Here is a 72089-nt window from a genome sequence, read left to right on the forward strand (position 1 = left end):
ACTGCTTGTGGGTTGGGACTCAACCCAATCCATTTCATTCTGTATCCTTGAAGACTTCGGTCTACCTTGTGCACGAACCAAAGATGCATTTGGGATTAAAGTTGGACCATCTATTTCTGGGATCAACAACTCATTACCCATTGGAAACCAATGTGCAGCATAGACCTTCTCAATTTGTGTAATTGAGAACACAAGATCGACATAGTGTGACGTAGCAATCAAGAGGGTACCTTTGTATTTCCCGTACAGGTGCGTGCCATCAATTTGGATTATGGGTTTACAATATTTGAAAGCCTCAATGCACTGGTGAAAAGTCCAAAATACCCTGCGAAAGATAGCCTTATCGGTGTAGACACGTCGTTCGTCACAACACTGATCCGTATCAATCTTGAACACAGAACCAGGATTTATCTGTGTCATGTAGGTCAGCCAACCAGGTAAGATGGCATATGATTTTTCACAGTCCCCAAACAACTTCACAATTGCCTTCATTTTGGCCTTCCAAGCCTTCCTATAAGATATGTTGTATCCATACAAACTTTGTACCCTCTCCTGAATAAGAACTGGTTTCGTGGATGGATCTTCTTTTAACATACCTATACAAAATTCGAAGTCAACACAATCAATAAATATACCGAAAAAATAAAACATAAACAAAAATTCTGTAATACATATAATGGCTGCACAGATTACATCAGAATCCAGCTGTTTATGGTCCCGAGTAAGGCCTTGGTTTAGGCAAGTGTGTTTTTTACCCCACTTACTAACAACCCAACTATTTCCATTCTTGGGCAACATAGCCCGCACGTACCAGGGACAACCATCATTATGGTGTCGACACTTCATCACTAATCTATGGTCATCACTTTTTGCCACCACAGCAGTACGATGAGACTTCATACAATATAATTTGACTGCATGTTGCATTTCAGATTTAGTTCGAAACTCCTGGTACAAATATAATGGATCCCCTAAATGCCAGCCACCGTGGATGTCATCGTCGCCATACAGTATCTCCGTCTCATCATTAGGGTGAGCCCAATTAATGAATGAATAGTGTGGGCTGTCGTTCCAAAATGGCTCAATCTCAGAACCTACGTCCAAATTTAAACTTATCCGTCAGTACGAAAGAAAACACAAATATATATATATGCAAAATTAAAACTTTAATTTACAATCTTACCACTGCTAACAGGGTCAACACGGAGCGGTGGCATAACCTGGGAACTCAAGTTTCTTGAACTAGTATCAGCGTCAAAATTCCCCTCTACGTCCGTATCTGAGGTGTCACCCAGCGGAATAACACTCTCGGGTTCACCATCGTCTTCACTGTCCATATCCTCGTCATGCTCATCCTCATCCTCGTCTATTTCCCTCAGTGGTATCTGACTTAAGACAGGTGCAGGTGCAGATAAACCGACCACTCTGTCTTCTTGACTTTGACTTCTTCCATGCACAGGTGCAGATGAAGATTGACCACAGTCTATTTCAACATATATCTCAATAAAGTTTTGAAATTTTCGGTCCACAATTGCATCTATGACACAGTCCACATCTTCATCGTCACATATATCATTACCAATTGCCGTGTAGCCCCAATTTTTGGTGAATCTTCCCCTTCAGCTCATTGTACGTAGTGCCCCGTTTGATTTTCAACATTTTCGTTTTTCCTTCAAATTGAACACCGTTGGGGCCTTCATAATGCTTTCCATCATAGTAAATCATGGTAACATACATGTTTGGACTTGAGCTCATCTTTCACACGAATTTTGGGGGTAGGAATCGGATTTTAGGGTTTTGGGTTCGGATTTGGGGGAAAAAATTGAGAAATAAAGGAAAATGACAATGATTTCACAATTACTATGCCTTAGAGCTGGTGTGATGAAATGGAAGGGTGATTGGAAGGTTCACAGCTGACAAACAAGAGAAAGAGACCAATGGAGGAGTTTTACATTCGAATATAATGAAAATGAGACCAAGAGAGGTCTGGATATAGGGTTTTCCGCTATCTTTAATCGACTAAATAATGTGCTTAGTCGACTAAAAGTGCAAACAATGTAGTCGATTAAGGTGAGTTTTTAGTCGACTAAAATTCGCGTTTCATGATTTCTGAGTTTAGCCCATTTAGTCGATTAAAAGTGCAACTTAATCGACTAAATGAGGGCAGGATGGTGGATAGTTCTGGGGGAGGGGCAAATTGGTTATTAATTATTTAATTAGGGGCAAAAGGGTCAAAAAGCCTAAAATACTAAGCTTAGCTATTAGAGCTAATACTGTATGTTTATGACTTAAACCTCTATAAATATGCATTTTTGGCCCAAAATCTAAGGCCATACACTTAGAATACGTGACTTGGAGGCTGATTAGCTCCCTCCTACTGTTCCATTGTCTTCCTCTTCACCTTGAGAGCCAAGAAGTCATCTTTCTTCTTGGTTTCTTCATCAAATCTCATAGTCTGAGTGTGCATTAGACTTGTGAGGTTGAGAGGCACCATTTTTCTGAGTTGTGAGGGTTGTGGTGAGTGAGAAAGTTTCTAACTTGGTGGTTGGAGTTGAGAAAGCCTTTGAGGTAGCATTTTGAGCTTCAAGGTGTGATCTTTCAGGAGAAAGGACCTTGCTTGAGTGCCATTTTCATGCACCTTTGAAGTCAGCATCTTGGAATTGACTTGAGAGCTCCAAGAGCATCAATCCTTGCTGTCTTAAGCTTTGGGTAAGTTGTTGAACCTTTGATCATGAGTTTTAATGAGTAAAAGTGGAGTCTTGGCATGTTTAATGAGTTAAACAAGTAACCAACCAGTATATGAACCTAAAAAAGTGTAAAGATGCATGCTTTTAACGTTTAGAAGTGTTAAAAATGGAACATTGGAAGTGATATCTTGCGAAATGCAGAAACTGCATTCTGCCGCAAAATATCGGGATATTGATATCCGGATATGGGCTTTGTGATATCCGGATATGGATATCCGGATATGCCCCCGACATATATCCGGATATTATGGGGTTTCGAAGAACAGTAGCTGTACTGTTCATATAGAAGGTTGTTATGGGTTTGTGGACCCTAGATTGATGAAGTGAGACTTCTGTAATAATTAAACTAAGTCAGAATCAAGTGATTAAGGGCTTGTGGCTTTGTGAGAAGCCTCAAGACATGAAACGTAAAAGAGAGGCATTGTCTTTATGTATATGCTTATGAGCTATGGTTGTTGATATGATTGCTGGTCCGAAACAGATTGTGATTCTGTTGTGTTTAGGCTTTGAGCTTGTGTGGACTCTTGGCTTGGATAGCTAGCTTGCAAGGTAAGCTTTTGTGTCCTCGATTTAGCCATTGTGTGGTTCCACCATACCCCATGAGGGAATGATTTATATGCATGATGTGTTTACATGCTTTAATAAATGAAAATACTGTTGAGCTTTATGTGCAATTGCTTATAATATGTATGTGTTGTTCCACTTAGACGATAAGCCTGAGTATGTGGTGTCATACAAGACGGTGACACGGTGGGTGGGTGCAAGTGGCGTCTTGCACTAGTGTGGGTAATAGACGTATTCCTGCATTTCTCTGGCCAGTAGATTAGATATGACACACATGACATGATTATCTGCTGCATTGCACTATTTTGGAACTTATATTGTTAAATTGTTTTTGAACTTATATTGCACATGTAAGTGAGCTTGGGGTGGAAGATCCTTGAGGATCCCTTGCCTTACTGAGATTTCTGTTTAGAGATCTCACCCCACGTTTGGGGCACTTATTTCAGGTTCAGGTAACCCAGGGGCTGAGACCTCTAGCGGCAGGAGGCCAGAGCTTAGCTGATATTGCTGTTTATATGATGATATGTCTGAATGCTGGATTATGCCTGCTGCTTTATGTTATTAGCTTGTTATGATTATTGTTGCTACTGTTGAGACTATGTTGGGCTTTGTTACCTTATTTGGTGAGCATGAGGATTGTCCATGCCACATTGTTTGACTTTGTCTTAGTTGATTCGAGTTGTATAATTGTATCAGAATTATGTCTGGACTACGTGTTGTAGATCTGTGACTTAGATACTCACTTATTTATGTATGAGGTATTTCAGTTAGCTATCTTTTGCAATTTACATACAGGCGATGTTTTTATGAAAATGATTAAGTAATCAACTTGGCTAAGTATAATGACATCATAATTGAAAAGAAAAGATATTCTGCATTTTTAATTAAGTGTGGCTTAATACGATGACATGTTAACAGACCGGGTATACACGGGGTGTTACAACTCCCAAGGGTTTTTCCTTGTGTTTCAGATTTGACTATGCTCAAGGTGGTCTTTGGTCTGGTCATGGTGAAAGAGTTGGTTTGGAAATTTGGAAATGTGAGATAAAGAAGAAAGACGAAAGATGTGGTTGCTTGAGTATTTTAGGAAGAATAGGGGAAATGATTTCAAAAATGGTCATAATAATGGTGCTCAAGGGGTGGGATTGATGAGGTGTTATGGATGCCGTTTGAGAAATTTATGGTGTGTCAGAAAAAGAGAGAGTGTGCTGCCCCTATCCTATCCCTGCTGCAATTACTTTTGGAAATTCGAACTGAAGAAGTTACTATTTTGGGTAACTTTTCTCTGAGCATGTATGAGTGGGCAACAAGGTGGTAACAATTTCTGCGACTGTTCTTCTGAAAAAAAAAATTTCAAATCAAGAAATAAATTCAAAATTTAAATTAAACCCAGTTTGTTCAGCCCAATTGAAACACTTGGGTCCTGAAAACCTTTTCAGCTCAAATTGTTCATTGTATTGCTTTGAATCCATCACTTAAAAGTAATTTTAAGTGTGAATTTACTCCCAAGGATGTATTTGGATGCCAATTGCTCAAGAGCAACCCCAAAACCAGCCTTCTACAGCATCCTATAGCCAAAAACAATTTATTAGAGCTTGAAATTGAAAAAGGAAAATTGAAATTAAAAGAAGGGAATAAAAAATCTGTGTTGTCTCCTAGTAGCGCTTTGTTTGTAGTCTTAACTCGACTTTTGTTCCTGGATCAGATGCTGGTAGGGTCTTCAAGAGGGAGCAACAACTCCTCTTGTTTTGAGATTCCTCTTCTGTATTTCTTTAGACGATGTCTATTCACCCTAAAAGTATTCCCAGTTTTCTCATTTGGGCTGACAAATTCTACATGTGGTAGCTCCTTGGTTATACGATAAGGTCTATCCCATCTCGACTTCAACTTTCCAAAAAACAACTTCAATCTTAATCTGTAAAGCAATACTCTTTCTCTTACACTTAGCTCCTTGTTTATCAAGTTCTTGTCTTGCCATTTTTTCATTTGTTTCTTTATGACATGCATTCTCATAAGCATCGTTCCTGAATTCTTCTAATTCATTGAGCTAGAGCAGTCTTTTCTCACCAGCAAGATCAACATCCAAGTTCAAAAATGTGATTTCCCAAAATGCTTTATGTTGTAATTCTATGGGCAAATGACAAGATTTCCCAATTACCAGCTTGTAAGGAGAGTAACCTATGAGAGAACGATATGCAGTCCCATAGGCCCATAAAGAATCATCCAGCTTGCTTGCCCAGTTCCTTCAAGTTAAGCTCACAACTTTTTCCAGGAATCTTTTAATCTCTCTGTTTGACACCTCTACTTGCCTACTAGTTTATAGATGGTAAGGGGTGGCAATTTTGTGCTGCACACCATATTTCTTCAGGAGCAATTCGAACTGTTTATTCACAAAGTGTTTGCCTCCATCACTAATTATTGCTCTTGAGGTTTTGGGTTGAGGCATGGTGTCGAATTCACTTGCTAGCGTTAGACTAGCCATAGCCTATTGGTGGTAACCCGAGTACAACTCGACTCTGATTCACTGTCAGGCTGTCCCAGGGGGAGCCCATAGCTGGGGACTACCACTAATGGGCTAAGACTAGTCCAATGCTACCAAGTGAATTCGACATCATATCTCAATCCAAAACCTTAAGGTATTGGGTTCATCTTAAATGCGAAACCCACCATTGGTATGCTCCCCCTCAACCGAGTACCGAGGTCCAAAGTACTCAAGTGTTATAAATATTCAAGTGTGACGAGTCTCATATTAGTTGGTAATGGACTAAGTAAAGTGTATACAAGTGGATGGACTCATGAATCTAATGTTTTAAGGTTTTCGGTTGTGATATGGTGTCACATGCCATGGGCTCCCCTTAGACCCGCTCTACAGTGGTGTATCAGAGTTGGGCTGGGTTAAGCTAGCCTGGTGATTGGTTAGAGACATATAGAGTACTTTGGGCCTGGGTACTCAGTTGAGGGGAAGCATACCAATATTGGATTTCACACTTGAGGAGGAGATTGTTGGGTTATTCAAGTGTGATGAGTTATAAATTGGTTAGTAATGGGCTAAGTGAAGTCCATATAAGTGGAAGGACCCATGAACTCAATGCCTTAAGGTTTTGGGTAGTGACATGTTGTTAGATCCACTTTATATGATGGGCTAACTTAGCCCATTGGAGGTAATTCCCTTGCCACAGTCTCCCCCGGACCCGCTTGATAGTTGTATCAAAGCCTGGTTGGGCTCGAACTAGTTAGGTGTTTGCTAGGAGGTGGGTTGAGTACTTTGGACCTAAGTACTCGGAGATAGGAGGAGCATATCAATGTTGGGTTTCACACTTGAGGGGGAGATTGTTGGTATATTCAAGTGTGATGAGTCCCACATTAGTTGGTAATGGGCTAAATGAAGTGGATATAAATGGATGGACTCATGAACCCAATACCTTAAGGTTTTAGACTGTGATATGGTGTCAAACTCACTTGATATGGTTGATGTAGCTTTAGCCCATTCATGGTGGTCCCATGCCACAGGCTCCTTCTAGACCCGCCTGACAAGTAGGAAAGAAACCCATACAACTGTAACGCCTAGCAACTTGCAAGGATCAATGATTGTCCCCACACACTAACACGAGACTTTTCAGCGTGTTTTGTCCTCACTCGCACACTTCTCGGGAAAACTTTATAGGAGGTCACCTATCCCAGAATTGCTCCAAGTCAAGCATGCTTAACTATTGAGTTCTTCTGTTTCGGGCTACCGAAAAGTAGATGCATCTTGTTAGTATAGGTAGTACCAATTAATTCTTATAAGCTATCCCAAACTGTGCGGTCTCATACTTGCACAGTCTTTGGAATCCCTCTTTTTCGGATGTCGATTCGATTCCTTCGTTCATGTAACCCCCCGCTGGAAGCCTGTCAGGAGCCGCTCCTTGTCCGTGCCTCTTTGCACCGGCGATCACGCCCCGCCTTCGACAGTGCTCAGGATGTTACAACAACCATTAGCATCAAAATCCTTTTCCGCTTAAGGTTGAAGCAAAAAAATTGCTAAAGGGTTTAAGAAACAAACAAATAAAAAACTTAGTTTTCCATAAAAAAAGAAATTGCTCCATATCATCAACTCAAAGATATGCCATTCTCTTTTCTGCATTATACATCTTCATGACATTATTGTCGATATTTACTCTTAAGTTCTATAAATCTATTAGTCATATTTCAATTGCAAAGTAATTGAGGCCTGCAAAATTCAAATAATGTCTAGGAAGCAAGATAGCAAGTGCCATCAATGCATCAGTATAATAAAGATACCAAGTGAATGGTCCAGCCATCACAGTGAAGTTTCAATTTGAATATTTACAGAAGATAGAGGTTCTTATCCTTAAAATGATTGTTTACTAAGGCCAGCATGAACTTAGATGAAAACACAGTTTCTCAACTGGGATATCAAATAGCTGTCAAATACAACTATAGTCATTATAATCAAGTATGCAAGTAGCACCACCAAGGCCCCAAGTTGGAAGTGACTGAATACCTCAGAGCCATTTGATTGAAAGGAAACTTTACAGATTGTTTGAACAACAAGGTTCTTTATTATTTTTCCCTAGAAGATACTTAGACATAGGGGTCATTATAGATATTCAAATTCTTCATACAAAGGACAAGCCAAAGGGCCAATGCACATATGTCATTAACTATTCTAAATAAGAGAGCTCAATCTTCTTCTGTCTTTTTGGAAACTCCATTTTCCTCTGCCTTCTTTCTTGCTTTCTCCTCTGCTTTCTTTGTAACTTCCTTGGACGTCTCAAGAGCTTGAATCAAGTTCTGCAAACAAGTGTCCACTTCTTCATTCAGTGACTTTGGCATCAGGTTCTCAGCAACAGCAGCAGGGGTCATCTTTGTCTCTTCCAACAAGTTCTTAATTCTAGGAAACAAATGGTGGGACTCAATATCCAAGTAATTCTTTGCAAGCACCTTAAATGCTTCATAGCAACAATAGGTCAATTCTATGTGCATATCCATCCTTCCTCTCCTAATCAAAGCAGGGTCAAGTTTTTTCACAAAATTAGTTGTGAAAACCATGATCCTCTCTCCCCCACATGCTGACCAAATCCCATCTATAACATTCAATAACCCAGAAAGAGTTACTTTGCTCCCTTTATCATCACAATCTTCTTTACCTTCCAATCTTTCTTTTTTCTTCTTCCTTTGGCCAGTAAGATCAAGTGAGCAATCAATGTCTTCAATAACTATAATTGACTTACCCGGCGTGTTGATCAGTAGTTGTCTCAGATCAGAGTTGTCCTTCACCGCAGTCAATTCAAGATCATACACATCATAGTTCATGAAATTAGCCATGGCAGCTATCATGGTAGATTTCCCAGTACCTGGAGGACCATATAATAAATACCCTCTCTTCCAAGCCTTCCCAATCTTAGCATAGTAAGTTTTTCCCAGTTTGAACTTAACAAGGTCATTGATAATATCCTCCTTCTTCTTTGGGTTGAGTGCTAGTGTTTCAAATGTAGCAGGATGCTCAAAAATCACATGACTCCACTTTGTCTTATTGTTTGTGTACATTTTCAGCTGCCTGTTCTTCATCTCAATAACCCTGGCTTCTTCCAAGACATGTTTGAGGTAACACTCAGTGATTAATTCTCTATAACGCTTGTGAAAGGTGAGCTTGTAGTACTTTTTCTCATCTGAAGCAGGGTAAATAGAGAATTTTGGTGTTTTGGGGGTGGACTTGTGTGAAGCCCACCAAAGTTTAACACCTTGAAACTCTTGTATGATCTCTTCATTATCATCCATGCTAAGAACCAATGGGGTGTTGCTGTCTTTGACAACTTCAGCTTTGAGTCTTGAGGCTCCTTGGGAAGAGTGTTCACTAAGGTAGGTTTGGATGGCAGTGTAAGCTTCACTTCTCATGAGTTGTTCACCTGTGAATTCATGGACTGTGATTATGATATAAGGATACACGAATCTGGTGAATTTGTGAATGTACTTTCGAACATGAGCACGAACAGGAGGGGGAAATAACCGCATAAATATGGTATACAAGAACATGCAGGTGGCCATGAATGAACCTAACTGTGTCCACATCTGCTTCATATTACTTGCTCTCACTTTAGATTAGATTCAGTTAGTGCTATTGTTAAGCGTTTCTGCTGTTTTGAGTTTTTTTTTAGCTACGTAGTGTGCATTTTCTTGATATCTATACTGAATATGGAGGAGTAATTGGAAGGAGCAATAGGGACCTTTTTTTAATTATTTTGGGGCACTGGTGGGACTGTTTTAAGTTCCTGCTCTTTCCTGTAAGCTTCCTAAAATATAAAATATAATGATAAAGTATAATGTTGCCATGTGATAACATACAATGATGTCATTTTTATTTTTTTTTATTTTTTTGGTATCCTCAATGATGTCATTTAATTTAGGTAGTGGTTTCCATTTTAAAGAGAAAGATGTTTGGTGTTGTTTCCATTGTCTTCAGGTTGAATTCTACTATGGGCTCTGTTATAAATCAAATAGATTCCAAAATCTATGGGTCAGCAGTAGATGTCATTTTAAAGTGCATCCTTTTAATAGCTTTACATTATGTTTTACCGCAAGACATAGTTATAATATGAATTTCTTTTTTTTACTTTTCACGTTAGTTGATCTGACTGAGGAGAAAAAAAAAAATTTGTATTATAACTATGTCTTATTAGTAAGATGTAGTGTAAACCTATTAAAAAGACACAAGTTATATCATTTAAAAGTATACATTTTTTCCCAAAATTAAAACTAATTTGATATTAAGTTATTAGTATGTTTTTTTTTACTTTTCTTTGTTTTCATGTTCTTTAATACTCGTTGTGAGGCCTCATAGCTCCGAAAAAAGTTTCTAATTTAGTTTTTTATAATAGATTGTTATTCCCTACTTATTGTGATATTTTCAAGAGTAAACACCCATTTTAGTCCCTGACAATATCTACGAAGTCCTTTTCAGTCCCTGTCAATAAAAAAGGACCAAATTAGTCCCTGAAAGTACAAGAAAAGGGCCACTCTACATATTTGAGAGTTGACATAAGGACTAACATGGCCCTTTTTTAGTACTTTCAGGGACCAATTTGGTCCTTTTTTATTGTCAGGGACTAAAAAGGACTTCGTAGATTTTGACAGGGACTAAAAATGATGTTTACTCTATTTTCAAAGTTGTTTATTGATCATCTTCCAACTCGGGGAAGAAGTAAATTACGTACTATAGATAATTCAACAAAGTGTGTTGAGATATATAGTATCACATTGGTTATATGAGCAACTAAATGTGGAGTTTATAAGGCCTTGGGCACTCCCACCTTTGAGCTAGCTTTTGGAGTGGTGTATCCTAAGGTTCTTTACATGGTATCAGAGCTTGAGTGACTATAAGGTCACAAGTTCAATCCTCACCGTCCCCCACTTTAAAGTGGAACACCAAAAATTGGGCCTGTGCAATATCCACGCTTCTAGCCCAATGAGCTCTCGTGTGAGGGGGCGTGTTGAGATATATAGTCCCACATTGGTTGTATGTGTAACTAATGTGGAGTTTATAAGGCCTTGGACACTCTCATCCTTTGAGCTAGCTTTTGAGGTGGTGTATCCCAAGATTTTTTACAAAGTGTGGCTCTGTATTGTGTATCCTATATATTGTACTCTAAGTTTTTGTGCATTCTATATGCTTTTAAATTGCATTATGCATTGTATCTGTTATAAAAGATCCAACAATATATCGGTTCAAATGTTTTAAATTTGATCTTTAAGTTGGATATATCTTTCTCAATTTCTTCCTTCTACATTTTCTTTTATTTTTTACTTTTTCCACGACAGAGTGACATACTTCTTCAATGTCCTTCCAACAAAACAACTCTACAGCAATCTTGGCAAAATGGTGCTAAGAATTCAAGTGTGAATAATAAAATTTCACATTAGTTAAAAATTGACTAAATAAAGAATAAGTAGATGGACGGATAAACCTAATATCTTAAGGCTTTTTTTTGTAACAATGGACTTGAAGTATGGATATTGTACAAGTTTTTTTTTTCCTACTTTGTGTTGATGACTTAATTCTACTAGAAAGTGGTGGGGTGATGGGGATCGAATTCGTGATCTCGTAATCACGGAAGCTCTGATACCATGTAAACAATCATTCCACCTAAAAAGCTCAAGTTTGTAAGTGATGAGCTTTTAAAAGTTATATATTATATCTCTTTAACACACTATCTTTTGGTTCTATCTTGTGCTAACTTAATTTCAGTAGAAAATTGGATTTGATACCATGAATACCTTGGCTTTGATACCATGTAAAATAATCATTCAACCTAACAGCTCAAGGATAAGTGAAGGTTCATCAATGATTTTTATATGATATGTCTCTAATGTATCCCCTCACGCAAGTGTCATTTGGTTTTGAAATTTAAATATTGAACTAACGGTGAGGATTTAACTTGTAATCGCGTGGTCACATATACTCTAATACCATGTAAACAATCATTCCACCTAATAGCTCAAGCTTGCAAGTGATGTATATTTAATTTTTATATTATCTCTCTAAAAAGGGGACGAACTAGAGCAGTGGTAAAACTGTTCTTTCATGACTGAAATGTCATGAGTTCGAATCCAAGAAACAGTAATGCCAATAGGAGGAAAATAGTAAAAAGCAAAAATGTTAAGGATACAAGCTATTTCACTTTATTAAAGTTCATGAGCATGTCAAGTGATATACAATTTGTTATTTAATTTAAAACGCCTTATTTATACTATAGCTATTGATTCCTTATAAACTAACAGATTTTAAGAGGGGTGTATTGGATTAGGATTTTAAAAGACTATTTTGAGATAAAAAAAATCTTATAAATTTTAAAAGACTATCTAGAATTATAATGACTTACTTTTTTTTACAATCAAGATTTTATAAGATTGGATTTTAAATAATTTTAATAGAATTTATAAGATTTGAAAGGATAATATTGATTTATGAAATTTTAAAAAATCATATGAATTTTTAACAAATATTCAAATTTATAAGAGTCAATAAAAAAATAACAAATAATTGAATGATATTAATATACAAGTAAAACCTAATATAATTTTCTTAATCAGTAATTTAATGTAACTTGATGCCCTTCTAAGCAGCAGCTCTCCACATATCTAAAGTTATACTAGCTCTCCACGCATTAGTATCGTCTCGTTCCTAGTTCTTGTTTATTCAAGGATAAGGTAAGTTTAAGGAACCATGAGCTATTTGGTGTTTTGACCATTAGGTCAATATGTGAATGATGCCAAGTATTTATGTTTCCAATTTCCTCTGTGAAATAGGTTATTTTTGGAGCACAAGTCAAGTAAGAAGAGGTATGGATAACTTTCTTAGCCTTCAAGCAAGTGTTGACTTGGGAGCATCAAGAGGTAAGCTCTTGGTTTAGGAGTCTTTTCCTACTTTGTTATTCCACCACATGTCTATTGAGACTATGGTTTCATGTTTGTATGATTGATGAATGTTAGGTACCTAGAATAACTACATTCATGTAGGACATGTACAAGTTATGATGTGATGTATGGAACTGTGGTTCATGGCCAATGAATGCATACATGTGTGTACATTCCAACGAGATATAGCTCTTGGAATTATATGATCCATAGGGACACAACCTATGGACTATCATGTATGACTTCATGAGGACTCAAGTTCTCGGAAGTATTTGTTTGGGCTCTCTTTGCAGGATACAACCCCTAGAAGTCTTTTGTATATTTTTCGTAAGGACTCAGGTTCTCGGAAGTATTTGCTTGGACTTTCCTTAAGGATTCGAGTTCTATAAGTCTTCTATATATTGTGGAATATATGATGTGATCTATACTCTATATCTGACCTTTCATGCAGGAAGTGAACTAATGGGCATAAAATCACTCTATAAGCCCTGGATTTATTGAGATTTTATATCTCACCCCGTTTGGGGACATGTTTCAGGTACTCCAGTAGTAGCAGGGGGCCCTCCCGAGGCAAGAGGCCTATACAGGGTGGTTAGAAGACTCCATTGGAGCAACTACTTAGTGTAGTATTTTTGGGATGACTGTATTTATGTTTTGTAGCATGAGATATATATGATCATGCATATCTATAGTTCATATCAATTTGTGAGGCATGTGTAGCCTTGATACATTTATGTGTTGATAACACGAGTATCTATATGCATATATGTCTATCAAATTAGACTATATCAGTAATAGCATGGAGCCACATTTTGAATATTTATATCTAGATTGGACTTTTCTATTTTTATGTGTTATCAGGATAAATGTGGGATTTCATCATTGGATTAGTCCAATTTACAGTTGTTATGTTGTCTATTTGCCTCTGTTAGAAATGGTACATGTTATCATATTCAGATAGTCATTTACCAGTGAATATGGTCACAAGAGTTCAAGTAAGGATTCTGTGCAGGTACGAGATTGTACAGTTCATAGAAATAAGACAAATATTGCATGCATGACAATACACAAGGATAAATAAAAAGAAAAAAGTTATCTTACGAAATTACATCGTGTAATAGTGAGACTTTCATTAAGTCTTCCGCTATCTTTATTCAAGTAAGATGCACTTTATGTACCATTTGCATGATTAACAAACCATGATTAAGGCGGGGCGTTACATTATGGTATCCGAGCAAAGTCTAGGGAATTCCTTTAAGTATTGCCATAAGCAAGATGCTTGATGAGTGGTTTATGATGTTTATTATGATGTTTCATATGTGAACACTTAGTGTGAGTTTAATCAACTCATTTCTCTTTGTAACATTTACAATATCATAATGAACACTAAGGATCCTCGGAGGGCAGGGGATGATCAGTCAGATCCCATAGCAGTAGCATTAACTGGCATACGACAAGAGATAACTGCAAATAAGAAGACTAATCAGGAAATGTGGAATGCTATTATGCAAGAATTAAGGTTAATGAGGCAGAGTAATCAGCAACTTCCTCCAACTCGACATACTCTCAATGTAGATGGTACGAGTGGAGAAGTCAGGCATTATGATGTGAGGCTAGTTGTCGTGTTAGTGCACTATAACCATATTCAGAGTCAATAGCAGAGACAGAGGCAAGAGAAAAGAAACTGAGCACTTTCAGGGAGCACCAATCTTTTTCATTTGATATGATGTATGATCATATTATAGCAGTCGCATGGTTACAATCTTTAGATGTGGTATTTAAAGTAATGCAGTGCTCAGAATAGTAGAAACTTCTTTATTCTGTATACACGTTATAGGAGGATGCCCATGACTGGTGAGTTAATACCTCCCAACTGCTTAGAGCCCTTAACCAGGTTATGACTTGGAAAATCTTTAAAGGGCTATTTCGTGAAAAATATTTTCCTTGGGATATTAGGGAAAGGAAGGAAAAAGAATTTGATAAGCTTGTCCAGGATGATATGGCAAAACAAGTAGGATGTTCTTTATATACCATTTTGCATTATTAACAAGCCATGATTAAGGCGAGGCGTTAAATCTTGGTTGATAATTTGTATGAATGATGCAAGCATTTCTTCAGAGAAATAAATCTTGTATCCTTCAAAGGTGTTTTTTCTTTAAGAATTGTGCATAACTTACGGAACACATCTGAATACATTCTATATAATTGTCGAAAGATAGCAATATCCTCATTCAATGCCTGATGTACATAGTCATATCTTATACTAGTAATTCATCGTTAAGTCAATAGACGTTCAATATGTTCACCATACATCATAATCAAAAATTGATTTAACACATATTAATGCATAGATTGCCATCATCAATTTGTACATGGCTTCATAAAATTCTTCATTTATTTCTTTGTCGACTCTTTTTTCTTCCTCTAAGTCATTAGTTTCATACATGCTCGATTGTGACATTATATGTTTATAAAAAATATACGAGACTGCAAACAATTAAAAATAAAATAAAATAAAATTTGTAAGAAAACTATAAAGTGTCCATGTTTACTTTAATATGTCATTCTTTTTATGTATATAAAACTAATTATAATATATATATATGTATATAATAAAATAAAATGGTGTTCATATAAGAAATTAAAATCAATATGAAAGGATAAAAATTGAACAAGAAAATTCCATATGTATAACTCAAATAATCAATAAAAATACAAACAATAAATTGTTCAACCAAATTATAACCAAAATATTTCAACCAAATTACGATTAAAAATAGCATAAAAAAATGTAGTTCCTGAAAGGACAATATGATCAAAATATTAATCATCATATCTTGAAATTTATCCAAGAAAAGCGTTATTTTAATGACATGCTCAAGAACAAATCCTTCTTTGCTTTTGTATTAAACAAATCAATTGCCAAGAACTGAGTCTTATCATCGAAATTTGAAATCTCTTTTATAGCATCCCAAATATTACTTTCTCTTTTTCTATCTCTCTCTTTTTTCTCCATTAGGTTAGATATTTTTCAAAATTGCTAGCAATAGTCTCAATTCTAATTGCAAGATTTTCTAGAACTTTAGCTTGATTGTTGGTCCCAACTGTGGTAGAATTTCCTTCATATTTGGATCTTCTTCGCTTATTGCGACTTGGTTTTTTAGTGCGAACCTTCGAATGTAAAAGGGAATGAGATGGTGGACTACATTAGTGGGGTGATGAATGATGGTCGAGTGTTTTATAGTGATTTGGAGCTATAAAGGCATCATTGTTAGGATCATACACAAAGATTCCATCATGAAATCTCTATTTTCTTCTCCAAAAGTTATAGCATCAACATCAATAGTGCCTAATGCAATGGAACCATTATCAGTACCAGTTGCACCTGCAAAAATAAAATGGAATACATAATTAAAGATAACAAGCACAACCATAAATTATCAATTAATCATGAAGAACAATAGCATAAGGAGGAATGTCAAATCAGAGAAAATACATGAGAGTAAAAAAAAGAACATACCCTCATTGAGAAATGACTAGGTAGATTATGAGACACTGCACTAGAGAAATCTCAGGGATTAGAGTGAGATTATGATAGAGGTATGCTATTTATACTTTTCACCAAAAAGTCTCATAAAATCTACACTAATAGAAAATCCATTAAAATTGTCACAATTTTAATGCCACAAGATTATTTTTTCTTTATTTAAAATTCTGATTGAATACCACTAGATTTGAACGGACTCTAAAATAATCTTTTAAAATCTTAATTGAATGCCACATTACTTTTTTATAATTATTTAAAAATCTAATTGAATGTCAATGGATTTTATTGTTCAAAAATAATCCTTTAAAATTCTTTAAAATCTCAATCCAATATATCACTTTAAATCAAAAATGTCGGATAATTAATAAATCAGTAAATATATTTTAAAAAAAATATTTGTATACTTCCAAAATATTCGGGGGATATCGGATGTCATATCATCAAATCTAAGGGGTACCTGAAATTTTGATCCTCCCCTTAAAAATGGCTTTATAGTTTACACTTGATTTTGTATATTTTTCTTTTACATCCTCTAACTTTTTATAGAAAAGAATTCCCACCACAAAAGAAAAGTCTAATAGAATGGTATAAAAGCTAAGTAAAGGAATAAAATAATGTTTTGTATACATTAACATCAAGTAAATCATCTTATTTTTGTATAGAATGACAAAATTGAAGCATACATATAAAAAAATAACTAAAATCAGTTAATAAAAATGATATGGTAGCTATAATTATATAAAGGGGTGTTCGTGTGAACATCAGAAGAAGTAATGTTTTTTGGTTTATCTTTTGGTTAAAGCATGCCATTTCTGACAATGCATAGCTATCAAAGCGTCCATCAAACTTAAAAGTATTCACTGTCAGTTTACCAATGGTTGACCATTTGCAAAGACGTAAAACATTTTTCCTCTTCGAGGTTTATTCAATACTTTTTTAAAGGGGGTAGGGTATGGCGGTTATATAATACTTTTACGGGTTATATTTATCTTAGTAAACATAAGATAAATTAAATTTCTACACAAATAATAAATATGGATTTCATTTTTATTTTTTTTCTTCAATTATTTATGAATCTTTTTTGTAATTTAATTTCACTAACATATAAATATCTATCTCCAATAATATAAGAAAAATATTTCTCTACTTTTAAATCTATATAAGTCTTAAAAAATTGAAAACATATTTAAGTTTTCTTAAATTAATAATACTCCTATAATCATTTTTTTATTTGCAAGTTAAATAAATAATTATATATAATAGGAAAAAAAAACTGCCGATAATAAATTCTATTATTGTTAATATGTTGTTAGTATATCAAGTTTCAAAATGATTATTAAAGCAATTACCTTAAAAATATATATCTTTACGGTATAATTAATAAAATAATATTTATATCATTGTCTTTATGAAAGAAATAAGATTTTTTTGTTGATTTGTTTTCATCGTCAAGTGGCAGACTGGCAGGTATATTAGATTATATATGTTCCCTGTATACATCATCTGCATTATTGGCTTATTCTCATTTGGCGTTTTGCTCGCATGTGTATGGCCTGAATCAGCGCTCAAGATCCAGCCAAGTTAAAAATATTACTTTATATTGCTATATATTTCTATTCTTCTTGGAATTATTTGGAACGCATGAAAAATAAGGTCTAATAATATAAGATATCATGATATAAGTTCTTATTTAAATTTTATATTATGCGGTATATTCTGCAAGATCATACTATTATTATATATTTGGCAATTTATGGACAGGATGAAAATTGACACTTATTTTACAAAAAAAAACATTGTTTACTTAAAAATATATTATATTCATCTAATTTTATTTTATTTTATGCTGATTTAAAAAAAAATAAAAGTCCCAAAAGATTTAAAAAAAATCTCAAAACTACTGCGTGCATTCAATTCAAAATAATAGTAATAATAATTTGCACACAAAAATTAACAAAATTCTATTAAGAATCTAAATCTAACAGCTAATTAATGAGAAGTTTTATACAATTCTTGTTTGATAAAATAAATATATATGTATTCCTCTGAACGTCTCTCAATTGGATTTTAACAAAAAGCATAAGAATAATATTACCAAAAAAAAAAAAAAACATAACTGATCGAGTACATCAAACTGTATACGTACGTATATCATTTTATAATTATAAATTTTTTCATGTGATTACTGTTAAGTCCCAATAAAACTTTTTTTATATCTTTACCCTAATTATATCTCCTTGTGAGACGATTTTGTGCAGCAAAAATGAGCAAGAAACAATATTCATATAGCATAATGTTTGAACTTCACGTAAGAGATGTTCTATTGAAACTCAAATATCAAAAGAAAAATGAAAAATAAAGTTTAATATCTCTTATGTTGTAAGAAATAATTTTATATCTTACACACACATAAAAAGACATGAAACCCATATTTTTTTTTATTTCTTTTCTTTTTATATGGCCTCACATGGGTCTCACACACTTTTATATATATATATGTAGAAAATAATTTTATTTCCAAACATAAAAAAAAAAAAAATAATAAAAAAGGATTTGTTTTACCTCTCATAGTTAATGAAAGGTAAACATGAGCTTTGAATTGTGAATTCAATTTATTACTTTGATAACAATACAACATTACAGCAGCATAATTCAACTATGATATTACAAAAGAGATGTAAAGCATGCATATAATCGTTGAAATTAAATATTCCTAATTAAAATTATTGGATGGTACCATTCTCTTTCACTTCTTCCTTAGATTTTCCATTCTCTTTCACCTCTTCCTTAGATTTTCCATTAGCTTTCACCTCTTCCTCTTCACCCATCTGTTCTTTTTCTTTCTCAGCCTTCAACTGTGCTTCTTCATCCTCAGCCTTTTTCTTTGCTTCCTCTTTGGCCTTTTCAAGAGAATCAATCAGATTCTTCAAGCAAATCTCTGAATCTTCAATAATTGACTTAGGCATCAGATTCTCAGCAACATCAGCAGGTGTCATGTTGGTCTCACCCAACAACTTCTCAATAGTTGGAAACAAACTGTGTGATTCAACATCCAAGTAGTTATTGGCTAGCACCTTGAAAGCTTCATAGCAACAATAGGACAATTCAATGTGCTTGTCCATCCTTCCTCTCCTAATGAGAGCAGGATCAAGTTTCTCCACAAAGTTGGTTGTGAAAATTATGATCCTTTCTCCTCCACAAGCTGACCAAATCCCATCAATAAAGTTCAATAACCCAGATAGAGTTACCTTACTTCCCTTATTCTCTTCTTCTTCATCTTTTTTAGTAGGATTTTTTGGGACCTCACCATCTTCCTCATCTTTTTCCTTTTTCTTCTTCCTTTGACCAGTAAGATCAAGAGAGCAATCAATGTCTTCAATCACAATAATTGATTTACTTGATGTTTCAATCAACAGCTTTCTTAGATCAGTGTTTTCCTTCACTGCTGTTAATTCAAGATCATACACATCATAGTTCATGAAATTAGCCATAGCAGCTATCATAGTAGACTTACCAGTCCCTGGTGGACCATACAACAGATAACCACGTTTCCAAGCCTTCCCAATCTTAGCATAGTAATCTTTTCCATTTCTGAACTTAACAAGATCATTTATAATCTCTTCCTTCTTCTTTGGATCCATAGCAAGTGTTTCAAACCTTGCAGGGTGCTCAAATGTTATGTGGCTCCACTTTGTACTCTTGTATCCATACCAATTATTGCTTGGATTGTTGGTGTAAAGCTTCAATTGCCTGTTCTTCAACGCAATATTCTTCCCTTCTTCCAACACATGTTGGATATAGGACCCTGTAATGATGTCACGGTAGCTTTTGTGGAAGGTGAGAGTTAAGTACCTTTTAACATCTGAAGTAGGGTACCATGAAATTGACTGTGTTCTTGGTGTGGTGGAGTTTGCAGTCCACCAAACTTTGACCCCTTGAAACTCATCATTGATCTCTTCATTGTCATCCATGCTAAGCACAAGCGGGGTTTGGCTATCCTTGACCACTTCAGCTTTGAGCTTTTTGGCACTTTGAGAAGAGTTTGCACTGAGGTATGTTTGGATGGCAGAATATGCTTCACTTCTCTTGAGGCGTTCACCCGAGAACTCAGGGAATTTGATTTTGATGTAAGGGTAGATAAGGCCAGTGAATTTCTGAGTGTATTTTGATACATAGATTCGAAGATGAGATGGGAAGAATTTCTCAAACATGGCATAGACAAACATGATGCTAGCCATAATTGAGCCTAGTTGTGACCATATTTGCCCAATCCCCATCATCCCTTGCACTCTATAGTACTATTTTCTAATAAATTTTTGGGGTTATTATTCTCTCTTTTTTTTTGTGTGTTTAACCCCACTCAAGTGATGTAGTATTTATAAGAAGTATAATGGAGTGTTTTAGTCTTCTTTTCTTACCCTACACGCAAGATTAGTAAGAATATAATTGTATGAACTTGCAAGTACCAATTAAAGGTGTTCGTGGTCCGAATTGGATCGATTTTTACGCAAAAATCATTGAATCCAATATTTTTGGTTTAATCATTTAATCATCCATTTAATTTAAATTTTTTTAAAAATTCGATTCAATTTTATTCGATTTGGATTGGATTGGTTTTTGATTTTACGAAAAAACCCTAAAATTTTAGCCATACAAATCACTACATACAGGGGTGTTAACGAATCAAGCCGAGTCGAGTTTTGGTCTTAAAAGGCTAAACCTGTTTTTAAATATTTCAGTCTGTTCTAGCCTAGCCTGCTTCTTGCTACCTGTTATGAATATAAATATCGGCATGTGGCTTGATTTATTTACAAAAAATAAAAGCTGGTTTAGCCTGTTAAAAAAAATAAGATAACAAAAATTTATCCAAACAAAATATACGATGAACAACACTAATAATTCCACATATATTCATAAATTTAATGTATATCCAGATAACATAATATTGAACAACATCATTCAAAATGTCTGTTTAACCAATAAAACAGGATGAAATGAGTTGAAAAGAGAAACGGGGCTATTATGAGTTGTATAAAAAATATATAATAAAAAAAAAGTTATATACTAGGCCAATATGTGAGGCTCTAAAGCCGAGTTTTTTTATTAAACGAGCTTTTATACAAATCAAGTCTTCACGAGCCAGGACAAAGGCTTCCGATTCGTTTACTACCCTTAACTACATATATCAAAATAAAGTCATACAAAATTATAATCTATTGGAAAATTCAAGACTTTAAACTAAAGTCTTAAAACTCGTGAAGAGTTAAAATAAATTAATTGACAATAAAAAAACTAAAACAAAATAGTTTGTTATCAGTAACATACAAGATTCCAAGTCTACAAAACAACAAATTCCAAATAACCTTCTTCCAAAACTAATAAATACATAATACATAGTTTGGACTGGATCGATTTTCACTAATCAAATCGAAAATCAATATAATCTAATTAAATTATGCGATTTTTCATCAGTTTTCATTTTTTAATTTTCGATTAATTTGATTATTGGTTTTTCAGTTCACTCAGTATAGTTTAGATCTGTTGACGAACAATCACCGTTTGTTTTCGTGAGAGTTTCCTATTGACGACATTTTACTCGTCTTCTTTACTTCGTATATTTTGGAGATTGCATTCAGCTGTCATTACTGACTATTCAAATGCTTTAAGGACCGTCAGATTTTCATATACGATTCATTATTTGTACTGTACCATTTTGGCAGCACCTTTGCCAAGAAAAGTTTTCCATTTATATATGGGAAATGTTTTTTTTTATATAGGTGAAGATAAGTTATTTTATAGGGTTTTATTTTTCTGATGTTGCATAGACAAATTGTCTCATGCAATACAAAAAAAAAATGAATAGGACCCATTTTTTTTTTGTTTCTTCTCCCTCTTTTTAGTGGATTCTACCCACTTTTTTGTGTGTTGCATAAGATAATTTGTCTCAGGTAACATGAGAAAAATAAAACTACTTTTATTATGTGTGTATAAAATTTAATTTATCTTTTATTGAATGAGATAAATATAATCATTTATATATTGAGATTTATAATTCTCTTCCTAACTGCAGAAGTTTAAATCTTTCGAGCAGACACAGTTTGGGTGGGTCTCACACATATAAAAAAATAAAATAAAAATAAAAGCTCAAAGATCGAAGCCTCAGTGAGAATGAATTTTCTTCTATAGTTGAAGTAGAAGTATAACTCCCTTATATATTTCACTCGGATTGACTTCTATTCAACTATAAAAACAAGCAAACGTATATAGTCCAAAAAACAAAGGTTAAGTTTCCTCCTTTCTTCTTTTATATTACATTTCCTTAGTGGCCGGCAGCGAAATTTGTAAATGCACTCCTTGTATTTTTAATAATTTAAAGTTGACATAGAAGAAAAATGAAAATGACTATTTTTTTTTTAATATTTTGGAGTTATCCAACCCTAATTACTTCTTTGAGGCGAGTTAGCTCCCTCCGGTATCCCCAGAAGCTTCGACTCTTTGAGCCGGCTATGAGACTAATCTGGAGTGCGGGGGTCAATGCGGGGTCAAATGAAGATGACTTTTACTATTAATAAGAAGAGGAAAATATTTATCCTTTTAAAGAACAGCCATTTTAGATAAAATTATTATTATTTATTTAATATTTAAATTAAAAAAATATTCCACTTTCTTCTATCATGATTTTTGTTTCTCTCACTATAAAATACATTAGTTTTAACTAAAATAACTTAATTTTATACCCTTTACAAAGACAAATACTAATTCCTAATAATCATGGATGATGCGGGATTGAAAAATACGTTCCTTGCAACTATTATATAATAAAGGTTAATTGATTTTTAATTATAAAGAAAAAGAGAGTTAACCATGTTTGAATGCCCCTCTACAAAGATCATTTTTATATTCAAATTAGGCATACTATAAGTATAACTCTTGGCAGTTCTTTTATAAACAAATTAGTGAATTATCCGTGCGATACGAGGGAAAAAGAACGAAATCATTGTCGCCGTCGTTGGTTAATCATCACACCGATAAATCAACATCTTCATCTTGTTATCAAGCTCTGAACGGTACTATGGTGGAGGTATAAATATGAAGAAACAAAAAATAAAAAAACAAACATGTTACTTGAGAATTATGTGAAATAAAAAAGAATTATCTTGCTATTTTGTGCTATTTTTGAACTTTAAAAGATTACAACATTCACACAGAACTTGTAACCACAAACAAATCTGCAACTCAGAGGCATTGATTGTTATGCAAAACAAATATAGTTATGTACTTAATAATTCATTCTTCAAATATAACCACCAATGAACCTTCTCCTTTGCATTATTATTCAATATGATCTCGTCTTATTGTTCAACAGTACACAAAATTTGCTACAAAATGAAATCAATTAATATACATGAAGAAAAAAAATTAAATGTTGTGCTGATTGTTTATTTTGTTTCGATGCACTTTTATTTATCACAATATGATTATTTTATTTAGATGTTTGTTTCTGAAATATTTACAGCAGTAAATCTAATTATCTTAACCATACAAAGACGGGTTTGTTAGACAATAGATATAAGGGGGGAAAACATGTTCGCGGGCGGAGTGGGTCGGCCTTCCGGACCGAGCTCATTTTGCCACCTCTAACTATCATCATTTTCTGTCAACATATAATAGGTTTTTGTATTTATCCACACACAAAAAAGGTTCTTATACTTACGTCTAGATTACTATGTATCTATTTTTTGTAGTTGTACCATATATATTAGATGAAGAGTTCAAAAATATTTGAGTTAATACGTTTAATTTTATAACAAATATTTTATAGATGAAGTTAAATGTGGTAATATCAAAAGACCATTCATTTGCTTAATTGCATAAGTATAAATAAATATTCACAAAATTAATATATATATATATATATATATATAAACATATATTTAATGCATCATATTTAATATGAATAGGATTAGTTTAGATGCTTGTTTCTGAAATATTTACAGCAATAAATCCGATGATCAGCTACAAAAAGACAAATTTGTTAGATAGTAAATATAAAAAAAATATGTTGGCGAGCGAACTCTACTATTTGGCAGGCAGGGTGGGCCGGCCCTCTAGGTCCCATTTTACTTCCTCTAATTATCAACATTTTATATCAACATATAATAGTTTTTTATATTTAAAAATAATAAGTTATGCATGATTTATATTTTAAAGTCACATATAATTTTAAAAAAATTAAATATAACTATAAGTGTAATTTTACTTTGATTTTAAGTATATATATGCAATTAATTTGTTTTACTTTCCAAAGAATTGGCTGGTATTACTCCACAATTCGATATTATGACTAATTTTGTTGATTGTAATGTGTAATAATAACATCGGTTTTAAAAAAAACTTCTTCCATTTGTTTTGGACAAAAATTAAAATAATCATTAAATATATTTAATTTTTAAAAAACATCAATAGTTCAATACTGTGTTTTATTCACTAATATTCTTTTATTATACTTAATTAAAATATTAAAGAAGTTAGAAATAATAAATGATCAATTATTTATATTTTAAAGTCACATATAATTTAAAAATAAATATAATTATAACTTTAAAACAAAATAAATATTTTTTTCCTTTTGTTTTCTTAATTATTTTAAACAATTTATTTGGACGTTCATAAATAGTATTATAAATTATTAAATGTATATATATATATATATATATATATATATATATATATATATTAACGTAACATTTAATCAATAGTACATCAGAAATTTATTTCTTTTATACCTAGGTTTATTAAATTTTAATTTTAGCATCTTAATTTTTTATTATAAATTAGCTATTTTACATGTGTAATCATTTATTTGTTTTATACTCTGTTTTATCAAATTCCAATTTTCGACAATTTCAATTTTTGCTTTATACTCTTTTTCCATCTATCAAGTTCAAAATTCAAATTTAAATTTTTTAATTTTAAATATTAAATATTTTCCCACCGAATAGACGTAATAATAAATATTATTAATAAGCTTAACAATTTACCATGCAGAAAGTAGTAGAATCATTAAAATAACCTGTAAAATACTTAATGAAAAACACTTTTTTATGATGCAGGAATTGGATGGTCACTGATCACTGAATGATCATTCATTTTAATTGATTTATTATTAATAATAAATAATTATTTGTTGCAAAAAATTGTTGCTTTTTTCAATAATCTAAATTATTTATATTTCTTAAAATCAAATATTATTCGTTTTTCGAAACGATTAGAAGTTATTTTTTAAAATTTTTAGAAAATATTAAAGCTATATTATTTGGATTTTAGAATTTATGAAAAAATTATTTAATTATTATAAGTTCTCTAAACATAATTTTTAATTAAAAATACATTTTTTAAAGCCAACTACAGAATGGATTGGAAACATCTAATATTCTAAAGGAAACTCATTCTTTGGCAAATTATTTAAAACATAATTTTTAATTAAAAACACTTTCAGCTTTGTGTTGACACTTAAAACCTTTCCTTCTTTGGTAAAATCAGTAAATAGAAAATAAAAAAGAAAATCAAATTTGTAATTTAAATCAATAAAGGAGATTTGTTAAAATTATTGGTGGCAGACAGCTCATTTAATGTACCTCTATTTTCTACATTGAAATTTCCAAATTAATAATATCTCGCTGCTTTCTGAAATCTTGATTTTCAATTTTTAATTTGAATTTTTAATTTTTAATTTGAATTTGAATTTTGAATTTTGAAATTTGAATTTTGAATTTTTAATTTTGAATTTGAATTTTAAATTTTGAATTTGAATTTTATAGGGTGGGAAAATATTTGAACAATTGTTGGTGGCAAAAAACTCATTTACTATCCCATTACTTTTTTTTTGTAGACATTATCCCATTACTTTTTTCTTTTTTTTTTTGATAACAATCCCATTACTTTTTACATGGGTAATTGTTAACCCTATTAATGCTGCATAAAAAAAATACTATTTTGTTAAAAAGTAATCATTAAAAAAACAAAAAATATTTTGTAAAAAACGCAAATATTTTGTGTATAAATAGGATATGTGTTATTGGGTTTTTTCATTTGGTAATTAGCTTCTGTTCACAAATTTTTGCTCTTATTTATCTTCTTCATCTTCTCAAATTTGGTAATTAGCTTCTGTGCACATATTTCTTCTCTTATCTGTCTGTTTATCTTCTTCATCTTCTCAAATTGTTGTTCTATTACATGAACATGTAATTTTTTTGGTTTTTTTTGCAGCTTTGTTGTAAAACAAAATTGACGGGATGATTTGGAATCACTGGGATATGTGCTTTTGTACTTCCTCAGAGGAAGGTATAACATTCTTCTCTATCTGCTTTTCTTCTATAAGTATTTTCTCCATAATCTAATATCATGAATGAAAGAGATGATATAATAAAATGTCTTAACTTTTAAATGACTAAATATTTGACTTTAGCCTTCTTTGGAAAGATCTACAAGCTACAACAAAGAAAAAAAGTATACAACGAGTAATGGCAAAATGCGTGGATCATCCCGACCTTTTGGCAAGTTCTGTCTTTTTCTCTCCTGTGTTATCTGTGCTCTTTGGGCACCATCTCAAAATTCAACACGGTAAAAATTTCTCCTTTATCTTAAAGTTCTTCTATTTTCTATCTTTAATATCTGCAAGAGCAAGATGAGCTTTCCCTTCTATTCTTCATGTCCATACATAATTTGTTTCACATTGTTTTTGTTGTTCTTCTATTTTCTATCTTTAATGTTTGTTCTTTAATTTACGATTGAATGTATGATCTGAAAATCACTTTTACGTAAAATAATTATTTGGATGTTAAAATAAAAAAAGCACTTTTTATATATAAAATTACAATAAAGAAAAGATAAAATAGTATGATCGTGGGATAAGGAGAGATAAAATAGGTATGATAAGATGAGATTAAAATTGTATTTTAAAAATTTATATTATCTTATTTCCACAAAAAAAAATTATATTATCTTTTAATTTTTTCTTTTTTCAAAAGCAACCAACTACTGGCTATAAAAAAAAGCAGCATTTTAACTTTTATTTTAAAATTTTCTTTTTTAAATAGTTGTTATCCAAACATCTAAAATTTCTCAAAAGGACTTTTATTTAAAAAAAGCAACTTTTTTAGAAATAAAAGCCATCCAAACGGGCACTAAAAGATGTTAAACTTTTTTCCCACCTATATCAACTTCAAATTCTGAATTTAAAAAAAAAGTGAGATATTAATGCACCTGTCTGTCACTAATTAATACTGAACTATTTTCGCACTAACTATTTAGTTTAAATATTTTAAATTTCAAATTAAAATAAATTTTTTTACATTCATCCGTGTTTTTATATTCTATATCTCGTATAATTATTTTTTCTTTTACATCTTATCATGATGAGTGTAACATTCCCGTCTCGAGCCGGTTCAATTAACATACATATGATACAAACAGAAACAGCGAAAGACTTAACTTACGAAAATACGAGCTAACTTTTTCTATTATTTTAATCCTTAAACTTAATTCACATGATATCTCACATTACATACTTCTCATAATTTAATTCGTATTTAACGAAGACGAAAATCGGGTAGAGTAACTTCTGTAAATTGGACAACTGGGAATTTTCCAATGCCACTCTCAAAGGTTCCTGATAAACAGTTTATACCATATATAATTTCAAAAATACCAGATATCTATAAAGGACTATATACCCATCCATGGGTGCATGCATAACTGGCTCCGTGCCACTATGTCTAACAACATACATATTTCAGTACATGCACATATCTGAATACACAAATGTACATGCATCAAATATGAACACATGTACAAAACATCTACGGGCCATATATTGTATAATGGATCAAACATCATGATCCCAAAATGAATAGAACATTATACAGCAGTACATATATTCCAAAATAACTTCTATAATAAATAGTAGCGTCCGGCCACTCTGAACTCCCTATCCTTATACTAGTACCTCTAGCCACGGGTAGTGTCCTTGTCCTATGAGGGCTCTTCAATTAACTGTGTTCCTGAAATCATATCCCCAAACGGGGTTAGAGACGAATCTCTAGTAAGTTCCAGGTTTATAGAGAACTTTCCATACCATGGGCTCACTTCCTGCATGACAGTCAGATACATAATATACAAAACATCATATATCATACTATACTGAACATATCTCGTATAACATATCATATAATCAAATATCATAACTAAACAAAGCATATACACAAATCTTATCAGAGACGTACGCAGTCATTCTCAAGGGATGACCCCAAGCGGAAATCAACGCACGTAACAAATATCATATACAAAAATCATCACAATAATCACATCAGAACAAAGCATATCATATCAGAGATGTACGTAGCCATTCCCAAGGGATGACCCCAAGCAGAAATCAACATAAATGTTCCCAAGGGAGGACCCCAAGCGGAACCAAAAACATATCAGAGATGTACACTATCAGTCCAGAAGGATGACCCCAAGCAGACATCAGTGCACATAGGATCAATGGCCAAAGATCATCACATAACAAAGTGTACACAATCAATCCCAAAGGAGGACCCCAAGAGGAACTCAACATATAACAGATATATACACAGTCAGTCCCAAGGGAGGACCCCAACCGGACATCAGTGCATAAACAAATCAATGTCCAGAGATCATTGCAGAAATCATATCAAAACATATCAAAGTAAACACATCAAAACATATCAAATTAAACACATCACATCAGCATATAGCTCTATATGAATGCATCTATGTCATATATCTCATACATATCATACAACCTGACCACAGTCCGTACACTATGGCTGAACATAAAGTAGGAGCGAACCCCATAAACATAGAGCTTACCTCTTGGAGCTTTACAATTTGCTTACTTGAAGAACAAGCTACTTATCTTGCTCCACGAGAATCCAAATGTTCACAGTCCCTAGGCACACCTAGAGAAGGAATTCAACACAAAACTCAATAAAATGATATAATGCCATGTAAATATACAAGACACACACTTTATTGTTTATTTTCTTTTTTCTTAATCATATTAAGTCATGAGTGGGTGGTTCTTTGTTCAACAAATCCTCACAAAATTCCACATATTCACTTAGTTTTAGGATAGTCTCAAAAGGCCCTTAGAACACTCATTACTCCTCTTAGCACCTAAAAGCCTATTTTTCCCAATTTAAGGCAGAATGCCCATTACAAAAGAGCTATAAGATTTCTCTTTGTCTAGTGCCTAAACCCAAGCTTAGCCATCTATATAAATTATTTTACACATATAAGTATTCTCACTTTGCGAAACAATATCTCCGAACATATACCTCCTTTGAAAATGGCCAAAACTCATTTTAAGGACATACAAAGGAGTTACCTTATTTTCTTTTATATTTCACCAAAGTGAAGGTCCATACACCTTAGAATATTATTTCACGCATAAAAGTTTGCTCGCTTTGTAAAACAGTAACTCCTGGCACATACTTCTTTTGAAAATGGCCATAAACACATATAAGGCCTAAAGAAGGAACTTATTCATTTTTCTTTTTAGCTAACCCAACCAAAGGTTTAAACATCTGATCATATAGTCCTTATACCGTATAAGTGCTCATTAACACAAACAAGCACTCTAAAAACATACTTTCTTTGTAAATGGCTAAGAGGCACATAAAAGAAATCATGTCAACTTCATGATTCCAATACTCTAGTCCATCAAATTCAAGCTTATCACACACCTCTAATCCAAGATTCATTAATTCATATATACGGTACTATTCATCTCTATAGTACTACTCATGTATATGTCACTATTCACGTATACGACACTATTCAAAAATACGGTATCTTTAATTTTCCAAATACATTTTTACCGTTAAAATTCTCATCTAAACACTTTTCTCAACGTGAGCTGAACCTGAATCAAGCTCTAACATGCTCAATCAAACCAAATTTTCAAAATGAAAACCTAAATTCAATCTTCATAAAAACATGAAAAAGAAGGAAATTTCTTACCACAATGCACTCTAGAACAAAGGAGAGATGAGTTTCTAAGCTCCCATGGCCTCAAGATCTATAAAAAAGCAACTTTTTTAGAAATAAAAGCCCATCCAAACGGGCACTAAAAGATGTTAAACTCTTTTCCTACCTATATCAACTTCAAATTTTGAATTTAAAAAAGTGAGATATTAATGCACCTGTCTGTCACTAATTAATGCTGAACTATTTTCGCACTAACTATTTAGTTTAAATATTTTAAATTTCAAATTAAAATAAAAAAATTTACATTCATCTGTGTTTTTATATTCTATATCTCGTATAATTATTTTATGTTTTCCATCTTATCATGATGAGCATTGGCAACTCTCATTTTTATGAGGATTCCATTCATATCTCATTCATCTTAGGATTAACGATTTTCCATTTTTATTCATCGAATTGGCAACTCATTATTAACATCAGCAATGACAGCTTACACAACAAATAACTTATTCCTAATAGGTATATTAATTACTCCTTATTTTCATTAATTGTTAAGAGACTCCTCCTAATATAATTTACTTTGTGTTTTGAAAACATCTACAATAAACCTTTGAAATTTTCCATACAATCAGAATTAGAATAGGAATTCTTTGAAATTTTCAAGGCATTCAGGTTTACAATAGAAATTCCAAAAGATATCTTATATGATGCATTACTTGGATCATATTTTTGGGTTGCATGTGTTTTATTTAATATGTATATTTGTTTTATACCTATTCAAATTTTAAGTTAAATATTCACAAGTAGAGCTTAAAAAGATGAAAATATAAAGAAACAGAAATAATAAATAAACAGACGTTTTAGGTTATTTGCACATTTTCAAACGTTATTTTCCCTTATTATGAGATTTTTTTGGAGTTTCAATAGTTTATTCACATTCAAAGCATATTAATTTTTTGAAAATTTTACCGAAATAAGTTTTGAATATTATTTAATTTCACTGGAGAAAAAAAAGAAAATAAAAAGGATATACTAAGGATAAATCATAAATTCATACAGAAAATAAAGAAAAATCATTATTTTTTTGAATATACAAAGGATATTAGTAATTATGTTCGGTGGTAAAAAAATAAAAAAATAAAAAAAGAATATATAATAATATATCATTCTGGTTATTATCAATCCACAATTACATGGTGCATATACAAATAAAAGAAAAAAAGAAAAGAAAATGGGAAGCTACAAAATCAAAAAATCAAAAGAGGGTAACCCATATCTTCATCTTCCACCTAATATACTCATAAACAGTTCTTCTTCTTCTTAACCCCAATTTCATTGATAATGTTGGTTTCATGGTAGATTGTTTGCTTTCACTGTTATAAAGTCTTGATCTTTTCCTTTTCCACCATTATGCATTTTTTCGCATTTTCCTAACTGATACCCCTGAAACATAAGCATTAAATGAGAAAGAACTATAAAAAAAACACCCCTGAGATTTATAACAGTGAAAGTAACTCACAACCATAATAGTGGGGAATAGATTAGTTAGGCAAGATCCGAAATTGTAACTCACAACCATAAGAAAGAGTCTCAATCCATTGAATAATCATGTACATTTTATATTCAGAACACTCTAGAGTTATACATATTGAAGTATTTCTAAATTAATAAACTTACAAATACTAACCATTGAACCAAATTTGTAAGTGGTTAAGATGTCAAAGCCATAGGTATCACAATCTACCAAGCAATATGCAGGAAGGAGAAAAATCTCAACCTAAAGCCGCAAAAACCTGTTAGGAAAAAAAATGCATAGTATCAAACAAAAGAGAATAGTTAATTAGAATCAATGTACGGAATAATTAAAGAAAAAATGACACCTTTCATGGGCTTAACAGACATAATATCCATGAGGAATTTTAGTGGTATGAACTAAGACAACTTTAATATGGCTTTTGAAATTTTCTCAAAGATTTTCACTTTTGTGTGCAAGGTTAGACCTTTAAACTGTTTCTTATAAATTCTTCCAAGACGCTAGTCGTTAGCCACCTACTGCCAATCTATTATATGAACCATTAAAGGTAGCTCTTTTAGGACTAACAAAACAAAGGGTCAGTGACAAAGGATAAAAAAAACAGTAAGGAAAGCAGGCCATGTAAAGGGAAATAAAAAATGAGATAGATGCAGTAATAAATGAAGACGAATGACCTTGGTTCTCAAAGGGTGTTGTTGGAGCTGTTTCAAGTGTCTGACTCCTTTGCTAAAGGTCCCATCTTACTTCCTCTTTGACCGGAAAGAGGTAAACGAGTCTGTGACTAATGTTTAAGAAAATGAGAAATATAATGAGAGTGAATGAGGAGAAAGGAAAAGGATGGGGTTTGGGTGAAGTATCGGAGGTGAGAAAAGCGCGAGGGAAAATAAAGATGTCATCTTAGAATTTGATATTTATAAGAGTAATTGAGAGAGGGGAGGAACTGAAAAGTTTCCCACCTATAAAGTTTAAGTTTTGAATTTGAATAATTCCCACCTATTCAGTTCAAATTTCGAATTTGAATTTAACAATTAATAGGCTTAACCATTTCTCATGCAGAAAGTAGTGAGATATTAATTATTACTGTTGGCCACCAAATAATTTGAATTTAAAAATTGAATTATTTTGAAATTTATTTTTGAACTAATTTATTAAAATGAAGAAAAAAATATTAAAAGAGGAAACATTTCAAATTCTTTTAAGTGTGAACTAAAAGCTCAGAATGAAGAAAAGAGCAACACGTCAGCAAAGTTTTCAAAGTTTGGTTCTCCTTTCTATATATTAAGATTATGCAAATTTAATATTCACACTAACATTAATTTTAAGAAACTTTGATCTGAGTGAATGTACTAGTGTTTTGATATCAAACTTATGAGCATGGTATGGCTAATTTATATATAGTTCACATTTACTAATATATTTTTTTAAATAGTTGAAAAACTTAATGACTACAATATATCTCAAAGAATCCCATTGTCTTGTGGACAAGATAACAATGTCACGGTTAAATTTGTGAATATTAATTTTGTAATTATGATAAGTTGGAATAAAATTTTGGATTTGGCTCTTGTTCCTGCGTAAGCGATAATTTTAGTCTTTGCCTTTTGTAAGTTTGGTAGTATTTGGGACATCAACACTGTTGAACATAGGCCTACCATGAAAAATGGCTATATCTTCATATGTCTATATCTTCTCCAACTCATCTCTTAATGGCTACTCTTTGACCATGCATTTGGTGTTAAGAGTTTTCTGAACTGATAATCCCTCTTTTTCTTTTTTAATCTGGGTGACCCAATAACATATCCTTATTTAGAAAAAATACACTCATTAATTTGACTATATTTTTTTATTGGAATATTATTTCTTATGTTACATGGGACAATTTTGTCTTATGCACACATAAAAAAGTTATTGAAATCCACTCGTTTTCTTTTGCTCTCTTTTCCTTAGTGGCTTTCATTCACTTTTTTGTGTTACATAAAATAATTTTGTCTCATATAACATGAGAAATTATATTCCTTTTTTTATTAAAATAATAAAAAAAACAATGAAAAACGCATCATTGATCTCTTCATTGTCATCCATACTAAGGCCAGTGAATTTCTGAGTGTATTTTCTAACATAGATTCGAAGATGAGGTGGGAAGAATTTCTCAAACATGGGATAGACAAACATGATGCTAGCCATAATTAAGCCTAGTTGTCACCATATTTTCCCAATCCCCATCATCCCTTGCACTCTTTAGTAATATTTTCTAAGAAATTTTTTGGGTTATTATTCTCTCTGTTTTTTGTGTTTAACCCCACTCAAGGGATGTAGTACTTGTAAGGAGTAAAATGGAGTGTTTTGTTCTTCTTTTCTTGTCCCTCACGCAAGAATACTGAACTTGCAAGTACCAAGTAAGCCCCGTTTGTTTTCGTGAGAGTTTCCTATTGACGACATTTTACTCATATTGACTCCGTATGTTTTGGGGTTTGCATTCAGCTGTCATTACGGACCATTCAAATGCTTAAGGACCGTCAGATTTTCATATATGATTCACCATTTTCATAATTTCATTGTACCATTTTGGCATCACCTTGGCCAAGAAAATTTTCCCATTTATATATTGGTTTCGATTTTTTCATACGGTAGGAGAAAATTTTCTCATGTTATAGATACATCTTATATGGGACTCACATCTATTAAAAAAATAAAAAAGCAACAAAAAATATTGTACGAAAATCGAAAGATCACTAGTAGAAGAAAACAATTATCCTACGACATGAGAAAATGTTTTCCCTTATATATTTCACTCTCATTGACTTCTATTCAACTATAAAAACAAACAAACGTATAAAGTCCAAAAAACAAAGGTTATTTCCTTCTTTCTTCTTTTATATTATCTTCTCTTTGTGTGGTCCGCAGCGAAAATTTTAAATGCACTCCATGAATTTTTAATAATTTAAAGTTGTCACAGAAAAATGAAAATGAATTCTATTATTTTAATGGGGATTACTTTTTTTTATGTAGTAGGAGAAAAATTCTCTCATATTAAGGAGCTCATTTTTAGTACAATAGTACTATGTACTACTATCATTCATCTTTTTACACCTATATTAAGATAATGTTTCTCTCTCTTTCATGTCATCAGTCACTATTGGTTTGGTTTTTATAGGAGGGATGTATGAAAAAATGGGTGGAACGGGAGTATCGTAGAAATTTTTCATATTAAAATATAAATAAAGCGGGACTCACTAATTTTAAAAAAAAAGTACATTTTTTAATGTGAGTGCAACATGAAATATCAATTTCATGCAATATGAAAGTATAATTTTCCTTTAATAATAGTGCATGATTGAAAATCATGTTCTTGAAACTATTATATTTTGAAGGTTAATTGATTTCTGATTAAAGAAAAAGAGAGTTAACCATGTTTGAATGTCCCTTTACAAAGAACCCTTTTATATTAAGCACGAACCTCTTAATGTAGAGTGGAATGAGATGGTGAACTACATTCGTGGGGTGACGAAAGGATGGTCAAGTGGTTTATAGTAATTTGGAGTTATAAAGGCATCATTGCTAGGATCATACACAAAGTTTTCTATCTTGAAATCTCTATTTTCTTCTCCAAAAGTTATAGCATCGGTATTATTAGTGCCTAATGCAATGGAACTATTACCAATAGCAGTTGCACCCCAAAAAATAAAATAGAACACATCATTAGAGACAACAAGCACAACCATAAATCATCAATTAATCATGAAGAAGAATAGCATAAAGAGAAATGCCAAAACGAGAAAAAATATATAAGAGTCAAAAAAGAACATATAAAAGTGTGTGTATGTAGAAAATAATTTTATACATAATTCACATGGGCCCCACGCACTTTTATGTATACGTTGAATATAATTTTATCTCCTACGACATGCACGAGAAATATCGAAAAAATAATTATAAAAAAGGATTTGTTTTGCCTCATAGTTAATAAAAAGGTAAACATGAGCTTTGAAACGTGAATTCCATTTATTACTTTGATAACAAAGGAAAAGCAATTAAAACAACATTACAGCAGCATAATTCAACTATGATTTTATAAAAGAGATGTAAAGCATGGATATAATCATCGAAATTAATATTCCTAATTAAAATTATTGGATGGTACCATTCTCTTTCACTTCTTCCTTGGATTTTCCATTCTCTTTCACCTCTTCCTTAGATTTTCCATTAGCTTTCACCACTTCCTCTTGACCCATCTGTTCTTTTGCTTTCTCAGCTTTCAACTGTGCTTCTTCATCCTCAGCCTTTTTCTTTGCTTCCTCCTCTGCCTTTTTCTTGGCTTCCTCTTTGGCCTTTTCAAGAGAATCAATCAGATTCTTCAAGCAAGTCTCTGAATCTTCAATAATTGACTTAGGCATCAGATTCTCAGCAACATCAGCAGGTGTCATGTTGGTCTCACCCAACAACTTCTCAATAGTTGGAAACAAACTGTGTGATTCAACATCCAAGTAGTTATTGGCAAGCACCTTGAAAGCTTCATAGCAACAATAGGACAATTCAATGTGCTTGTCCATCCTTCCTCTCCTAATGAGAGCAGGATCAAGTTTCTCCACAAAGTTGGTTGTGAAAATTATGATCCTCTCTCCTCCACAAGCTGACCAAATCCCATCAATAAAATTCAATAACCCAGATAGAGTTACCTTACTTCCCTTATTCTCTTCTTCTTCATCTTTCTTAATAGGATTTTTTGGTGCCTCACCATCATCCTCATCTTTTTCCTTTTTCTTCTTCCTTTGGCCAGTAAGATCAAGAGAGCAATCAATGTCTTCAATCACTATAATTGATTTACTTGATGTTTCAATCAACAGCTTTCTTAGATCAGTGTTTTCCTTCACTGCTGTTAATTCAAGATCATACACATCATAGTTCATGAAATTAGCCATGGCAGCTATCATAGTAGACTTACCTGTCCCTGGTGGACCATACAACAGATAACCACGTTTCCAAGCCTTCCCAATCTTAGCATAGTACTCTTTTCCATTTTTGAACTTAACAAGATCATTTATAATCTCTTCCTTCTTCTTTGGATCCATAGCTAGTGTTTCAAACCTTGCAGGGTGCTCAAATGTTATGTGGCTCCACTTTGTACTCTTGTATCCATGCCAATGTTTGCTTGGATTGTTGGTGTAAAGCTTCAGTTGCCTGTTCTTCAATGCAATATTTTTCCCTTCTTCCAACACATGTTGGATATAAGACCCTGTAATGATGTCACGGTAACGTTTGTGGAAGGTGAGGGTTAAGTACCTCTTAACATCTGAAGTAGGGTACAATGAAAATGACTGTGTTGAAAGTGTGAAGGAGTTTGCATTCCACCAAACTTTGACCCCTTGAAACTCATCATTGATCTCTTCATTGTCATCCATGCTAAGCACAAGTGGAGTCTGGCTATCCTTGACCACTTCAGCTTTAAGCCTTTTGGCACTTTGAGAAGAGTTTGCACTGAGGTATGTTTGGATGGCAGAATATGCTTCACTTCTCTTGAGGCGTTCACCAGAGAACTCAGGGAATTTGATTTGGATGTAAGGGTACATAAGGCCTGTGAATTTCTGAGTGTATTTTGATACATAGATTCGAAGATGAGGTGGGAAGAATTTCTCAAACATGGCATAGACAAACATGATGCTAGCCGTAATTGAGCCTAGTTGTGACCATATTTGCCCAATCCCCATCATCCCTTGCACTCACCAGTACTATTTTCTAAGAAACTTTTTGGGTTATTATTCTCTCTCTTTTCTGTGTTTAACCCCACTCAAGTGATGTAGTATTTATAAGTAGTAAAATGGAGTGTTTTGGTCGTCTTTTCTTGCCCCTCACGCAAGTTTATTAAGAATACTGAACTGGCAAGTACCAAGTAAGCACCGTTTGTTTTCGTGAGAGTTTCCTGTTGACGACATTTTACTCATATTGACTCCGTATGTTTTGGGGTTTGCATTCAGCCGTCATTACTGACCATTCAAATGCTTCAAGGGCCGTCAGATTTTCATGAAAATTTCACCATTTTCATTGTACCATTTTGGCATCACCTTGGCCAAGAAAAATTTCCCACTAATATATTTCACTCTCATTGACTTATATTTAACTATAAAAACAAGGAAACGTATGTAGTCCAAAAAACAAAGGTTAAGTTTCCTTCTTTCTTTTTTTATATTACCTTCTCTTTATAGTCGGCAGCGGAATTTTTAAATACACTCCTTGTATTTTTAATAATTTAAAGTTGATACAGAAAAATGAAAATGAATTCTACTATTTTAATAATAATGCATGATGCAGGATTGAAAAATACGTTCCTTGAAACTATTATATTTTAAAGGTTAATTAATTTTTAATTAAAGAAAAAGAGAGTTAACCAACCATGTTTGAATGTCCCTTTACAAAGAACCCTTTTTGCCCTCAACCTCTTCATGAACTGTTGCATTCTTGTTGACATTAATGGGAGTAGGACCCGGAATTTGTTCTGATTCATTAATGTCAGTAAATGAATTGGTCCCAACAAATGAAGGAGCATCATCATGTATATAGAACATCTCTGCAAGAAAACAAGCAAAACAACTATCAACTAATTTACTCCAGAATCTTTTTTTTTGTGCAGTAACATCTATTAGATTTTTTTATTTTTTATTTTTTTTGAATTACAAGAGAAAGAAAGCAAAAACTAACTACAAATCATCCTAGGGAATGAAACCCCTATTAGATAGACTTTTTACCTTGACATTAGAGAGGTCTATATTGTGCTCCTCATCAAGAAAGCTTATAAATTCTTTGAAGTTATCTTCTATTTGGGGATAGTGGGTGATGTATGACCAAATAGCCTGCAATGTTTATATAACACTTTGTGTAAGCGAAATTGCTTTTGCAAAAGTGGTAGCTCTATGGTTCTCTTTGCCCTGCCTTCTTTGATGGAAAAAAAATATAAATATTGTAGGTTATTGTGAATTTTTTTCTAAATCTATTTACCAATATACTTGAGTTGCTTACTTACTTTCAATGTTTGTTCATATGATATATGAAAACTATAATAGCCCATCTTAATTATTTAGTAAATCAAGTGTAATTAATTAATTAAGCATGTTTTACTGAGTGAAATTAAGTATAATGCTTAATTAAATGAATCTGAGTCACTTTGGAGTTAAAAAGTGTACTCAGTGAAAATTAAGGGGTATAAATGGGTACTGGAAAAAGTACCCAAAATATAAAAATAAAAATAAAAATATTCCTAGAATAATATTCCAGACTTTTGAGTAAAGTTTGGTAATTATTGGAGTTGAATAGATAGACGAACCAATACCCGCTTAAGGCCACTTAACCAATGTTAAATGACTAAAAGCCAAAAGAGCCCCAATTCCCACCCCATTTCGTCGAGCAACCAGAGAAGGAGAAAGAAGGAGAAAGAAGAAGAAGGAGAAAGAAGGAAGAGAAAAGGGAGAGAGCAAATCTCAACCAAATTAATCCGTTCAAAAGCCTAAACCACTTAGATTCTTCCCCTCTTTTATAATCCTAGCTTTGTTTTGAGTGGGAGTTATTGGGGAGAGAGATATCAACCCTCCAAAATTCGCCCCTTTTGGTGAGAGTTGGGGTTTTGGGGTGATTCTCTCCATTGAAGCTTGGGGAGCGCTCATTGCATCGTTGTGTGGTCATTGGTGGTAAGCTTCCACTACTTTGCACACTAAATCCCTAGATTTTTGCATGAGTTAGGGTTTGTGAATAGTGTATTAGGGTTTTCATAGAAATGTGATTAAATTGGCTATGCTCTAAGAAGTTTGAGACTTAGTAGATGTTATGAAAAATGCTAGAAATGAGCTTAGTAGTCAAATGAGTAGGATTGGAAAATTGCAAGAATATGACACTTGGTTATGAGTTTTCTTGCATTGTTGAACCATTGTTTGGTTGGTCATTGATTGTATCCTTGTGTTGTCTAGGATTGAGGCAATTGGATCAACCTTAATTGACCAACCTTTGGAGCAAGCAATGGAGATGGATTAGTCCTTGAAATATGTAAGTTCATCCTTATGTTGTGGTATGAATAGGATAGCTTGGAGTGATGATGATGAGTTATCCTTGAAAGCAATATGTTAATTGCATTACCCTTGTATAGGTGTATGTTTGGAAAAGTTGATTGTTGAAACTGTTGGTGAAGAACAAAGGTCGACTGAAGCATTGAGGTAAGCCTTCGGACCTTGGGTGTAATTCCCTTGATTGTTCCACCAAGCCCTGAAAGGGTAGTGGTGATTATAGTGTATATAAATGCAATGAAATAGTGTAATGCTTTGTTATACGTATGTGTATGCATTTGGTGTGGCATAGGATGGTGTTTCCCTATGTGGTATGTTGCATGACGATGCGTAAATCATACTTGGTAGTTAGCTGGCCAGTAGGACTATTTGCATCTGAGTTTCCTTAGGATAGCTTGAGAGCTCGAGGGATTTCTCCTGGAGATGTATTGCACTTTGCATAGATATGTATTTACTGCATTATTATTGTTATTGCTATTACACTGATATGGAACTGTGGGGTGGAGAGATGCTCCAAGGACCCCTGGTTTACTGGATATATTCGTATATCTCACCCCGTGTTGTGGGGACCCCCTTTCAGGTAAGGATGCTGCAGGAGCCTCTGGTGGCAAGTGGCCATATCTGGATTATGCATGAAATGTGGCATTTCTTTTGAGATTATACATGTTGTTTTGTAGCTCACATGTATAGAATTGTAATGAATAGGCAATGCTAGATTTATGATTTGTATATTGGAATGGACTTAGCCTATGCTCATGCCTTTGGTCATCTCTTTTGTTGATGGGAGCCAAGGGAATGATCATAGTGTTTTGTAAGCTAAGTTCCATGATTTGTAATAGATATGTATTGTAAATGATGCCTACTTGAAATTCAATATATGCATGCTTGTTATGTATTGAGTTATTGAATTGGTTGGGCTGAGAATCAATTCGGTACCTTTTGTTTAAATTGGGAAACGATGAGAAAACAAAGGTTATGCTGCCCAAATTCTAGCTAAATCTCAGGAGGAGAGGTTGGATGAGTGCTAGGATTTAGTTTTGGGGCATGGACAATTGGGGTTTGGAATGGGGATGCATCTTCCCCTAGACTTGGACTTGAAGAAAGTGGGAATTGGAATTCCCTGGCAGCGCGCTTCAGCGCCCAGGAGCGCGCTCAAGCGCCCTGCTGCCCCTGTGAGTGCCAATGCATTCGGCCTCCTCGCGCTGGGGCGCCCAAGTGGGGGCTGAAGCGCCCAGGATTGCGCGCTGGAGCGCCCAGGGTTGCGCGCTTGAGCGCCCTGGTCCGCGCTTGAGCGCCCTTAGCCACTGAAGGAGGAGATGCTTCTGTCTTTGTGCGCTAAAACGTCCCAATAGGAGCTTAAGCGCTCAGGAAAGCGCGCTTGAGCGCCTTGGTTCGCGCTTAAGCGCCCATTTACACTGAAGCACCTGATGCTTCCTGCCTCCGTGCGCTTAAGCGCCCAGAGGGAGGCTTTAGCGCCCGATAGCGCGCGCTTGAGCGCCCGGTAGCACGCTGAAGCGCGCGGGGCCTGTGACCAACACTCTCTTGTGTTGCTTCAAATTGTCCTAACTTGGGCTAAAGTGCTCCGATTTGAGCGCGGTTTGAAGTCACGCATAGCTAATGAAGAGATCTACAATATAGCAGAAGTTGTGAAATAAATAAGAAGTAAATTAATGGTTTAAAAATAGAATAAGAACATGATGTTAAGCTTAGTTTATCTGATTCCGCAAGGTAATACGGTTATGATCACGAAATTGGGTATTATAAATTCGGCATGTTTTAAAATGAAAAATTTATCCGGATTTTAATTGAACCCATGTGATTGTAACTGCGCTTAATATCATAATGTGATGTTAACAAACCGGTTCTAGAACGGGGTGTTACAAAAACTAATGCTGAAAAAAATAATTCAAAGGTTTGACCTAATTCAATAATTAAGGCATATATTCATATTATGGTTGATGAGGTCACCAAAGAAAATATAAATGGTGGTTTTCACTCTAGAATATGGAATTCCATAAAGGATAAACTGAATTCCATAACTAATCGGTCTTTTAATGTCAAGCAAATAAAGCAAAAGTTCAATAGACTATGATCTAAGCATCGTGAGTTCTCCTTACTCTTGCAACACACTGGATTTGGTTGGGATGCAGAAAAAAACTATAACACCTCGTATGCAGCCGGTGGATTAACATACAAATAGTATTTAAAGTGCAGCTTGCAATAATTAATCGCGAAAGCAAAATACTATTGATATAATTAAAAAAAGTTAATCGTCATAGTGGATTAACTTTTTCTTTTAATAACAATCCTTATGTAATTGCAATGCTAAAATAAAACCTGAAATACCTCGTACTCATAAATAACAATTCAAAAGCATCCATAACTCATGGTACTACAATATAAATACTCAAATCAACAATTAAACAGATTATTTAATAGTGGCATGGACAACCCCTATGATCACCACAAATAATAACATAATCCATCAATTCTAGTCACATTAGAGTCTCATCATGGCAAAATAAATAATCATAATATGCATGACTTATAACAATAATGAAATCTCTATGCTGGCCTCTTGCCTCTATCAATGTCCGTCTCACGAACGTCATCTTCTGAAAAATGTGCCCCAGAAGGGGTGAGATTTCTAACAAAATCTCAGTAAGACAAGGGATCCTCCACCCCAAGCTCATTTACAGGTATAACCTTAGTTATAAAACAATTCAGGGAGTATATACAGAAGGAGATTAATAACAAGATAAGGGGAATGGCTATACCGATCCATTTATAGCAGTAAACAATGCAGTATATAAAATGAGCATGCCATGTGTAACACCCCGTTCTAGAACCGGTTTGTTAACATCGCATTATGATATTAAGTGCAGTTACAATCACGTTGGTTCAATTAGAAATTCGGATAAATTTTTCTTTTTGAACAAAGCTGAATTTAAAATGCCCAACTGTATGATCATAACCATATTACGTTGCGAAACAAAATAAACTAAGCTTAACATCATATTATTATTTGGTTCGAGTTCACTACAAAACTCTCTTCACCTTTTATTAAATTGGAATTCCTTTACTTACTATATAGTTCTCATCTCACACTAGGTTATAGATCTCTCTGTTGGCTTCGAGTGGGTTAAAACCGCGCTCAAATCGGAGCTCTGTAGCTCAAGTTATGCCAATTTTACTAAAATAAGTTTTTTGCTGATTTTTCGAATTGAGCGTTTTGGCGCCCAACTCAGCGTTTAAACGCCCAGAGGCAGAAAGATTTGCCTTCTCCAGGTCTCCAGAGCGTTTTGGCGCCCAACCTGAGCGTTAAAACGCCCACTTGAGCGTTTTAGCGCCCATTTGCGCGTTAAAACGTCCAAGGGCAGAGGCATTTCCTCCATTTTACGAACTTAGAGCATTTTAGCGCCTGTTTCCGTGCTAAAATGCCCTCCAGCTGGGCAAAACATGCCCTCCCCTGTTTTCATGGGATACCATGGGAGATTTCGTCCCCTTTTCACCATTCTCTTAACACCTAATATACATTATATAATCCTTTCAATAAATGATTCTTAGTTCTTGCAAGGTACATATACATCAAAAGAAACATGCACACCCTTTCATCATATACATATATCCAATAATTACAACATTGCATCGTTGCAACATGTCTTAATTACAAATCATGAGACTTAGCTACAAAACACTATGATCAACCCCTTAGCTCTCATCAACAAATGAGGTACCAAAAGAGATGAGCATAGGCTAAGTCCATCAAAATAGAAGATGACATACATATAGCAATTGGTTTTCAAATGTAAATCCCATACATGGTATTACTACATGTCATGTATAATCCAAAAGAATGCAACATCTTTATGCATCTACTAATCCCAATATGGCCACTTGCCACAGGAGGCTCCTGCAGCATCTTTACCTAAAAGGGGGTCCCCACCACACGGGGTGAGATATACGAATATATCACAGTAAACCAGGGGTCCTTGGAGCATCTCTCCACCCCATAGTTCAATCACAGTGTAATAGCAATAACAATAAATAATGCAATAAACACATATCTATGCAGTGTGTAACAAACATCTCCAGGAGAAATCCCTCGAGCTCTCAAGCTGTCCTAATGATACTCAGATGCAAATAGTCCTACTGGCAAGCTAAACTACTAAGTATGAATTACGCATCGTCATGCAACATACCAACATAGGGAAACACCATCCTATGCCACACCAAATGCATACACATACATATAACAAAACATTAAACTATTTCATTGCATTTATAACACTATCACAACCACTACCCATTCAGGGCTTGGTGGAACAATCAAGGGAATCACGCCCAAGGTCCGAAGGCTTACCTCAAAGCTTCAGTTCAACCTTTGTTCACCAACAAGTTTTGCCACCAATTACAATAATCAACTTCACACACAACCACCTACACAATGTGTACTGCAATCAAAACATTGCATTCAAGAGTATCTTATAATCATCAACCAAACTATCCAATTCATGCCACAACAAAAGCATGGACTCACCTATTCCAATGAGCTAATCAAGCTCCAAAGCTTCCTCCAATGGTTGGTCACTCAAGGTTGGTCCAATTGCCTCAATCCTAGACATAACATGGACACAATCAATATCCAACCAAACCAAACCATTGATTACTAATGCAAGAAAGTCCAAAATCAAGTATATAATCTTGCAATTTTCAAAGTATAATCAATTGACTATCTAAGCTCATTTTCATCAATTAAATATCATTCCTAGATTTTTCACAACATACACTAAGTCTCAATCCTCCTAGAACATAGCCAATCCACTCACATTATCATAAAACCCTAAACATTATTCATCATCTTCCCCAATCATACATTCTCCATGAAAATAGAGTTCTAGGAGTAGAATCTTACCACCAATAGTTGTACAATCAAAGAGTGATGGTTTCTAAAGCTTCCAAGAGGTGAAATGCTCCCAAACTCCCTTCAACCTTCAAAGGGACGAATTTTTGGGAAGAAAAATCCCACACCACAAAGCTTCCCACTCCAAACTAAGTTAGGGCTATGAAAGAGGAGGAGATTTGGAGTGGTTTAGGCTTTGGAATCAAGGAAAATAGTTAAGGATTGAAAGATCTAGGGTTAGGGGGCTTCAAGGTTGCCTTCTCCCTTTCTCTCTTCTCCTTGGCTCGACGGATATGTGGGGGGTGAAATGGGTTCACTTGTTTTCTAGTCACTTAACATAGGTTAAGTGAAATCAAGCGGGTATTAGCTCATCTATCTATTCAACTCCATTCACCACCAAACCTCACCCAAAGGTTGGAATATTTTTCTAGGAATATTTCCACTTCTATTTTTATATTTAGGTACTTTTTCCTACACTCATTTATACCCCATAAATTTCACTGAGTACACTTTTTACTTCAAAAGTGACCCATATTCACTTAATTAGGCCCTATACTTATTTTCACTCACAATATATGCTTAATTATTTAATCACATGTAATTTACTAATTAATTAGGCTAGAGCTATTATTTACAGGTATAACATAAGTTCTAAAACAGTTCAGGGAGTATATACATAAGCAGATTAATAACAAGATAAGAGGAATGGCTATACCGAGCCATTTATAGCAGTAAACAATACAATATAAAAATTGAGCATGCCATGCAATATATCAAATGAGTGTGCAATGTTGCATATATCCATGTCATGTATGTGTGCATCCTACTGACCAGAGAATAAAATGTAGGCATTACGTACATCTACAACCCACAATACAAGGAGTCCACCATGTACCTCACACACGGACTTACCATCTTGCATGTGGCCCGACATGCTCAGAGATTACTGTCTCGTGACCCCACATACATGTACATATGGCAAATGCACTATATCATAATTCAGCTCAACAGCATATCCAATACTCATAACATAAACAGATATAACTCTATAATCCAACTCAACAATATATCCAATGCTTTTAACATAAATAGATATAATTTCCGTAATCCAACTCAACAGCATATCTAATGCTTATAACATAAACAAATATAATTTTCAGAAAACATACCATGCACATAAACCAATCCCCCATGGGGTTTGGCGAAACAAGCAACGAATAAAACCGAGGACCAAAAGCTTATCTGTATTGGTAAAGTCCTCTAATACCCACTCAGTATCAACGTGGTTACCAACAACCAAACAATCCAGCGATTCACAATCTGGTTCAATGGCAAACATGTCATCAATAATCATATCTTACAATTTCATGTCAAATTGAACATGTTTTCTTTTTCGTTAAGCGTACTGCAGACTTCTCCCAAAGCCCCTAAGCACAAAACAACGTTTACTCTTTTTAAAACTTTAATTATAAATCTTTACCAAAAATTCTAAGATTTTGAAATGTTAAACTAGACATCCTCATCTTTCCAACGATATATTTTACGTCTCAATCGGAATTGTATAACTCCGGTTATATTTTTCTCAAAGTGACTGCTGCAAACTGAATTTCCAGCAACCAAGTTGCAACTTCAAACTAACACTGCGATCAAATCAATTATCCAATGGATAATAAATTTAACAAGGTTCTAGACTTATGTATTAGCTTCACATAGGTACAAACCTCACTCAATTTGGAGCTCTGTAGCCAGAGATATCGCGATTTTACCAAACTAGTGCATTGTTGTCACAATTGCACTAGGTAATCGATTACCACCTGTGCATAAACGCGAAAATGCAGATTTTTCTGCATAATTCGAGTTCCAAAGGCCCTCCAAGATTCCCACTTTCGATTTAACCACAAACAGAAGTTCAATCTACCATATTACACTTAAATTAACAATCTTTAACTTGAATCATCAAAATTTCTCTTTTTCATTACTCAAAACAAGCTATTTTCATGGAAATGCAAGGAAATAGTTGAGGTTTATCTTAGAGCTTTCAAAAATAGATAAAGGAGAGTTCTTTAAGATTGGAAACCCACTCCCAAGCACTGCCAAGAGAGGTGCACGAATTTGAGCACGCAAGGTGGGTGTTTTCTTCTCAAAGGTTGGTTCTTGAAGCTTGAAAGTATGTGGAAATGGCTCCAACTCCACAAAACACATAAGGATACACTCCTCACTCACCAAGGCAGCAAGCACACTCTTTCAAGATGCTCACTTTCTTTATTAACTTCACAAACTCAAGGTGTTTACATGAATGAAATGATCAACGGTGAAGAAAAGAAGGAGTCTTGGTGATTTTTTTTTTAAGAAAAGCTTGTCTTTCATGTAGAACAAAGGGTGGCAGTCATGAAGAAATGAGAGACGCCTAAAATTCTGACCCAGGGTTTAGTGCCATTAGTTATATATAGATGCACTCACTTAAACTAATAGTATTAGTTTAATTAGTTTCGCTCTTCGTTTTACTCTAAACATTTTTCTAGGAATTATCATATTTTTATTATAATTTTTCGAGACACTTCACTGGTACGCGTTTCATATTGTGAAATATCCGGTATTAGTATTGATATCACTGCTTATTATTTTTATCCCAAATATGATATTCTTAACCTAGATATTTATTTAGGAATATTGATATTTTTATTTCTATTTTTTGGATTACTTCGTCGGTATCCATTTATACCGCAAAATACCCGTGGTTTACACTTTTCTTCTGAAAAGTGGCTTAATATTAATTATTATACTCTTTCCATATTTATCTAAAGTCAATTATGAAATTATTTTCTAAACTCATAATTAAATTATTTAAATTCCTAATTTAGCGATGCAGGTTCTTACATAATGGATAAACTAAATTCCATAACTAATCGGTCTTTTAATGTCAAGCAAATAAAGCAAAAATTCAATAGACTATGATCTAAGCATCATGCGTTCTCTTTACTCTTGCAACACACTGGATTTGGTTGGGATGCAGAAAACAACATTATTATTGATAGTGAAGAAGTCTGTCAATCTTACATTCAGGTATATTTAATATTTTGTTTGTGAGGTTATGGTTTTATTTATGGAAAAAATCTTTTTTGTTATAAAATATAACTATATAGATGTCCATAACTCTCAAAGGACTGATGTATAACTCTTGTAACTCCCATGAGTTATAATATATAATTAGAAGGATTTAACATTGTCATTTATTCTATTGTAACTTATTATAGTAAGGGGTCTATTAATAGAGATCATGTACAGATCTTTGCAGATTGACAATACAATGCAATGAAAGGATCTTCTCGTTGTCCTAATTCTCTATTTTCCTTTTATGTTCTTGTTACCCTTTATTTTACAACACGATATAGTTTCTGCCATCTATGCCTCCATTTTTTTTCTTCAATCCAATCCCATTCAACCTGATTCAAACCCAACCCCATTTCATGTTCTGCGGTTACTTTTCTCTAAGATGGAACCTCTGCTGAAAGGCGAAAGTAGTGATCGGAGGTACCAATCGCAGGGGATACATGGCCGCACCGATGTAATCACCTACGGCTCCAACTATGAGAAAGTCGCTGCACTCATCGATCTTCCTGAAGATAGTATCGGTCTCCTTGAGCAAATTCTTGACTCATCAAGTTTTCCAATATGTCGTCACTAACATAGGTGGACTGTTCTTTGGCTTCAACACTGGAGTTATATCAGGAGCTTCTGTATATTAAAATAATTTTCTACAGGTACTTCAATTCTTTCTCTATTGCGATATGCTCTTTCACATGGGCTCACCAAATATATATTAATATAATATATATGATTATATTGACAAACGGTCACAGGGTACCAAATTTTAATGTACTTTTCTTTTCATGATGTTTGGGGATTACATATCATATTATCATGTTATCATATGACCATGTAATGTTTGATGATTGCATATCATTTAATAATCATTATTTGTCTTTGACCTGTTCTTTTCTACAAGAAATTTCTAAACCATGTTCATTTGTATCAAATTCATCTAGTTTTCATTGAATGGCTCCATTTTCAATTTCTGATTATATTTTTAAGTGAAATAATAATAATAATAATAATAATAATAAGAGTTGCCAGTTGATCAATATGGTTTGACGATGAAATTATTTGCGGATACCTATTCTATCATTCTTTGCCAGAAGTTTTTCCTATATATATATATATATATATAGGGGCAGACACGGAAATTAATGGTTAAGATTTAGTGTAAGATTTATTATTTTTACATCGGTGTAAGTTGATCATATCCCATATATATATATAAAATGAGAAGAATGAAGTCGTAAGATATAAAATACGACTTGTTGAGAAAAATGAAGTCGTAAGATATACTTGTAGATTTTCACAAAAACCTGGCATTTATTATATGAAATATATGTATTTTCGATCGATAGTGAAATATATATTCTAGAAGGATCTAAAATGCTTGAAGCATATAAAGGGTGAACATCCAAGGGGAGCTATAAAAATATTAATAAAGTGGATGTTCAACTTTCTAAAACCCCCCATCTTCTCCCCATTTACCGTTACGTTTTCTTTCTTATTTGTAAGTCTATTAGCAGGATCATACTCTTCTCCAAGATGAAAATACTAGAATAATAATATTGCAAGTTATTTACTTGAATCGCACAAAGGTAGATTCCAAAAAAAAAAAGATTTCGACCACAAGTGGAAGTACAACAAGCTGATGTATGGGACTGAGAGACGTAGACTCAAAGGCAAGCATTAAATGATGTTATCATCAGGGGGAGTAAAATATGTGTTAAATATGTGTTGCACTCTTTTTTCCTTCACCAAGGTTTTGTCCCATTGGGTTTTCCTAGTAAAATTTTTAATGAGACAGCTTGCGATACATATTATCATAAGTATATACCCTTTTTCCTTCACTAGGATTTTTTTCCCACACAGTTTTTTCCTAGTAAGGTTTTAACGAGCTACAATATTTTAATAGACATCCAAGGGGGAGTGTTATAAAATATAACTATATGGATGTCCATAACCCCCAAAGGAATGATGTATAGCTCATAGTAGTTAATTGCGCCGCAATAGCGCCGCGAGCCGTGTAAGAACCCGCACCGTTAATTAAGGTATTTAATTAATTAATTATGCAAAATTAGGAAATGATTCCATAATTGACCCTAATAATTATTTGTGAGGCTTAATAATCGTAATAAGTGATTAAGAATGCTGAAAGTCGCTTTTCGGAAGAAAAGTGCAGATACCGGTTCTGCTAGTCGATATAAATGCGTGCCGAAAAAGTATCCCGGAAAATTAATGTAAGTGCATGATAATTACTAGAATAATATGTAGGACTTTTAAAACGAGTTTCAAGTCCAGATAATGAGAACTGGTACTAGAAACCGGTACTGGCTTGGAAAAGCGCGTACCGGAAAGGTGCTCAGAAAATTATAAGAAAAATATGATAAATCTTAAAAAATTATGTAGTTTTATAACCAAAGTTTGGGATTAAAATGCTAAGCGTAGCAATTAAAGTTAATATTGTGTGTTTTATGGCTAAGTGGCTATATATATGCGTTTTAGCACATAACCCTAGGCATACTAGAATTCCTACGTGAAGCACTTGGTGGGCTGAGGGTGGTTTACTGTTCCATTGCCTTCTTTCACCATTTTTGAACTCAAGTTGTCACCTTTACTTGATTTCTTCCCTCTTTGAGCTTGTATACACTTAAGAACATGCATGGTGAGGAAGTGTGAGGGTGTATTCTGAGTTTCCATCCTCTGTGTGTGGGTGAGGGTTCTGGTTTTGGGTGCTGAAAGCCATAGTCATGGCATTTTAAGGTCCAAGTGGTGACCTTTGGTGAGAAGAACCAACCTTTGTGAAGCCATTTTCGTGCATCTTCCTTGAGTCAGACTTGAGGGGCTGTGTTGAGCTCCAAGAGCATCTCCTTTCTCTGTTTTAAGCCTTTGGTATGTATACCAACCTTTGATCATGAGTTTAATGCTTAAAAATGAAAGCTTGATGCATGTTAAGGCTTAAAGATGATAACTTGTTGTTGAGTAATGTTGAACACACCTAGAAATGCATGTTTAGGTGCTTTAAATCGGTAAAAACCCAACCTTGGAAAGATATCTTCACGAAATGCATTTTCTGCATTCTGTCGTGAAATATCCGGATATGTGCCCGATGAATATCCGGATATGTGATATCCGGATATGGGTTTTGAGTATCCGAATAATAGTTATCCGGATGTTGCATATCCGGATATGTCCAGTGAGATATCCGGATATTGCATATCCGGATATGGTCCCGAGGAATATCCAGAGATTCTGGGATTTCGTAGAACAGTAGTTGTGCTGTGTGTACAGTAGGCTATTGGGGGTTTGTGGACCCTAGATTGATAAAGTTGAACTTCTGTAATTAATGAACTAAGTCAGAATCGTTGCGATTAAGGACTTATGGCTTGGTATGGAGCCTTAAGACGTAAAACGTAAGGAAATGCGTTGTCTTTAAGTTATATGCTTGTGTTGCATTATTATTGATATAGTATTGGTCCATAACAGATTGTGAATCTGCTGTGTTTGGACTTTGAGCTGTGGACTCTTGGCTTTTGGAGTTAGCTTGCAAGGTAAGCTTTCGTGTCCTCGGTTTAGCCATGTTGTGGTTCCACCATGTCCCATGGGGGTATGGTTTATGCATGCTGTGTACATGCTTTTGGATATTTGATATGTTGATTGAACTTTACATGTAATGGCTTTTAATATGCATGTGTTGTTTCATCTTGACGGGAAGCCTGAGTATGTAGCGCCATACAAGACGGTGTACCGGGGTGAATGCAAGTGGTACTTGCACGGTGTGTAGGTGATAGACGTATACCTGCACTGTCTCTGGCCAGTAGATTAGTATTGACACACATGGCATGATTATCTGTTGCATTGCATTATTTTAGAAATGATAAATGATAAACTGTTTTTGAACTTATATTGCACATGTAAGTGAGCTTGGGGTGGAAGATCCTTGAGGACTCACTGACTTACTGAGATTTCTAGATTAGAGATCTTACCCCACGTTTGGGGAATGCTTATTTCAGGATCAGGTAGTATGGGTACTGATGCCTCAGGCGGCGGGAGGCCGGAGCTTAGCTGATTATGTTGTTTCTGCTTATTTGTTAGCATGACTGGATTTGGTTGCTGTTTATGTTTTCCGCTATTTATGATATGATGTTGTTGAGACTGATGTTGGGCATGTTGCCTTATTTGAGTGAGCATGGGGATTTTCCATGACACTTTATGCTAGTATTTTAGACTAGAGTTGTATAAACTGTTAGATGATCCGGTCTACGTTGTTGTAGTTCCGTGACTAGAGCCACACTTATATTATCTATGTTATGAGGTATTTTAGTTTGCTGTCTTATTGCGATTTACATACAGGCGATGTTTTATTAATTGATTATTAAGCAAGTTGGTAATGTTAATGACATCATAATTGAAAAGAAAAAGTAATTCTGCATTTTTAATTAAGCGCAGCTTAATACGATATTATGATAACATTACCGGATATATACAGGGTGTTACATTTATGGTATCAGAGCAATGGTTCGAGGGAAAAGCCTGTATGTATTGCAATTGCTAGGTTGTTTGGTTGTGTCTGTCTTTGTGTTTACTCTGTCGAATTTTATTGTGATGATGTATATGTGATCACATTGCGTGGGCCTGATCAACTCATAATTTGTGTAACTTGTGCAGAGTCATGGTAAGGTCCGGGAGAACACGAGAGACTTCTGAGGATCAATCCGATCCTATCCTGACTGCATTGGCTGAGAAGCAGGCGGCTAGGTTAGCCGATCAGGAGGCCGCTAGAGTGGCCAACGCGGCAATGATGGAAGCTGTTCGCGAGGCGAACCGGATAGCCGCAGCTGAGGTTCGTGAAGCGAACCGGAGGACCACTGAGGAAGTCCTCGAGGCGAACAGGATGGCGAACATGACGATGATGAGAGTCATGTTGGAGGAGATGAGGGTTGGTCCTGCTGTAGGCCATGCTCCACCACCGCCGCCACTGCCTCCACCTAGTGTTCAGGAGGAGAGCCATAGTCACATCGGCAGTGCTACTCATGCCGCTGAGACAGGGGAGCCCCTTGTGGGGATTGCTGAGGATCGTGATGTGATCGATCGCCGGCTGAATGCTTTCAGGAAGCATAAGCCACCTGTGTTTGAGGGGTCTTTGGATCCTATTGCTGCTGCGAGATGGCTAGAGTCGCTGGACAAGATCTTTCAGGTTATGCAGTGTACAGACCCACAGAAGCTGATGTTCTCGACCTACATGTTGGAGGGCGACGCCCATGAGTGGTGGACGCACACCTCTCGTGCTTTTGAGAGGCAGGGTCGTGTCATGACGTGGCCATTCTTTGAGGAGTGCTTTCTGGGACGATACTTTCCTTATGATGCGCAGGAGAGGAAGTAGGGAGAGTTTGATCGTTTGGTACAGGGCTCGATGTCTGTTGATGAGTACCTGGCTAAGTTTAATGAGCTAGTGAAGTTTGCACACTTCCGGATGGTTCCTCCTACTCCGTTATTTCTGGCAGCTAAGTTCCGCAGGGGACTTAGTGAGGTGATTGCTGAGCATTTTGCTGGTGCTGCTTCGAGGGACTTTGGTACACTGGTTCAGCAGTGTAAGGACATCGAGGATGTTTGCGTGGCAAGCAAGGCCAAGAGGGCCAAGGTTGAGGAGAGCAAGGGAACAGGTGGTTCCACTCCTGCTCCTACTTCTTGGAAGGACATGAGGTTTGCTGATAAGAGCAAGGGAAAGCAGTTAGCGACTAGGCAGGTGCCTGGTCAGTTCAAGAGAGCTGTTTCACATCAGGGGAGTTCTGCTAGGCCTCCTACCACTCCGAGATGTTCGGGATGTGGGAATGAGCATGTGGGACGCTGTGCTTCGGGGCAGTTGTTGTGTTTCAAGTGTGGCAAGGAGGGCCACTTCTCTAGAGATTGTCCGTCGTCGACGGCGAGAGCTGCAGCTGTTCAGGCAGTTCCTTTGCAGATGGTTCTGATGGCATCTTCTTCTGCACCTGCAGTGCCACCTTCTGTTGGGAGAGTGTATACACTAGATAGGCAGAAGTCGGACCGCGCTCCGAACCTCGTCAGAGGTACTGTGTCTATTGGTGATTCTTTTGTTGATGCTATCTTTGATTCCGGGGCTACTCATTCGTTTGTTGCTACCCCGATTACTTTGGGGCTTGAGTTTCCCAGTGTTGTGCTTTCTCCACCGTTGCGGGTGACTACCGCCACTGGAGAGATTTGTGATTCTACCACTGTACATCGCGATGTAGCGTTTCAGTGGGATGGCCGTGAGTTCTCGATAGATCTGATAGGGTTGCCGATGGCCAACCTTGAGATTATTCTGGGCATGGATTGGTTGTCTAGAAACTGTGCATTGATTGATTGCTGTGCAAAGCGCGTGGTGATGTCTCCGTGTGATTCCACAGCTAGTTCCTCGCCATACATTTCACTGCTGCAGGCCAGGAGAGCGCTGCGAGCAGAGGCATTGGGTTATGTCATGTTGGGTGGTTTGGTGAGTAGGACACAGGAGGATATCACTGGCATTCCTGTGGTGGGGGAGTTCCTTGAGGTGTTTCCTGAGGAGATTCCTGAGTTTCCGCCACAGCTGGAGATAGAGTTCTCCATTGACTTGTTGCCCGGTGTGGGGCCGATTTCTTTAGCTCCTTATCGGATGTCGCCACCGGAGTTGGCTGAGCTGAAGAAGCATATTGAGGATCTTTCGGCAAAAGATTTCATTAGACCGAGTGTGTCTCCTTGGGGAGCACCGGTCATCTTCGTGAAGAAGAAGGACGGGACAATGCGATTGTGCACCGACTACAGGCAGTTGAACAAGGTGACAATCAAAAACAAGTATCCTCTTCCTCGGATTGATGATCTGTTGGATCAGCTCAGGGGTGCTTGTGTGTATTCCAAGATTGATCTCCGGTCCGGATACCATCAGATTCGGGTGAAGCCGGAGGATGTCCCGAAGACCGCGTTTCGCTCGAGATACGGTCATTTTGAGTATTTGGTGATTCCGTTTGGACTCACAAATGCGTCGGCAGTGTTCATGGATTACATGAACAGGATTTTCCAGCCGTATCTGGATCAGTTTGTGATTGTCTTCATTGATGATATTCTGATCTACTCCAAGACTGAGGAGGAGCATGCGGAGCATCTGAGGATAGTTCTGCAAGTGCTGAAGGAGAAAAAGCTTTATGCTAAACCTTCTAAGTGTGAGTTTTGGCTCAAATCAGTCAAGTTTCTGGGGCATGTGATTTCAGCAGATGGAGTTGCAGTGGATCCCAACAAGATTGAGGCCGTGTTGGATTGGGAGAGGCCCAAGACAACTACGGAGGTGAGGAGCTTCTTAGGTTTGGCCGGTTACTATCGGAGGTTCATCAAGGGTTTTTCCACGATGGTTCTCCCTTTGACTCGCCTTACCCGAAAGGAGACTCCATTTGTGTGGACCCACGAGTGTGAGGCGTGCTTCCAGGAGTTGAAGGAGAGATTAGCTTCTTCACCTGTGTTGATCCTTCCTGATCTTGAGGAGTAGTTTGAGCTTTACTGTGATGCTTCTGGAAAGGGGTTGGGCTGTGTGCTGATGCAGTCTGGTAGAGCTGTTGCTTTTGCTTCGAGGCAGTTGAAGCCTCATGAGGAAAACTACCCGACTCATGATTTGGAGTTGGCTGCGATTGTGTTTGCTTTCAAGATTTGGAGGCATTATCTTTTTGGTTTGAGGTTTGTGGTGTTCAGTGACCACAAGAGTTTGAAGTACCTGTTCGACCAGAAGGAGTTGAACATGAGGCAGAGGAGATGGATGGAGTTCATAAAGGACTACGACTTTGAGCTAAGGTATCATCCTGGCAAGGCCAATATGGTAGCTGATGCTTTGAGTCAGAAATCCAGTAGTTCATCCAGTTTGCTACTTGGTAACTTCGATGTGGTTCAGAAGTTCCGCCACTTGGCAGTGACCGCTCCGTGTGCAAGCGTACTTCTCGGGTTGGAAGCATCAGATGTTGTGAACGAGCTGCTAGAAAAGATTAAAGAGGCACAAGTTCAGAGAGAGTGTCTGGATTATGTGAAAAACCAAGACGGTGTGTCTTGGAATGATGATGGATTGCTTTTATTCCAGCAGAGGATTGTGGTTCCTCGAGGTCCGTTGACAGAAGAGGTTATGGCAGAAGGCCATAAGGGTCAGTTTTCTATCCACCCTGGTGCTACTAAGATGTATCAAGACTTGAAGAAGAACTTCTGGTGGCTGGGCATGAAGAAATATGTTGCTATCTTTGTGTCCAAGTGTTTGGTTTGCCAGAAGGTGAAGATTGAACACCAGAAGCCATCTGGTAAACTTCAACCTCTTGAGATTCCGGAGGGGAAATGGAAGAGCATTTCCATGGACTTCGTTGTAGGTCTGCCGAAGACTCAGGTTGGCTGTGACTCGATATGGGTCATTGTGGACAGATTGACTAAGTCTGCCCATTTTCTTCCAGTGAAGGTGAGCTTCACTACAGAGCAGGCCAAACTGTATGTTCGCGAGATTGTGAGGCTTCACGGGGTGCCCGTGAGTATCATCAGTGATAGGGACCCGCAGTTCACATCTCGGTTCTGGGAGGCGCTGCAGGGAGCTTTTGGTACGCAGTTGAGATTGAGTACCGCCTATCACCCTCAGACTGATGGACAGACTGAGCGGACTATCCAGACCTTGGAGGACATGTTGCGGGCTTGCACGTTGGAGCAGGGCTCAGCATGGGATAGGTACCTTCCATTGGTAGAGTTTTCGTATAACAACAGTTTTCATGCTAGCCTGGACATGGCACCCTACTAGGCGCTCTACGGTAGGAGGTGTCGTACACCTACCTGCTGGTCAGAGGTTGGGGATCGTGAGTTGTTTGGCTTGGATTTTGTCCAAGATACCACCCTGCAGATCCAGATGATCAGGGAAAAGCTGAAGCAGGCGCAGAATCGTCAGAAGAGCTACTACGATGTCAAGCATCGACCACTGGAGTTCAGTGAGGGTGAGCACGTGTTTGTGAGACTTTCACCTGTCACCGGTGTTGGACGGGCACTCGGAGTGAGGAAGCTGAGTCCGCGGTTTATTGGACCATACCAGATTCTTGGTAGAGTAGGACCTGTTGCCTACCGGCTTGCCTTGCCTCCGAACCTGGCCAACATCCACGACGTGTTTCACGTGTCTCAGCTTCGGAGGTACATAGCAGATCCTTCGCATGTGGTGCAACCGGATGATGTGGAAGTTCGGGAGAACTTAAAGACTCCCGTCGGACCACTAAAGATTCTCGATCGTGGCGAGAAGCAGCTGAGGAGCAAGATCATTCCGATGGTCAAGGTGTAGTGGACCGGAAGGACTCCTGAGGAGTGTACTTGGGAGCGTGAGGACGAGCTTCTCCGGCAGTACCCCGAGTTTCGACCAGGTATGTTTCTGATTTTGAGGTCAAAATCCTAAAAAGGTGGGGTGAATGTAAGAACCCGCACCGTTAATTAAGGTATTTAATTAATTAATTATGCAAAATTAGGAAATTATTCCATAATTGACCCTAATAATTATTTGTGAGGCTTAACTATCGTAATAAGTGATTAAGAATGCTGAAAGTCGCTTTTCGGAAGAAAAGTGCAGATACCGGTTCTGCTAGTCGGTATAAATGCGTGCCGAAAAAGTATCCCGGAAAATTAATGTAAGTGCATGATAATTACTAGAATAATATGTAGGACTTGTAAAACGAGTTTCAAGTCCAGATAATGAGAATTGGTACTAGAAACCGGTACTGGCTTGGAAAAGCGCGTACCGGAAGGGTGCTCAGAAAATTATAGGAAAAATATGATAAATCTTAGAAAATTATGTAGTTTCATAATCCAAAGTTTGGGATTAAAATGCTAAGCGTAGCAATTAAAGTTAATACTGTGTGTTTTATGGCTAAGTGGCTATATATATGCATTTTAGCACATAACCCTAGGCATACCAGAATTCCTACTTGAAGCACTTGGTGGGCTGAGGGTGGTTTACTGTTCCATTGCCTCCTTTCACCATTTTTGAACTCAAGTTGTCACCTTTACTTGATTTCTTCCCTCTTTGAGCTTGTATACACTTAAGAAGATGCATGGTGAGGAAGTGTGGGGGTGTATTCTGAGTTTCCATCCTTTGTGTGTGGGTGAGGGTGCTGGTTTTGGGTGGTTTGGGTGCTGAAAGCCATAGTCATGGCATTTTAAGGTCCAAGTGGTGACCTTTGGTGAGAAGAACCAACCTTTGTGAAACCATTTTCGTGCATCTTCCTTGAGTCAGACTTGAGGGGCTGTGTTGAGCTCCAAGAGCATCTCCTTTCTCTGTTTTAAGCCTTTGGTATGTATACCAACCTTTGATCATGAGTTTAATGCTTAAAAATGAAAGCTTGATGCATGTTAAGGCTTAAAGATGATAACTTGTTGTTGAGTAATGTTGAACACACCTAGAAATGCATGTTTAGGTGCTTTAAATCGGTAAAAACCCAACCTTGGAAAGATATCTTCACGAAATGCATTTTCTGCATTCTGTCGTGAAATATCCGGATATGTTCCCGATGAATATCCGGATATGTGATATCCGGATATGGGATATAATAGATATCCGGATATTGCATATCTGGATATGTCCAGTGAGATATCCGGATATTGCATATCCGGATATGGTCACGAGGAATATCCGGATATTCTGGGATTTCGTAGAACAGTAGCTGTGTTGTGTGTACAGTAGGCTATTGGGGGTTTGTGGACCCTAGATTGATGAAGTTGAACTTCTGTAATTAATGAACTAAGTCAGAATCGTTGCAATTAAGGACTTATGGCTTGGTATGGAGCCTTAAGACGTAAAACGTAAGGAAAGACGTTGTCTTTAAGTTATATGCTTGTGTTGCATTATTATTGATATAGTATTGGTCCATAACAGATTGTGAATCTGCTGTGTTTGGACTTTGAGCTGTGGACTCTTGGCTTTTGGAGTTAGCTTGCAAGGTAAGCTTTCGTGTCCTCGGTTTAGCCATGTTGTGGTTCCACCATGTCCCATGGGGGTATGGTTTATGCATGCTGTGTACATGCTTTTGGATACTTGATATGTTGATTGAACTTTACATGTAATGGCTTTTAATATGCATGTGTTGTTTCATCTTGACGGGAAGCCTGAGTATGTAGCGCCATACAAGACGGTGTACCGGGGTGAATGCAAGTGGTACTTGCACGGTGTGTAGGTGTAGATTAGTATTGACACACATGGCATGATTATCTGTTGCATTGCATTGTTTTAGAAATGATAAATGATAAACTGTTTTTGAACTTATATTGCATATGTAAGTGAGCTTGTGCTGGAAGATCCTTGAGGACTCACTGACTTACTGAGATTTCTAGATTAGAGATTTTACCCCACGTTTGGGGAATGCTTATTTAAGGATCAGGTAGTATGGGTACTGATGCCTCAGGCGGCGGGAGGCCGGAGCTTAGCTGATTATGTTGTTTCTGCTTATTTGTTAGCATGACTGGATTTGGATGCTGTTTATGTTTTCCGCTATTTATGATATGATGTTGTTGAGACTGATGTTGGGCATGTTGCCTTATTTGAGTGAGCATGGGGATTGTCCATGACACTTTATGCTAGTATTTTAGACTGGAGTTGTATAAACTGTTAGATGGTCCGGTCTACGTTGTTGTAGTTCTGTAACTAGAGCCACACTTATATTATGTATGTTATGAGGTATTTCAGTTAGCTGTCTTATTGCGATTTACATACAGACGATGTTTTATTAATTGATTATTAAGCAAGTTGGTAATGTTAATGGCATCATAATTGAAAAGAAAAAGTAATTCCGCATTTTTAATTAAGCGCAACTTAATAAAATATTATGATAACATTACCGGATATATAGGGGTGTTACAAGCCGTGCCGTATGGGCGTTGCAGTGCCTCACCGCAAGAAACTGCACCGCGCCACACCGGAATGCAATAGCGAACATTGCGATCGCATTTGCAGCCATATTGTTGTCATAAGGCAAAATGTCAATTTTGTCCTAAATTTAAACATGTAACAGATAAAATTTAAGGGTTTTTTAGTGGTTTTTTAGTCTATCTGCGTCTGTCTCTGTCACTTTTGCTATCTCTTCCTTTAAAAAATGTTTATTTTTATCATTATTTCTGTTATATATCTATTCCGCTATTTCGGCAACCCGCTATAAAACTATAGCGTTTTTTCGGAGTTGGCCGCGACATGCCGCAATTGCATTTGATAACTATGGTATAACTCTTGTAACTCTCATGAGTTATAATATGTAATTAGGAGGATTTAATATTGTCATTTATTCTATTGTAACTTATTATAGTAAAGGGTCTATTAATAGAGACCATGTACAGATCTTGCAGATTGACAATACAATGCAATGAAAGGATCTTCTCGTTGTCCTAATTCTCTATTTTCCTTTTATCTTCTCGTTGCATACCTTCATAATGTAAGAGATGTTCTATTGAAACTCATACATCTAAAGAAAGATGGAAAATAATAATAAAAAGAAAGGGCTTGTTTTGCCTTATCGTTAATAAAAAGTAAACATGAGCTTTGAATCGTGAATTCAATTTATTACCTTGATAACAAAGGAAAAGCAATTAAAACTACATTAGATCAGCATAATTCAACTACGATTTTACAAACAAACAAAAAAAGATGCAGAGCATGCATATCTTTGAAATTAATAGATGGTACCATTCTCTTTCACCTCTTCCTCAGATTTTCCATTAGCTTTGACATCTTCCTTAGATTTTCCATTCTCTTTCACCTCTTCCTTAGATTTTCCATTAGGTTTCACCTCTTCCTCTTGACCCAACTGTTCTTTTTCTTTCTCAGGCTTCAATTGTGCTTCTTCATCCTCAGCCTTTTTCTTTGCTTCCTCCTCTGCCTTCTTCTTGGCCTCATCTTTGGCCTTTTCAAGAGAATCAATCAGATTCTTCAAGCAAGTCTCTGAATCTTCAGTGATTGACTTAGGCATCAAATTCTCAGCAACATCAGCAGGTGTCATGTTGGTCTCACCCAACAACTTCTCAATAGTTGGAAACAAACTGTGTGATTCAACATCCAAGTAGTTATTGGCAAGCACCTTGAAAGCTTCATAGCAACAATAGGACAATTCAATGTGCTTGTCCATCCTTCCTCTCCTAATAAGAGCAGGATCAAGTTTCTCTACAAAGTTGGTTGTGAAAATTATGATCTTTTCTCCTCCACAAGCTGACCAAATCCCATCAATAAAGTTCAATAACCCAGATAGAGTTACCTTACTTCCCTTATTCTCTTCTTCTTCATCTTTCTTAATAGGATTTTTTGGTACCTCACCATCATCCTCATCTTTTTCCTTTTTCTTCTTCCTTTGACCAGTAAGATCAAGAGAGCAATCAATGTCTTCAATAACTATAATTGATTTACTAGATGTTTCAATCAACAGCTTTCTTAGATCAGTGTTTTCCTTCACTGCTGTTAATTCAAGATCATACACATCATAGTTCATGAAATTAGCCATGGCAGCTATCATAGTAGACTTACCTGTTCCTGGTGGACCATACAAAAGATAACCACGTTTCCAAGCCTTCCCAATCTTGGCATAGTACTCTTTTCCATTTCTGAACTTAACAAGATCATTTATAATCTCTTCCTTCTTCTTTGGATCCATAGCAAGTGTTTCAAACCTTGCAGGGTGGTCAAATGTTATGTGGCTCCACTTTGTACTCTTGTATCCATGCCAATGATTGCTTGGATTGTTGGTGTAAAGCTTCAATTGCCTGTTCTTCAATGCAATAGCCTTCCCTTCTTCCAACACATGTTGGATATAAGACCCTGTAATGATGTCACGGTAGCTTTTGTGGAAGGTGAGAGTTAAGTACCTCTTAACATCTGAAGTAGGGTACCATGAAATTGACTGTGTTTTAGGTGTGGTGGAGTTTGCAGTCCACCAAACTTTGACCCCTTGAAACTCATCATTGATCTCTTCATTGTCATCCATGCTAAGCACAAGTGGGGTCTGGCTATCCTTGACCACTTCAGCTTTGAGCTTTTTGGCACTTTGAGAAGAGTTTGCACTGAGGTATGTTTGGATGGCAGAATATGCTTCACTTCTCTTGAGGCGTTCACCAGAGAACTCAGGGAATTTGATTTGGATGTAAGGGTACATAAGGCCTGTGAATTTCTGAGTGTATTTTCTAACATAAGTTCGAAGATGGGGTGGGAAGAATTGCTCAAACATGGCATAGACAAACATGATGCTAGCCATAATTGAGCCTAGTTGTGACCATATTTGCCCAATCCCCATCATCCTTGCACTCACTAGTACTATTTTCTATGAAAATTTTTGGGTTATTATTCTCTCTTTTTTCTGTGTTCAACCCCACTCAAGTGATGTAGTTTTATAAGTAGGAAAATGTAGTGGTTTGGTCTTCTTTTCTTGCCCCTCACACAAGTTTATTAAGAAAACTTAACTTGCAAAAACTAAGTAAGCACCGTTTGTTTTCGTGTGACTTTCCTATTGACGACATGTGATTCATATTGACTCCATGTGTTTTCGGTCTTGCATTCAGCTGTCATTACTGACCATTCAAATGCTTTAATGACCGTCAGATTTTCATATACGATTCACTATTTTCATTGTACCATTTTGGAAGCTTTAACTATATTATTGACTTCTATTCAACTATAAAAACAAGCAATCGTAAATAGTCCAAAAAAACAAAGGTTAAGGACCGTTTTGTTTGATGGTATTATGCTTTTTTTTTTTTTTAGTTTTAATATTATTTTGTATAATAGTGAACGAAATTGGTGTTTTTTGTATGGAAAATAAAATATAAACCTTATGTTACATAAAAAAAGCTGTGTTATGTTATATATTTATAGAATTTTATGTTAATTTTTTTTCTTTTAATTGTGGACTCAGATATTTATTTCACCCACATGAGACACATAAGAGTACTATCTCCAATAATATGAGATTAGTAATTCGCTTTCTATTTTATTTTAAAAGTTAAAAGTTAAAAGTTAAAATACAAAACAAAAATAATTAAAATATATTATCTAAATTTGATTCAAAAAAATAATTATAATCTTTAAAACTATTTTTACAAAACAAGTATTATTAAATAAATTTTATTTATTTTTTAAATTAAAAAATTACTTTTCAAAGCAGAATTCAAAGAAGGCCTAAGTCTCCTCCTTTCTTCTTTTGTATTACATTCTCTTTGTGGTCGGCAGCGAAATTTTTAAATACACTCCATGTATTTTTAATAATTTAAAGTTGACATAGAAAAATGAAAATGAGTTCTACTATTTTAATAATAATTCATGATGCAGGATCGAAAAATACGTTCCTTGAAACTATTACATTAAGAAGGTTAATTGATTTTTAATTAAAGAAAAAGAGAGTTAACCATGTTTGAATGTCCCTTTAAAAAGAACCTTTTTATATTCAAATCAGGCATACAATAAGTATATATCCCTCTCGGAAAGTTCTTTTATATACAAATTATGCTAATTTAATATTCACACTAGCTAACATTAATTTTAACAAACTTTGATTGGAGTGAATGTACTAGTAGTGTGTTGATATCAAACTTATGAGCATGGTATGGCTAATTTATATATACTATATAGTTTCACATTTACTAATAATTTTTTTTTAAATAGATGAAAAGATTAATTACTGCAATATATCTGAAAGAACCCAATTGTCTTGTGGACAAGATAACAATATCACTGGTTAAATTTGTGTATATTAATTTTGTAATTATGATGAGATGGAATAAAATTTTGGATTTAGTCTTTGCCTTTTTGTAAGTTTTGTAGTATTTGAGACATCAACACGGCTGAACATAGGCCTACCATGAAAAATTAAGGAATTTGATTCCTGTTAAACGAAGGATGCACTTCATAGATTAAGTAAATGTCTATATCTGCTCCATTCATTTCTTAATGGCTACTCTTTGACCATGAACTTGGTGTTAAGAGTTTTCTAAACTGCTAATCCCTCTTCTTTTTTAATCTGGGTGGCCCAATAACATATCCTTGTCTAGAAAAAATACACTCCTTATTTTGACTATATTTTTTTATGGGAATATTATTTCTCATATTATCTCGTGCACACGTAAAAAAATAAGCAAAATTTATTTTTTTTCTCTCTCCTTCTGATTGGGTCTCATCTACTTTTGTGTGTTGCGTAACATAATTTTGTTTAAACATGAGAAATTATTTTATTATAATAATAATAATAATAACAAAGGAAAACTCAACTCTTTTCACTTCTGCCCATAACAAGTAGCCTAATTCAAAGCACTTTTGTTTGTTGAAAAAAAAAATTCAAACACAGTCCGACCCAAACAACAAACCCGCAAATTCAGCCCGACCCAGGCCCAAATAGACTCCAACCATATATGTACTCTCACTAAAATCACTCTTTATTTCCTTTTTCTTACTTGGTCATAAAGAGATGAGAAAAAAAAAAGGATCAGAATGAATTATGAATTTAACTTTTCGTAAATAATAAAATTACGATTGCCCCAATTCAAATGATGTATTATTAGAGCTATGAATTTAACTATTTATAGCTAAGTGGTAAGTGTATCAACATCTTAAAAATCCAAATCTTAACAGAATCCAAATCAAATTAACGTAATAATTAGAGTCAGCTTGCACTTATTTTGCTGAAACTTATTTAAACATCTAGGTTTCTGAGGTTTGAAATCTATTTTGAAAAACAGTTTTTTGATTTTCAAAATAAAAATAAAATAAAAAACAGAAAAACTTGTTTGATATGTCCTATTTCATAAAAGAGGAATGTTATACTTACAATTTTTTTTTTTTACAACATCTTACAACTATATCTTAACACCGTTGATTTTTGCCAATCAACGATTATAATTTTCGTAAATTAAACTCATTAATTAATTATTAATTCACAATAAATCATAACAGTTGATTGACGAAAATCAACGGTATTAAGATATAGTCGTAAGAGGTTGTAAAAAAAAGGTGATAAGTATAACATTCTTCTTTATAAAAATAATTTTAAAAATTGTAATATTTTTTTTTTGTTTTTAGAATTAAATTTAAAAAATATATATGAGTTGTTTTTGTTTTTGTTTTGTGTTTTGACTTTTAATTTTCAAAAAAAAATAAAAATAAAAATAAAGAATACTTATTTCACTAACTATTGTACAAAACAATTTTAAGAACAAAATTAAAACACAATCAATCAGACCGTACACTTCATGTTCTATTTCTAGGTGCCAATGAGTCTCCACGATGTGAATCAAACTCAATTTACTTCAGAAATAATAGGTGCAAATAATTTTTGTAAATTTCATTGAAGCAGTTGATTATATTCCACTAGATTATCACCTTTTTCAAGCGAACATGGTTATACTGCCAACAAATTAGAACCTCCATAGATCATGTTTAGGTGTCAATATTAAGTAATAATCAATACAGAGTACACAATTTTATTGCAACATATCAAACAGTGCCATAAGAATCAAATGCTAATGTGACTCTGTCACCAACTTTCAATCCTGCCAAGCCAATACAGGATCCTAAACAATTACTCAGATTTGTGCTCAACAGCACCACCCCAACCAGAAGGACAAAATGTTACTATATATTCTAAGGATCCACAGGTCCGCAGGGGACTAGGTGTATCAAAAGCATAGCTAAAATAATTGGGACAAACTTCCTTAAATATTTTTGAGTACACATTTGCCTTACACTTCTCAGGGCTACCATATTCATTCCTACAACAGAACTTGTCATTATCAAAAGCCAAGCAAGCACTACTACAAGCCACAACTTCACCCTTGTTATTCAACACCTCAAGCTCATGAGGGCACAAGCTTTTAAGATCCTTCAAACACCCTTGAATCTTACTACATGTGGGGTTTATGATCTTTGGGGTGACAGAAACTGGGATATTGTAACCATCAACAAGGCTAACATCATAAAAGTTTGGCTTGCCTTTATCACCTTGAAGTGAAACTTCAACTAGTGTGACAGGAGGTGTACCTATGAGTCCATTGCAAGCTAGTCTTCCATCACAGTCACCAGTTTCACAAGCAGGTTTCCAATTTGAAGCAAAATTGCAACCTGTTCTAGCCCAAATCCTACCACTCCATGACCATGGTGCTACAATACGCTGAGTTTGGCCTGGAGCAAGATAGAATCCACCACCTGCTATTACTGGTTGGCCATTGTTTGGTGCAGTTGCTGGCCATATTGGGAAGGGGCATTTATTTTGCACATAGAATGTAACTTGATGCGCCACTACAATCCCTGCATATGATTTACATGTTACAATCATACAACAATTTTACACAACTTATGTATGTAACTATAAACATATGTAAAATGAACATACATAACCAAATTCAGTTTTGGCATCTTGGTACCAAGTAAAACCAAGTAAGATTCATTAGAAAAGTAGGATATGTTTAAATTCTGTTTCCAAAAACAATGTTTTAGTTTTCAGTATAAAAAAAATCTATTAGATAATGCCAATTTAGTAAAAATAGTTCTAAAAGTTATACGTAATTTTCAGTTTTTAATGTGATTTTTAACTTTCAAAAAAAAAAAAAAAACACAAAAAATATGCGTTTCGTTGACTATTCTATAAAATAGCTAAAATAATCAGAACACAATCAAACATGCCTAAAATTAAGTGTTTCAAAACTTAAGAAAAATGGATCTAATAAATATGCAATCACCATAGAATATGGAAGGCCAGATGACTAAGAAAAGTAAAGCAGCAATAGACCCTGAGAGCTGCATTCTGAAAACAAACGGAATTTGGTAAATGAGTGGTGGTAAGAGAATTTTTGGTAGATGTTTGATATATATGTTGTTTGATAGTTAAAAAGCCAAATAGAGTTTCTTCTTCAATTGTACTCTAAGATATTGGTATGACTTTACATAACAGGAACAAGAATGATGATGATAACCTTCAAACATTGTCTTTGCTTTAAGGAGAGCAAAGCAACAAATAACAAAAAAGTTGACAAGTAAACACTAGCGTGAGATTGATTAAAATTAGGGGTGTCAAAACGGGTCGACACGACACGAATACATCAACACTAACACGACACAAATTTTTATTCGTGTCAAAATCTTCAACACTGACACGACACGAATTTTTTGCGGGTTGACACAACACAACACGAATAACACGCAAAATATGGGTCAAAATGGTAATTGACAAAAATAAAAATAAAAAATGGATCGATATTAAAAAAAATTAAAAAATAATAATAAAAAATTAAAAATAAAATAATTTTTAAAAAATACGAGTCGACACGAACACGAATACATCAACACGAACACGACACGAATTTTTTACGTGTCATTTTTTCTAACACGAACACGACACGAATTTTTTTGCGGGTCAACCCGAACACGAATTTTTCGTGTCGTGTCATGGATCAACCTGCGTGTCAAAACCTATATTGACACCCCTAATTAAAATGTCACTGCTGATTGCTTATATTAACTTAATGCTACAGTAGGCCTAGCTTTGGTCATAACTGTGATTACCGTTTTTAAAGGGGTTATATTAGGTATAATGATCACATGTGTGCTTATTTATCCTTTTTCTTGGGTGTTTTCTAATTGGACAATGTTATCTAGGTAAAAAGAAGAAAAATATGTAAGAAAATTTATCTAATACAATACATAAAAAATAGGTGGGATTTATTTTTTTTTCTTACTCTTATTTTTTTAGGGGTCTTACCTACTTTTTTATATATTACATAAAAAAATTTATCCCATATAACATGATAAATATATTTTTTTACAAAGAATGAGCCAATTTAAACAGCAAAATCTAACAAATTGAGCTCTCAAACATAAACAAATATACCTCTTCTCAGCCAAAGGCACATTGTTGAGATATATAGACCCCACGAACATTGTTCTTGTGACCTATTACGACTCAGTATGTTTTCAAAGCAAACAACTATCAAAACGCAGAGACATCATGCGTTGAACGGGGGTTGACTCCCAAACATTCAGAAAATGAAAACATTGCATAAACAGTTTGGATTGTTTATATCCTTCGAAAATGCAAATATTTTTTTCGTATGAAAATTTCTTTTCCAGAGCAGGGTTGGGTCTGGCCCTCACGAAATATCTTTTATTTTTTTTAATTATTAAATGAGTTTCGCACACTCCTTCACGGCACTCATTAATATGTTTATTTAGTGATAACGCGAAATTATATAAGTCCTTATTAATTATAAAGCTTCTGTTTGTATATTTATCACATGTAAATGTATATTTTATTATAGGGTTTACTGTTGTCCTTTGTTCTCCTTCTCAAAGAGGTCAGTTATGTCTTTTAATTTTTTACTCTATATACTTCCACTAATACATATTTATAAAATAAAAAGTTACTTTTTTTCACTTTCCACATATTGAGTAGAGCGAAAAAAATATTTCATGTTATAACTTATGTTGCATCGACACCGATACGGGACACAAAATACGACATGACACGATATTCAGACATGCTAATTCTAAAAGATGTTAAATTTTGACACGTTAGAACACGTTTTGATATTATATAATATTTTTAATTTATGTAGTGTATATTGTATTTAGTATTTAATAATTTAACAAAAAAAATTAAACTTATAATACCCATTAATTTTACAAAGAAACATAAGATATCCAAATATTTTTATAAAAAAAAGCTTCCAAGCTTCCATTTATGTATCTGAATTCAAAAGATTTATATAGAGTAAGGTAAAATAAATACTAATTAAAAAATAACTTCGCAATTCTCACTCAATAATAATGGCGTATCTTTGATTGATTGATCTTCAATTATACATTTTGGAAAATTTTAAAGTTTCAAATAATCAAATTAATTTTGAAACGTGATAATCAGATTTTAATACGCAAATTGAAGGTTGATAGTACAAAAGCTTAATCTTCACTCTTGACTTAATGTTCTATCCTTATTATGAAGGGGTTTATTAATCTTATGTTACATGAGAGTACTATCTCATGTGGGTGATACAAATATGTGGGGTCCACAATTTAAAATGAAAAGAAAAAAGAAAAGAAAAAATTGGCACAAAATTCTATGAGTGTATAACATGAGATAGGTATCTTATGTTGCATGAGAGTATCATTTCCCTATTATGAAGAGAATAGATTGTACAAATAAACCCTGTTCATAAAAACAGTAATAATGCTTGTGCCAACATGTAGAATAACAATGTATGTATTAGAGTTACCTTTCGGAATGCAATTTATTCATGGAAAATAGTTTATTTATATTGTAGAAATAAAATTATAAGTGGGACCCACATATAAGAGGAGAGAAAAAAAAAGTGATGGGATCCATCTTTTTTTTTTTTTTTTGATATATAGAAGTTTAAGTGGGGTTCGACACCGGTATCACACTAGGGTCAGGGAAGATCCCTCAACCTCTTTGAGAATTTCTGGAAGGAATTACATATCACCCACCAACAAAGTCCTCACATCGGCCAGCGGAGTTTGAACCCACGCCCTTGAGGGGTATGAACCAAACCCTTAGCCAATTGTGCCCACCTTTGTTGGCATCCATCTCTTTTTTATGTGTATAGAAAAATTATTTCTCTCGTTTAAAAGGAGATAAATACATCCCTTTATTCATAAAATGAAAGTTGGAATCTTCCAGATAGGTATTTTTTGGAACTTATGCTCTTACTTTAAAAATAATTTTTTTTTCAAACATGTTATTAAGTAATTAAAATAAATTATTTATTCTTGGGTTTTGTGTACTCGACTAATCTGCATTTGCTATCTGATTCAAAATTTTATGAAGGTAAAACGAATAGTAATTAAAAAATATCTTTGCAAATCTCGCTCCATAATAGCGATGTATTCTTAATTGATTCTTGAATTATACTTTTTGGAAAAAAAAAAAGTTAATATTTCTTTTATCAGATTTCAAATTGCGCAGTTACAATTAATAGTGCGATTGGCAATGCAATTATTTTTGTAGCATTTTATTTTATCATCGCAATTATCTCCAATCACAATAAAATTATTATAATCGTGTCAACAACAAAAAACTGTTGATTGTAATTTAAACTCTTTTTTAATTATTAGATAAGATATGATCAATTTAATAACGCTTTTTCAATCTTCTTGGGTATTTTATCATTGGTCAAAACTTTTTGTCATATATAAAAGATGTTTATGACCATCATTATGTACTCATCCTGAAGAGAAATATGTTTTTTTTTCTATTTATGTGCCTGGAAATGAATGGGCTGAAAAATGTTGTTAATCTTTTTTATCAAATTTTATTTTTAGACAATCTATTCATTATTTATAAAGAAAAATAAATAAATTTTATTAAACACAATTCAAATCATTTCTCTTCACCAAATTACAAATAAAAGAAAAGTTATTCTTACAAGTATTATCATACACCCCCAAAACTGTTAGGACAAACACGTGATCTGATGATGCATGAGGGATTCATATTTTTTTCGGAAATAGATTCTCTCGTATCCGAAAAAATATATATATGATATGATCATGTGGGAAGATCATAAACACGCAAAAGTAAATCAACGGTTATGAATTGTTAATTTTCCATTTAATTTTTTCTCTTTTTTGTATGATTGACCATCTTTGTATAAATATAATTCCCCGCATAACTATATCATATTTTTTTTTCGCATGACAGGATCATATCCTATTTGTCCTTCCTCTCAAGTGGTGGCAAAACTGGCGATTTCAATAATAAATTTGCTCAGAGATGCTAAATATTGAATATACTCATCAGAATCTGGGTGACCCAACAATGGGTTGACAAGTTGAACTTGAATCACTAAGGCCACTGCTATATACCAGCTATTGTGTTAATATTAATCTTTTCTTTTTCATTCAACTAGTGTTTTAGCCCATAGTTGAATGACTAAAATCACATAAAAATAAATAAATAACATTCGCATGATCAAAATTTTCACTTCAATGAAAAATATTCTTGTTAAAATTTAATTAAAAAACAAAGAACTTACCACTTCAGTGAGTGGTAACGGCAAATTGTGGTCATTGTAATAATCAATATTGAATTGAAAATCTAATTTGTGATTTTCGGTGTACGTGAGAGATATTCATTGAGAAGATTCTGAATTATATCACCAAAAACAATGATTCCAAATTAAATAGCCAACGCAATTTACTCAACAGAGACAGAGACAGAGTGCTCAATTTTTTTTAATACATTGTGAACCGAACATAGCACCTATTATATAGAATGTTAGAAAAAAAATCTAAGAATGAAAAATTTACAGTGTGCTCCAAATCTAAGAATGAAAAATTTACTTTACCTAATATATAGAATGTTAGAAAAAAAATTATTTGCTTTTGTTTTTCTAAAGCAAAGGGTATAAGGGAAAAAAAAAATGAAAAAAAAAAAAAAAAAACCCAACCACCAACTAGTTGAAAGTTCCAACCTTGATTACATCAGAGATTATAAAAATAGTAAGGAGATGTGTGAATAAATCGCGTTTCTAAATTCACTCGACACAAACATTGTCCTCCCAATACACATAGCTCAAGTGTACAAATCTTTCAATCTCTTGATAGTAAGGACAGAGCATAAGTCAAGATTGAGATTCAACTTATGTATCATGATCAGCCTTCTTCAATCTGTGTATTAAAAAATGATTGTCACACCCCAAAATTAATCTTCTATACCTCAAATTCCAAGCCATTTGTAAGCCAATAACCACACCCCTGCGTTCAGCTGTAAATGCCGTAACATAATAAAAAAAATTTCTAAGAGAAGTAAATTTTTTTTCAAAAGTTTTTATAAGAAACTACTTTTTTTGTTTTAAAATAAATTAAACCAAACATAATAAATTGAAACCACACCAAGATTTTCCAAGTTTATTCAAAGTCCCAAAAAACAAAAAATGCCAAAACACTGAATACGGCTTTGTTCAGTTGAGTATGAAATACCGTTATAACAAATACTTCTTTTGCAACACCATACAAAAATACTACTTTTGCAACATGTACGATGAAAGTTTCCCTTCAAGCGATTAATGGTACATATAATTAAAAGCGTTGGAATGTCGGTGACGCTGTTTTCGTCCTCATTCGGATCAGTAACTCTTTTTTTGTGCAATTCACATCAATAACTGAAAGATTATAAGAACACAATATTCGCACGGGTTTAATTGCACGGTCACATGAACAGAGATATTATCTGTCAAGAAC

The 72089-nt window shown here is 34.6% G+C and overlaps 5 protein-coding genes and 1 long non-coding RNA gene across 11 annotated transcripts; 1 reads left to right on the forward strand and 5 right to left on the reverse strand.

The window, feature by feature from the left end:
* Positions 1 to 7994: 7994 nt before the first annotated feature.
* LOC133291136 (AAA-ATPase ASD, mitochondrial-like) lies at positions 7995 to 9392 on the reverse strand. Its single transcript, XM_061489330.1, has one exon. The coding sequence runs from the start codon at positions 9390 to 9392 to the stop codon at positions 7995 to 7997; it is 1398 nt and encodes a 465-aa protein (XP_061345314.1).
* A 9442-nt stretch (positions 9393 to 18834) lies between these two features.
* On the reverse strand, positions 18835 to 20668 carry LOC133291137 (AAA-ATPase ASD, mitochondrial-like). Of its 2 annotated transcripts, none has more exons than XM_061489332.1 (2): positions 20206 to 20668; positions 18835 to 20052 (listed from the first exon to the last, which is right to left on the reverse strand). In XM_061489332.1, the coding sequence occupies exons 1-2, from the start codon at positions 20550 to 20552 to the stop codon at positions 18996 to 18998; spliced, it is 1404 nt and encodes a 467-aa protein (XP_061345316.1). In that variant the 5' UTR covers positions 20553 to 20668; the 3' UTR covers positions 18835 to 18995. The 2 variants fall into 2 exon arrangements, with proteins under 2 accessions (XP_061345316.1, XP_061345315.1); XM_061489331.1 differs by having other exon boundaries at positions 18835 to 20124; positions 20161 to 20668.
* A 15136-nt stretch (positions 20669 to 35804) lies between these two features.
* Positions 35805 to 37575, reverse strand: LOC133291138 (AAA-ATPase ASD, mitochondrial-like). Of its 3 annotated transcripts, XM_061489334.1 has the most exons (3): positions 37136 to 37575; positions 36555 to 37099; positions 35805 to 36515 (listed from the first exon to the last, which is right to left on the reverse strand). In XM_061489334.1, exons 1-3 carry the CDS (start codon positions 37525 to 37527, stop codon positions 35947 to 35949), a joined length of 1506 nt encoding a protein of 501 aa, XP_061345318.1. In that variant the 5' UTR covers positions 37528 to 37575; the 3' UTR covers positions 35805 to 35946. The 3 variants fall into 3 exon arrangements, with proteins under 3 accessions (XP_061345318.1, XP_061345320.1, XP_061345317.1); XM_061489336.1 differs by having other exon boundaries at positions 35805 to 37027; positions 37181 to 37575; XM_061489333.1 differs by having other exon boundaries at positions 35805 to 37575.
* Positions 37576 to 39222: 1647 nt separating this feature from the next.
* On the forward strand, positions 39223 to 40644 carry LOC133291142 (uncharacterized). Its single transcript, XR_009748767.1, has 4 exons — positions 39223 to 39495; positions 39772 to 39847; positions 39948 to 40014; positions 40445 to 40644. It is a non-coding gene; the product is annotated as an uncharacterized LOC133291142 (long non-coding RNA).
* A 19767-nt stretch (positions 40645 to 60411) lies between these two features.
* On the reverse strand, positions 60412 to 62198 carry LOC133291139 (AAA-ATPase ASD, mitochondrial-like). Of its 3 annotated transcripts, XM_061489338.1 has the most exons (3): positions 61757 to 62198; positions 61176 to 61720; positions 60412 to 61136 (listed from the first exon to the last, which is right to left on the reverse strand). In XM_061489338.1, exons 1-3 carry the CDS (start codon positions 62146 to 62148, stop codon positions 60538 to 60540), a joined length of 1536 nt encoding a protein of 511 aa, XP_061345322.1. In that variant the 5' UTR covers positions 62149 to 62198; the 3' UTR covers positions 60412 to 60537. The 3 variants fall into 3 exon arrangements, with proteins under 3 accessions (XP_061345322.1, XP_061345323.1, XP_061345321.1); XM_061489339.1 differs by having other exon boundaries at positions 60412 to 61648; positions 61802 to 62198; XM_061489337.1 differs by having other exon boundaries at positions 60412 to 62198.
* Positions 62199 to 65418: 3220 nt separating this feature from the next.
* LOC133291141 (pathogenesis-related thaumatin-like protein 3.5) lies at positions 65419 to 66638 on the reverse strand. Its single transcript, XM_061489341.1, has 2 exons — positions 66575 to 66638; positions 65419 to 66143 (listed from the first exon to the last, which is right to left on the reverse strand). Exons 1-2 carry the CDS (start codon positions 66636 to 66638, stop codon positions 65419 to 65421), a joined length of 789 nt encoding a protein of 262 aa, XP_061345325.1.
* Between the last annotated feature and the right edge of the window lie 5451 nt (positions 66639 to 72089).

The sequence above is a fragment of the Gastrolobium bilobum genome, unplaced genomic scaffold (genome assembly GCF_033153095.1).
Source record: "Gastrolobium bilobum isolate Gb01-03AN ecotype WA unplaced genomic scaffold, APGP_CSIRO_Gbil_v1 utg69930, whole genome shotgun sequence".
Taxonomy (NCBI): Eukaryota; Viridiplantae; Streptophyta; class Magnoliopsida; order Fabales; family Fabaceae; genus Gastrolobium; species Gastrolobium bilobum.

Excerpts from the sequence above, each read along its gene's own strand:
- LOC133291139 (XM_061489337.1), bottom strand. The coding sequence starts at position 62,148 with ATGATGGGGATTGGGCAAATATGGTCACAACTAGGCTCAATTATGGCT.
- LOC133291136 (XM_061489330.1), bottom strand. The coding sequence starts at position 9,392 with ATGAAGCAGATGTGGACACAGTTAGGTTCATTCATGGCCACCTGCATG.
- LOC133291138 (XM_061489333.1), bottom strand. The coding sequence starts at position 37,527 with ATGATGGGGATTGGGCAAATATGGTCACAACTAGGCTCAATTACGGCT.
- LOC133291137 (XM_061489331.1), bottom strand. The coding sequence starts at position 20,552 with ATGATGGGGATTGGGCAAATATGGTCACAACTAGGCTCAATTATGGCT. Across the intron at positions 20,125-20,160 it reads TCCACCACACCAAGAACACA|GTACTTAACTCTCACCTTCC; the intron begins GTCAATTTCATG and ends AGATGTTAAAAG.
- LOC133291141 (XM_061489341.1), bottom strand. The coding sequence starts at position 66,638 with ATGCAGCTCTCAGGGTCTATTGCTGCTTTACTTTTCTTAGTCATCTGG. Across the intron at positions 66,144-66,574 it reads CTGGCCTTCCATATTCTATG|GGATTGTAGTGGCGCATCAA; the intron begins GTGATTGCATAT and ends AATCATATGCAG.